The sequence below is a fragment of the Pinus tabuliformis genome, chromosome 3_2, assembly GCF_031772625.1.
Source record: "Pinus tabuliformis cultivar Carrire ecotype Pingquan chromosome 3_2, CPIR1, whole genome shotgun sequence".
Taxonomy (NCBI): Eukaryota; Viridiplantae; Streptophyta; class Pinopsida; order Pinales; family Pinaceae; genus Pinus; species Pinus tabuliformis.
The window spans coordinates 399,713,778-399,785,866 of record NC_142302.1 but is presented as its reverse complement, the minus strand read 5'-3'; the positions used below and the strand labels follow the sequence as shown (position 1 = coordinate 399,785,866).

General features: G+C 35.3%; 1 protein-coding gene and 1 pseudogene across 1 annotated transcript; both read left to right on the top strand.

Annotated features, from left to right (window-relative positions):
* Positions 1 to 29,028: 29,028 nt before the first annotated feature.
* Positions 29,029 to 38,691, top strand: LOC149181080 (AP2-like ethylene-responsive transcription factor At1g16060). Its single transcript, XM_089418270.1, has 8 exons — positions 29,029 to 29,654; positions 33,215 to 33,297; positions 33,665 to 33,673; positions 33,774 to 33,862; positions 34,180 to 34,253; positions 36,404 to 36,454; positions 36,625 to 36,701; positions 37,584 to 38,691. Exons 1-8 carry the CDS (start codon positions 29,521 to 29,523, stop codon positions 38,360 to 38,362), a joined length of 1,296 nt encoding a protein of 431 aa, XP_089274396.1. The 5' UTR covers positions 29,029 to 29,520; the 3' UTR covers positions 38,363 to 38,691.
* A 7,805-nt stretch (positions 38,692 to 46,496) lies between these two features.
* LOC149181079 (AP2-like ethylene-responsive transcription factor At1g16060 pseudogene) lies at positions 46,497 to 48,104 on the top strand (annotated as a pseudogene).
* The last annotated feature ends 23,985 nt before the right edge of the window (positions 48,105 to 72,089 follow it).

The following is a 72,089-nucleotide window of genomic DNA, read 5'->3' as shown; positions in this document are numbered from 1 at the left end:
TGATAGCTTGGGAACTAATGATGGACATATATAGGTTGTTGGTCTGGATGCTGATTGACAGATGCCACTGATGGTGCAGATCATATGATAGTTTTTGATGACTATCATGGTCTTTTTAAAGATATTTGGTCTCTGTTATATATGTCATGTACATCTTTTAATGTAAAGGTCATGAAAAGACCTAACTTGTAACCCCACTATGCATGGGATGGATGATATAATGTTTCTATTTTGACACGTATAAACAATTGGTATATCCCTACTTGGTTGGGTGGATGAGTCAAATTTGGTATATCCCCACTTGGTTGGGAGATGGATGTATGTATGAGTCATTGGTGTTAGGAAGTCCATTTGTGATGTATGTATAGAGTCATTTTCTTCCTTTAGAACATATTTTTGCTGACTTTGCTTATGCTCAGGGGGAGCGTGGACTCGATCATGGGAGCTCAATTAGCACACTTCAGCATATCAGAGAATTCACCATGTACTCAGGGGGAGCATGACACTTTGCCCTTGATGTCAAAGGGGGAGAGTGACTTGGTGTGGTTGTTGTTGCCATCAAGTCCAAAGGGGGAGATTGTTGGCATTATGATGTATGTGTTGTACTTGATGGTAACCCACCTGTAGCAGAACAAATCACTTGTATATGGTAACTAGATGAATCTACAGAAGAAATATCAGATGTGACAGAATGCAATGCAGGGTAGCTTCAAGGAATCAGAGTATAACAGGAAAACAACAAAGAATTACAGATCAGTATTCACATAATGAAGAAAGAGAGGTATACGCAGGTTCAACATTGACCAAGTTGCATATACATGCGGGTTAACAGAACAAAAGGAGCGTATAACATACACACACACTTTCACAGAAAGAAGAGTGCGTATATGTTATCAGGAAAACTAGTGTCTATTCAGAGCTACTAGTCCCACTAAGACAGGTAGCTATCTTAGAAACAAAAAGATTAAATTTACTTGTGTTTTCCTTTATGAGAGATAGATGAGAGAGAAGCATAGAGCACCAACCTCAGTCTTTCGCTAGTCTCCTTGCTTGTTTCCTCTCTCCTTTGATAAAGCTTTCGCCACTCCTTCCTCACTTGTCCTATTTCAAAGAACACCTGTAGAGCCAAGGCAGCAAAATACCATCAAAGCATAGAGATATATAACCATAAATAATGTAGGATCAGATGTACATTAACCATATAAATGCATACACAAACAAGATTCAGAGATATACAAGCATATGGAGGAAAACTCAAATAGCTTTATTGATAGAAGTAGTAGAAGAGAGGATTACAACGAGGCTGTCTGATCTAGAATCATCCTCGCAGCATGAAAGCCCTCTTCACATCATACAAAGCAAGATCACCCAACAATGTCTTCAAAGAGAAACCAACAACACTTCCTTGCAAATTACAAAATTCCAGCCTTTGGATCTCTTGGATGAGGGATCCATATATAGATGTTTACAGGAGAGTGAGTCAGCTTCTGGGATTTTGATTAGTGCCATTTCACTGATAGTTCTTGGTCCACTTGGAGATTTCAAATCCCTTACTCATCCTTGGGCGAATTCAGAGAGGCAAGTGTCATATGAGCAGTTTCTAGAAGATTCTCTAGGTTTCCACCTAGCACACTGCTTCTGCCATTTGTTTGCTCTTGCTCATCGCACCCTCCAGAAGGTATTTCCAGTATGCATCGCACCCCCCATGTGTAATAGGTGAGATGCATTGCACCCTATGCATGGAGCAGTCTGTATGGTCCTGTTTTGACCAATTCTGAGTAGTTTTTCATGGAGAACTTCTGGGAGATGATGTAATCAGCTGGCCTTGTTCCTTTAGGGTATGAAACAACACTTTTAAGGGTTTAGAAGCCCTTGGTTTATGGACATGTGTGATTGGGGTTGTAGTGCCCAAATATGTCTATAACAGTTGCCCCCTAAAGCATGAGGTCATAAATCTTTTGATGTCGGGTGAAATGATTTATAATGAGGATCCGAGGTTTTTTGAATTGGAAGGTGACCTGTAATAAGATACAACACAATACATTATCTTCACAATATTCTCATGATCTAGCTGAGGCGGGCATTCCCATGCTCAGCTTTATAAATTCATATTCATGTACATAAGACAGACAATCGTCTGTGTGGGATACTGATGATTCTAGTAGAGCTATCATCCTTTAGTTTGGATGATTATCTATGCAACAATGATCTACATTTGATGTCTTTATTTTCTTGAATATATCATAGCCCGGATGGATGAAACTAGATCCGGGGTCTTCAAACTTGTTCAATCTTCGCCCGAAGTACAAGTCGATCCATGTGAGAAGATGTTCTGATGTCGAACATGGAAAGACAACGCCTAATTACCAGCCAATGATGTAAGTTGTTAACAGGCGCGAGAGGAATCATCGATAATGATGATGACCCTCAAGGTACTACAGTACAATTCACGTGGTGTGAATACATGATTTGATGTCGAACACCATGTAAAATCTTTCGGTCGAAGGCCATTGATGTAAACCTATCGCTGGAAGTGAGCAACTTGCCATTGAGGTATGCAAGCTTCAAAGTACTGAAAGGGTTGTTCCTAAGTCAACTTGTTGGATAATGAGCTAATGTCGACAAGAAGTGACTCGTCGTAGGAGGGCCTTAATGAATCCCACATCTATGACACATAATGGAGCAAATGATTTTTTGGAGGTGAAAACGATCTGATGATACAAGGTTCAGGGTGTGGTCATGAAAAATGGAGAGTGAAGGTATTGCAGCGGATGAGGCGTTAGCTAGGTTGGTGAATTTTTTGAGTGAATTCTCTTGAACATACCAGTGACACTGAAATGGATTGGTAGTGATAACCCCAAGATGGATGGTACGGTGGACCAATGGTGATATGACTGGTGAACGGAATAACCCAACCCGACTCAAACATGGTGACGGAGTGAAAGTGTCATGTTCAAGAGCGACCTGCTACCAATGAAGCTATTCAAGTTTTCTTCCCCTTTTCCCCCAGCCATTGCTGACCAGTAGCTCTTTATTTTTTTCAAGCTTGAGGAGGATAACATATGTTTGTTCTATAATTTTCCCTTCGGGAAAACTCGTCGCTATGTTTTAACGAGCCTAGCGATAGTGAAACTAGCTCTTGTCTGCATGGACAAGTTTGTCGCTATTGTTTTAACGAGTTTAATGACAAAGATAGCTCAGTCCTTTTCAATTCTAGAAAGTATAAAAAGGGACGTAAAGGCAACTCCAGTGGTCCTTTTTCATAATGTAATCCCTTAAGTCCTAAAAAGTGTAAAATAATACGAAAGGGATGATTTTCGATAGTTTTAACGAGCCGAACAAGACAAGCGCTCGATCATTGTGTAATAATCCCTTAGGTCCAAAAAGATTAAAATCTACAGGAGGGATAGCACTTCCATTGCTTTAATGAGCTGGAAAGGCCAATTACTCGGCAATCTTTTCATATTTTACGAGTCAAATGAAAAGAGCTTAAAGGAGACTCATTTTTTGAGGAACGAGTGATGTTTTGGATAGCAACTGGTTCCAGGTAAGGTTTGGAACATTCCAATCACGGTAGTGTAAAGAAGGTGGCTAATAGAATCACTCGTTGCAGTTGTTCCTAAAAAGGGTAAACAATCAAATGGAGGTGTATGATCAGCTAAAAATGAGTGGAGGTGATGGTAAGAACACGACCAAGGTTCAAAAGCTAATAGTCATGCGATCAAAATGGTTATTTACCAGGGGTGGGGTTCATTTTTTAATGAGCTTGAACTCTATGGAAACACTTGCTCATTGCAAGGTTTATTTTTTGATGAGCTTGAACTTCGTGTAAAACTACTCATGGCAAGGTTTATTTTTTAACGAGCTTGAACTTTGCGTAAAACTGCTCATGCCAGTCATATAATAAGGATGTCTCATTGATAGGTTCATTTTTTAGGGAGCTTGCCCCATTCGAAACTTTGCTCCTGAGCCTTTCGTTATGCAAGCTAGGAATGACCAACCTACGAGTCTAAAGGGTTGAGAGCCTACGAACTAAGAAAATAAATGGTTGCTTTTCACTTGCATGCAAAAAGGTTTGCATGCCCCCAGGTATAATGAAATAGAGTTTCCAGGTTACCATACGGAAGTTCTTTCATTTTTCATCCGCGTCGTAGACAAAACACTTCCTTGGATCTGTCCATCGAAATGGACAAAGGTGACTCTAGCTCCAATCACCTAACTGTTATCGGGAAATCTAGTGTCCACTTAGAGCTACTAGTCCCACTAAGACTGGTAGCTATCTTAGAAACAAACAAACTAAAACTACTTTTGCTTTCCTTTATGAGAAGTAGATAAGAGGGGAACAAAGGACACCAACCTCAGTCTTGCGCTTAGTTCCTTGCTTGGTTCCTCTCCCTTCTGACAGATCCTTGCCGCCTTGCCTTCGTCTACCCAGCTTCAAAGAGAACCTATGGAATCAAGGCAGCATAATACTATTGAAGAACAGATAGGACCAGATATATAATGACCACACAAATGCATATATCATCAAACATACAAGAATGTGGAGGAAAACTTGAATAGCTTTATTAATATCAAGAATAGCAAAGAGGATTATAACCAATTGTTCTGACCCAGCGTCATCCTCCTAGCATGAAAGCCCTTCTTCACCTCATGAAAATCTTAGATCACCCAACACTATGATATTCCACCAAGAAACCAACAGCACTTCCTTACAAGATACGAAATTCCAGCCTCCAGATCTCTAGGATGAGGGATCCATATATAGATGATTGCAGGGAGGTGGGTCAACTTCTGGGATTTTGATTAGTGTCTTCTCTCTGATAGTTCTTGATTCCACATGGATATTGATGATCTCTTACTCATCATTGGGCAAATTCAGAGAGACAAGTGTCTTGGGGAAGTTTCTAGAAGATTCCAAGATCATCCACTTAGCAAACTGCCTCCGCCATTTGTCTACTCTCGTCCATCACACCCTATAGAAGGAATTTTTAGTATGCATCACACCCCTCCGGTGTAATAGGTGAGATGCATCTCACCCTCAGCACTGAGCAGTCTGTATGGTCCATTTTTGACTAGTTTTGAGTAGTTTCCTGTGGAGAACTTCTGGGAGATGATGTAATCAACTGACCTTGTTCTTTTAGGGCATGAAACAACACTTTTAGGGACTTAGAAACCCTTGGTTTATGGACATATATGATTGGGGTTGCAGTGCCCAAAAATGTCTATAATAGTTGCCCCCTAAAGCATGAGGTTGTTAATCTTTTGATGTTGGGTGAAATGCTTTATCATGAGGATCCAAGGTTTTTCGAACTGGAAGGCGACCTGTAATAAGATACAATACAATACATTATCTTCATAATATTTTCATGATCTAGTTGAGGTGGAAATTCCCATGCTCAACTTTATAAATTCATTTTCATGTACATAAGACAAACAATCGTCTGTGTGGCAGACTGATGATTCTGATAGAGCCATCGTCCTTTGATTCGGATGATCATTTGTGCAGCAATGATGTACATTTGATGTCTTTATCTTCCTAAATATATCGTAGCCCGAATGGATGAAACTAGATCCGGGGTCTTCAAACTCGTCCAATCTTTGCCCGAAGTACAAGTCGATCCATGTGAAAAATGTTCTGGAGTCGAACATGGAAAGACATCGACTGATTACCAGCCAACGATGTAAGCTGTTAATAGGCGCGAGAGGAATCACCGATAATGATGATGACCCTCAAGGTACGATAGTACAATTTGCATGATGTGAAAATGGGACTTGGCATCGAACACCACGCAAAATCTTTCGGTCGAAGGCCGTTGATGTAAACCTGTCGCCGAAAGTGAGAAACTTGCCATTGAGGCATGCAAGCTTCAAAGTACTAAAAGGGTTGTTCCTAGGTCGACTTCTTGGATAATGAGCTGATGTCAACAAGAAGTGACCCATTGTAGGAGGGCCTTAATGAATCCCACATCTATGACACGGAACGGAGAAAATGACTTTTGGAGGTGAAAACGATCTGATGATACAGGGTTCAGGGTGGCGGTCATGAAAGAATGAAGCGTAAAGGTATTGCAGTGGATGAGACACAAGATGGGTTGGTGAATTCTCTAATCGACTTCTCTTGAACATATCGGTGACACTTGAAATGGATTGGTAGCGTTAACCCCAAAGATGGATGGTATGATGGACCAATGGTAATATGACCGGTGAACGGAATAACCCAACCCGACTCAGACATGGAGTGAAAGTGTCATGTTCAAGAGCAACTTTGCTACCAATAAAGTTTCTTCAAGTTTTCCCCAGTAATTGCTGACCAGTACCTCTTTATTTTTATCAAGCTTGAGGAGGATAACATATCCTTGTTCTATAATTTGCCCTTTGGGCAAACTCGTTGCTACGTTTTAACGAGCCTAGCGACAGTGAAACTCGTTCTTATCTATATGGACAAGTTTGTCACTATTGGTTTTAACGAGTTTAACAACAAAGATAACTCAGTCCTTTTCAATTTTAGAGAGTCTGAAAGGGATGTAAAGGAAACTCCAATAATCCTTTTTCGTCATATAATCCCTTAAGTCCGAAAAAGTATAAAATAATATGAAAGGGATGAATTTTCGATAATTTTGACGAGCCGAACAAAACAAGCACGTGATCTTTTTGTGTAATAATCCCTCAGGTCCAAAAAGATTAAAATCTAGAGGAGGGATAGCACTTCTGGTAGCTTTAACGAGCTAGAGAGGCCAATCACTTGGCAATCTTTTCATATTTTACGAGTCAGATGAAAAGAGCTTAAAGGAGACTCGTTTTTTGAGGAACGAGTGATAATTTCGGGTAGCAGTTGATTCCAGGTAAGGTTTGGAATTTCCAATCACGACAATGTCACAAGGATGGCTAACAGAATCACTCGTTGCAGCTGTTCCTCAAAAGGGTAAACAATCAAATGGAGTCGTATGATCAGCTAAAACAGAGTGGAGGTGATGATGAGAACATGACCAAGGCTCAAGAGCTGATGATAATGCATTCGCAATGGTTATTTACCAGAAATTGGTTCATTTTTTAATGAGATTAAACTCTGGGGGAAACATTTGCTCATTGCTTAGGTTTAATTTTTAACGACCTTGAACTTTTCATAAAAACTGCTCATGGTGGGTTTATTTTTTAATGAGCTTGAACCCTGTGCTAATACTGCTCATGATAAGTTTGCATGCCCCCAGCATAATAACGCAAATCAAGGTGCATGCCCCCCAAGCTTCATTGCATTCAACCCGATGGTTAGAATGAAGGTTTACCTTCGAGATCTTTGAAAGACTCCATTTGGATTTTACGAGATCGTAATCAAAGACTCGATTTGGAAAGGGATTTGTTTCATTTTTTAATGAGGTTGACACAGGAAAAGAACTATCCTCAGAATCCACCATATTTACAGTATTTGATAGAAAATCAAAAACTGAAGGATGATTAAGGTTGCCGGAATAATCTTTGTGGTAATCCGGAAGATGGGAACAATGGTGGTAATCTTCCCATGGTGCCTCTCCTATCATCTTTGACTGAATGATTCCTTCGTCTGTAGAATGTACATGCGACCAAGGATTTGAAGAGGTGCCATATTCCTTAGACCTATCTATCCAAACACTCGATGAGCATTGATTTGGGTTTTCCCCCTAGGCCAAGAAAATTGATTTCTACAATATTTCTAAAATGGCGATGATCCATGCTATCAAAATGTTCAGGAATCTTCTAAATCTAGAAGATATCATATTGCAGGTCCCCACCGTGGCCACTTCCACCAAATTTTTTTGAGGCGGTAGGGAAAAAGTACCCATCAATGTAGGGTCTTTTAGTAGGCCTACTCCAATATTTTGAAGCGCTTGAGAGCTTCCGTGGATCATCAGAATGCTTCCTGTAACTTGTGAACTGTTGGGGAGGAAGTTTTGTTGGTCAACGATCGTAATCCCTCCTTGGAAGGGAAATGCAATCTTTCTGAAGTATGTCGACACAAATGAAGCCATAGCATAAATCCAGGGCCTTCCCAGTAGGATGTTGTAATCGAGGTTTCCATCAATAACCTCAACATCAATTTCTATTGTTTTGCCCCCCAGTTCAACTTGCAAGTTACTTTAAATCTCGTATGGAGTGTATGATCATCCATCAAATGCTTTTAATGTCGTTGATGATTGTGACAAGGGTGGTGAGCCTAAATTTTTCCAGCAACTCATTAACATAATACATGTAGATGCCCCCTCATCAATAATTGTTCGATGAACAGTTTTGTTGAGGGCTTTCACTTGAATAAGGAAAGCTAGTTGAGCTGGTAACTGAGGGTCATATCCTTTGTGATTAAAGGCCACAAGATTGGAATCCGTTGGGTCAATCCCACCTATCGCTGATAATAAAGCCTGCTTCTGGGAGGGGCAATTTTGCAGTACCTAAAGTGTCAACATAGCAGATGGTGATTGGGCCAAGTCCTCTACTATATTATAATGTCGTGCTGCTCTGGCATGAGGATTAAATGTCGATTTGTGTACTACTCCCTTTGGTGGCTTTATTGTTAGTTCAGGAATGATGGGTGGCACAACTTCGGTCGAAGTTGTTGTCAAACTACTAGGTTAATCAGTAGCCTTGTTGTTCGACAGCTGTGGATTCCCGTAATCTTTATTCCTTGTCGATATTAAAGCATCATTTTGCTGCTTCAAAACATACAACATTAGCACTTGGGACGGGGAAGCATTGTCACTAGCAACCAGATTTGTTCCTGGATTTGGAAACGGATCAGTCAATACCGCCGAGGTTTTCGAATTCTTCAAGAATTTTCTAAGCTCGGCTTTATGTGGACAATCTTTCGTCCAATGATCCTCATCACATATGAAGCATGGATGACTTGGTTTCCTATCTCCAGAAGGGTTTGTAGAAGATTTTTTAGGAGAGGACTCCTCCTGTTTTTTCTTCTTCCCTTTCTTTTTCTTCTTTCCCCCTGGTTTCTTTGGTTCTTTGCCTTTGTTAGTTGAAACCGAATTTACCTCTGAGGCGAGAAGTTCTTCATTTTCATTTCGACTTGGAAACATACGAGCCTTCTTAGATGTAGCTTTTACGGTTTTCGTGCTAGTTGCACCTATTACGCCATCACCGGCATGAGAGTCTTTGCTTGATTTAGGAGCGGGAGGAATGGAAAATTCTGGTCTAGGAGCATCAGGTATTTTATCGTAGAGCGTGCCAGACTGAGTATAGATCAAGTCTAGATATTGTGCACGAGCAATGACTTGCTCTTTAGTGACGACTCCTCCCTTTGCCACCTCTTCTGTGACATAAGGTAATAATGACTTAATAAACCATTCAGCTAATCGTTGATCAAGAACATATGTTTTTACCATTCTACGACGACGTCGCCACTCATGAATCTGATCAGATATGTGAGTGGCCGTCGTTTGTTTGAAATTGGTAAGAAGCTCTGTTCCTGTTTCGTACCTTATGGGTAACTAAAAATGGGTTAAAAAGGTTGTGGCTAGGGCGCTAAAGTTATCAAATGAAGCTCTAGGTAATTTGATATACCATTTTGCTTCCGGACCAGTTAACATTCGCTGAAAAAGACGAAGCCTGATCGAATCATCGTTGAGAGTGTTGGATGAACACCACAGATGAAAGGTCATCACATGATTCGATGGGTCTTCATCCGGATTTCCATTAAATTTAGGAATATCTAACGGAATTTTATGCGAAATCGCCGACCACCAAGGGGCGTAAGCAATTGGATCATTCGTCAGCCGGTTTAGATCTGGTAATTCTAGAGTTGCTACAAAGGGCAACTGTTGATTCAGGTTAGGTGAAGCATACCCAAGATAAGATGGAATCGCCTGAGCAGTGGGTCTTTGCATACCAGCATAATGTATTTGATGCTGGTAACTTTGATAAGGTTGATGGGCATAACCATTATAGTATGGTTGTTGATAACCGCTTTGGAAATGCGGTTGCCCATTACTTACAAAGACTTGTTGCTCAGGTCCTTGATATGATTGCTAGAATTGCGGTTGTTGAGATTGAACCAGCCATGGTTGTTGGACCATTTGTTGTTGTCCAATACTGGATGATTGACCAAGATGAGGAGTCATAGTACTTGTTTGAGCCTGAGTCGCTCCAGATAAGGAGGCACTAACCTGAGGTTGTGATTGAATTGCTGAGATGAGAGGTTGTTGTATTGCAACCTGAGAAACTTGGGGTTGACATACAACAGGTAGCGCTTGTACTTGCGATGCAGTCACGGTAGCAGGTATAGTGGGAATATTCGACACAGGATGGACTGGTTGCATTGAATATACAACCCTTGGTTGCTGAGGCAGTATTGGTACCCAACCGCTGGATGTCATTCCAGTTTGACCTGAACTTTGTTGTAAACTCCCATATGGTTGTTCTCCGGGAGGGAACAATGAAAAGGCATACTGTCCTCCATATGGTGGCAATCCAGTACTTAAAGGGTAGATTGGCCTTTGAAGACACATTGGATCAATTTGTTGAGTTTCAACATAAGAAATACCAGATGAGAATCCGGATGAAGAAATAGGAACTAACCATGTCGTCGAAACAGTCCCTGATTGGACTCCGTCTTCTTGTTGATAACTTGCTGGGGCAGATGGTATACCAGTGAACATCGTTGGAGTAGCAGCAGGAGGCTCTGCCACTACTGCATCGGATGACACAGTCGGATGACACACTACTCTGGAAATCTAGACAAAGGGATTACCAAACCAATCACAAAACTGCAGAATACTTTTTATGGTATGGTAGTCAATCTTCCCAAATACTGTGTTCAGTGCATTGTGATCGATAGGGCAGTAGACACGGCTTCCTATGGATAAAGGATATAGCCTATTATGGTCTCCTAATATATACTCGATGGTACATGGGAGCACAAGTCCGTACTGGCACTTGTCATCTCAAAGAGGAGGAATCACCCAACCAACAATGAAAGCGACAGTTACTAGGCTTTACGACGCCAGAATACATCTCTAGCCTAGACTTATAGATGTTGTGCGTTAGGTTCCAAAGCGTTTTTATGTTCATTGAATTTATTTTACATTTGATATTTCTTAAGAAATTTTCCTTTCAGGTTCACCACATGATGTAGATATACAATTCCTAAAATGCAATCTAAGATGATAAACAATCGTTTAATCTTCTTTTTGCAATGAAAATCCTAGCTACTAAAGAAAGAGAGATGATATTCTTTCAACATAGAGCAGAGAGCACACACTAGATGCACTGTCCTAAATCAAATGAACAAGTAGTCTAAATGCAAATGCACATGCATGTATTTGTTTTCAGCTTTCTTAATGTGTGAATGACAAGAAGAATGCTAAGTACAAATCTGAATTATCTTTTCAAAGCGACATTACTAACAAATTTCTCTTCAAAAATGAAAGGAAGATAATGACGACACTTTACTATTTTGAATTGAAAACTGCTTTCGACACTTGAAAAACTACTAATTCAAATCAAATATAAGAGTAACTGTATAATCGACCATCAAGAATAATAGAATTCTTTTCTTTGACTGAAAATGACACTTGCGACACTTTCAAATCAAAAGACGACAGTTTGATTATGCTACTTCTTTGTAAAAGAGAACTGAAAATGGCGCACAATACATAAAAACATTCACAGTTCTTTGCACAATGGAGGTGGAATGATGGAAAGGAAGGGGGGTTTCCACAGTGGTATACTGATCACAGATAGCAAAACTCCTGAATAGAGCTGAAGAGAGTGAAGAAAAACCAAAGTCTGAAGGAAAAATTAGCCTTTTCTGACCATCGCACCTGTTACACAGGGAAACCAGTATGCATCCCACCTACTGCACATGGGAGGTGCGATGCATACAGAGTTCCTTGAAGAGAGGGTGCGATGGTACCAGTGCAAGACTTTTACTTGGTCTTTGGTCACACTTTGCAGCTCAGTTCAGGGATTTAGGCCTAGCAAGTGATGTTCAGTAAATATAAATCATAGGGGTTGATCTAATGAGGTTACTAGAGCCACCACTAGGGCAATTAGAAGGTTTGCAAATCAATTGTTCAATTTATAAACAAAACCCGGAGATAGACTGAAGCAGCATTGATCTACTTTGCACTTGCATAGCAAATGCAGTTCGAAGGCTAGCTGGCTTAACTTCAGGCTCCGTCTGTAACTTTATAAAGAAAACAAATATAGACAAGCAAACAATCTATTCGCTCCCCAGTGGAGTCGTAATTTTGTTATCAAGAAATCTAGTGTCCACTCGGAGCTGCTAGTCCCACTGAGACTGGTAGCTATCTTAGAAACAAACAAACTAAAACTACTTTCGCTTTCCTTTATGAGAAGTAGATAAGAGGGGAACAGAGGACACCAAACTTAGTCTTGTGCTTAGTTCCTTGCTTAGTTCCTCTCCCTTCTGACAGATCCTTGCCACCTTGCCTTCGTCTACCCAGCTTCAAAGAGCACTTTTGGAATCAAAGCAGCCTAATACTATCGAAGAACAGAGATCTACAATCATAAACAGTATAGCACCAGATATATATTGACCACACAAATGCATATATCATCAAACATACAAGAATGTGGAGGAAAACATGAATAGCTTTATTAATATCAAGAATAGCAAAGAGGATTACAACCAATTTTTCTGACCCAGCATCATCCTCCTAGCATGAAAGCCCTTCTTCACCTCATGAAAAGCTTAGATCACCCAATGCTATGATATTCCACCAAGAAACCAATAGCACTTCCTTACAAGATACAAAATTCCAGCCTCCAGATCTCTAGGATGAGGGATCCATATATAGATGATTGCAGGGAGGTGAGTCAGCTTCTAGGATTTTGATTAGTGTCTTCTCTCTGATAGTTCTTGATTCCACTTGGAGATTGATGATCTCTTACTCATCCCTGGGCGAATTCAGAGAGACAAGTGTCCTGGGGAAGTTTCTGGAAGATTCCAAGATCATCCACTTAGCAAAATGCCTCCACCATTTGTCTACTCTCATCCATCGCACCCTATAGAAGGAATTTTTAGTATGCATCGCACCCCCCATGTGTAATAGGTGAGATGCATCTCACCCTCAGCACTGAGCAGTCTGTATGGTCCAGTTTTGACCAGTTCTGAGTAGTTTCCTGTGGAGAACTTCTGGGAGATGATGTAATCAGCTGACCTTGTTCCTTTAGGGCATGAAACAACACTTTTAGGGACTTAGAAGCCCTTGGTTTATGGACGTATATATGATTGGGGTTGTAGTGCCCAAAAATGTCTATAACACTAACCCTTGACGGAGGAATCCTTTTCCAGTCTGATCCATCTTCCTAGACGGACAGGATTGTCAAACTAGTCATATTCCTACGCGGAAACCTACCTTATATCTGGGGTTTTCCTGCCGAAGCAGACCAGGGCGCATGCCCCTGGGTTTCAGTCACAATCATCGAATCACTCGTGATCATCAAGTGGACAGATTGGGGATTGATGAGACATTCCTTGTGCAAAAAGGCCAGTTATGGATGGCATTTGACTAATAGTTGTGTTTGAACCAGGGAACGAAAGCTGGTCTACGAGCTAGACCACTTTTCCTTCATGTGGAAAACATACCACTCGAAAGAGTGAAGAAACGATAGCTCCCATGCTATAAATGTAGTCACGCCTAAGGAGTAGATTGTAATCTAGAGGTCCTTGGACTACCATCACATTTAGATGAACAGTTTTCCTTCTCAAAGTTATAGGAAAATTTGGAAGGATCCCTAACGGTCGACTAGTTCCTTGGTTGAATCCTGTCAGATTTCGAATCTCAAGCAGAATCGATGGCGAACCAAGCGCTTTCCAAGAAGTTGAGGAAAGGATACTCACATAAGCCCCTTCATCTATAATAGTACCAACCATGATCATTCTGCAAGCTTATACTATGATTCAGAATGGTACATTAGATGGTAGGAGGGGTCTGCCTAGTAGATTCCAATCGAAGGAAACGACTAGATTGCTTGGAGGTGGGATCGAATAAATGGCCAGATATATCTCTGACGAACTTCCTTCATGTGGTAAAGGAATGGGTAGATTGCCCCCATGTTCATCTGAGTCTGTCTTTACGAAGATAATTTAAACAGTGTTGTTCTCATTCTCGGTGATAGTATCATCTGAAGGTGGGCCCTCTGAAGACAAGATTGGGTATACTGCCATCTCGACCTATTGACTTTGGTCCAGTTTGGACTCAAAGGGTTTATCTTCAATGATAGGTGCTTCGACCGACAACAACGGTGTGTCAGTCAGATTTTCAACTAGTGATGGACTCGGCAAGAGTTTATTGTATCCAGGAGGAAATCGCTACTGTGACACAGGATGGTCATCCAAGACTCTTTTAGCTTCGTCTAGGAAGGGACAATGGTGGAGGGCATGATCGCCTTCACACAATCTACAAGGAAATTTGGATCTTCCTTTTTTTCCATTGACTTCGTTTTCACTAGTTAAATGTGTGCTCTCAACATGATCGTCAGCGGTTGAAGACACCGGATTGTACAAACGGGGGGGACCAGTTCCTCAAGATCCGTGGGATATAGGGACAATCTCGATGATAGTGGTCTCCCTTGCAAATTACACATGGATATTTAGGTTTAGAAGATGCAGTGTGTGGATTTTTTCTAGATGATGTATGGTTGCCCCCTTTTGCTATTGGGTTCTTCTTCTCCTTCTCCTTCCCTTTCTTCTTCTTCTCAGTTACTTGGTTTTTAGCGTTACTAGCTTCACCAAGCGAAGAGGACGAAGGAGAGGGAGAAACAAATGAAGTAGAAGGTGGGGGAGCAAATTCATCTGGTTGCTGATTTGATTGCCGAGGAATTGTGGTGTTTTGAACAACAGAGGTCGAGAAAAGCCATGTAGGCAGGCCAATTGTGAGTCCTGGAAGGGACAATGTGGCCATGTGTGGAGCACCAACATCCCCCCAAGAGGAGAAGGGACTAGGATTTCCCCCAAGGGGAAATCCTTGATTGGTAGACTCCATTTCTCAACCTAAAGACCAATGAGGGAACAGTGACGTTATTCTGATTAAAATAAATTTTATGACGCTTAGACACAACTTGATTTTTCAATTTTTAAGAGTCGAGAAAAAACTAAAGATGACTCTAGTCGCCTTTCGATTTTTAATGAGCCTGAAGTGACAAGTGCTCAGATGGACCTTTTCTTTTAAGGAGTTCGAAAAGGAATGAAAGTGACTACTTTGGAAATCTAGACAGAGGGATTACCAAACCAATCGCAAAATTGCAGAATACTTTTTACGGTATGGTAGTCAATCTTCCCGAATGTTGTTTTCAGTGTATTGCGATTGATAGGGCGGCAGACATGGCTTCCTAAGGATAAAGGATGTAGCCTATTGTGGTCTCCCAATATATACTCAACGGTACGTGGGAGCACAAGTCCGTACTAGCACTTGTCGTCTCAAAGAGGAGGAATCACCCAACCTACGATGAAAGCGATAGTTACTAGGCTTTACGACGCTGGAATACGTCTCTAGCCTAGACTTCTAAATGTTGTGCGTTAGGTTCCAAATCATTTTTATGTTCATTGAAGTTTATTTTACAGTTGATCTTTCTTAAGAAGTTTGCCTTTAAGGTTCACCGCATGATGTAGATATACAATTCCTAAATATGCAATCTAAGATGATAAACATTCGTTTACTTTCTTTTTGCAATGAAAATCCTAGCTACTAAGGAAAGAGAAATGAAATTCTTTCAACATAAAGTAGAGAGCACACACTAGATGCACTTTCCTAAATCAATTTTAGCATGCAATCTTAATGCAAATGCACATGCATGTATTGTTTTTCAATTTCCTTAATGTGAGAATGACAAAAAGAAAACAAAGTATAGATCTGAACTATTCTCTTTCAAAGCGACAACACTAACAATTTTCTTTTCAAAAAACGAAAGTAGGGTCAAGACGACACTTTGCGATTTTTAATTTAAACTGCTTTCGACACTTGAAATACTAATTATTCAAATTAAATACAATGGAAAAAACGTAATCGACTGTCTAAAAGAGGAATGCTTTGTAACACTCTTTTTCTTGACTGAAAACGACACTTGTGACACTTTCAAATCAAAAGACGATAGTTCGATTGCAAAGGAGAAATGTGAATGATGAAAATTACATAAAAGACATTCACAATTCCTTCTGATGGAGGCTAAATAATGCAAAGGAAGATGGTTTCAACAGAGATATACTGATCATAGACAGCAAAACTACTGAATATAGCTGAAGACAATGAAGAAAAAACCAAAATCTGGAGGCAGAAATAGTCTTAGTCAATCATCGCACCTGTAACAGAGAGAAATAGGGATGCATCTCACCTGCAACACATGGGAGGTACAATGCATCCAGGTTGCCAAGAAGAGACAGTGTGATGGTCTAGGGACGAAACTATGCTTGGTTTTCACTCACAGTTTGCAGCTAAGTTCAGGGGTTTAAGCTTAGCTAATGATAGTCAGTAAACACAAAGTATAGGGGCTGATCTAATGAGGTTATTTGTGCTACCACCAGGGCGCTTAGGATGTTTTCAAGCTAGATGTTCAGTTCATAAACCAACCCGGAGATTGACTGAAGTAGCATTGATCTACTTTGCAGTTGCGTAGCAAAAGCAGTTCGAAGGCTAGCTGGCTTAACTTCAGGCTCCGTCTGTGGTTTATAAAGCAAACAATAGTAACAAAACAAACAAACTATTCACTCCCCAATAGAGTTTCCATTTTGTTATCGGGAAAACTAGTGTCTATTCAGAGCTGTTAGTCCCACTGAGATGGGTAGCTATCTTAGAAACAAACAAATTAAAGTTACTTGTGTTTTCCTTTATGAGAGATAGATGAGAGAGAAGCATAGAGCACCAACCTCAGTCTTTCTCTAGTCTCCTTGCTTGTTTCCTCTCTCCTTTGATAGAACTTTCGCCACTCCTTCCTCACTTGTCCCGTTTCTAAGAACACCTGTAGAGCCAAGGCAGCAAAACACCATCAAAGCATAGAGATCTATAACCATAAATAATGTAGGATTAGATGTACATTAACCATATAAATGCATACACAAACAAGATTTAGAGATATACAAGAACATGGAGGAAAACTCAAATAGCTTTATTGATAGAAGTAGTAGAAGAGAGGATTACAACCAGGTTGTCTGATCCAGCATCATCCTCCCAGCATGAAAGCCCTCTTCACCTCATACAAAGCAAGATCACCCAACAATGTATTCAAAGAGAAACCAACGACTCTTCCTTGCAAATTACAAAATTCTAGCCTTTGGATCTCTTGGATGAGGGATCCATATATAGATGTTTACAGGAGAGTGAGTCAGGTTCTGAGATTTTGATTAGTGTCATTTCACTGATAGTTCTTGGTTCCACTTGGAGATTTCAGATCTCTTACTCATCCCTGGGCGAATTCAGAGAGGCAAGTGTCATATGAGCAGTTTCTAAAAGATTCTCTAGGTTTCCACCTAGCACAATGCCTTTGCCATTTGTCTACTCTCTCTCATCACACCCTACAGAAGGGCTTTCTAGTATGCATCACACCCCCCATGTGTAATAGGTGAGATGCATCGCACCCTATGCATGGAGCAGTCTGTATGGTCTTGTTTTGACAAGTTCTGAGTAGTTTTTCATGGAGAACTTCTGGGAGATGATGTAATCAGTTGACCTTGTTCCTTTAGGGTATGAAACAACATTTTTAAGGGTTTAGAATCCCTTGGTTTGTGGACATATCTGATTGGGGTTGCAGTGCCAAAATATGTCTATAACAGTATACCTTGGAAAACTAAGTTTTGGTCCATGGTATTTTGATCCATGGTATTGGACCATGATATTTGGTCCGAGGTATTGACCCTAGGTATTTGATCCAAGGTATTGGTCCTAAGTGGTTTTGGTCCATGGTATTGAGAAAGGCCTAAAACTATAAAAGGAGGAGAATATCATTAGGCCAGTACACACAAGCATTGAATATCTGATGAAGTGTGAGATTTAGTATGTAGGTTATTAGGTTATGGTGCATTGTTGGATCTGAAGCAAGGAGGAACCTTAGCGGTTGATGGAGGATAAGATCTAATGATGGATCGGGATCTTAAGGCGTAAAATGAACTATAATTATGTGTTCTTGCTCATGAATATTCTAGATCTGAATACTGACGCATATATTATTCTGTAAATGATATGATCTGGGTATAACTGAAGTCTGGTATAGCTGCAGAATTATGAATTAATAGTTGTAGATGTATATGCTAGTTGGCTTTGAGGAAAGCGCGTATACACGTAGGTTCGGCACATGAAAGTAGCGTATACCTTATAATCTATGTTTTAGTTACTGATGTTTGTTGTTGCAGAGTTCTGGGTTCTAGTCTGGGTTCTAGTTATTGTATTCTAGTGACAGTATTCTGAATGATTAGATTGATGGGTTGTCAAAGTGATTGATTGATTCAGTTGTAAAGCTGATTGGTTGATGCAGATATATTTTGATTGAATTACACTTATGATGTTGTTGATGGATCCAGTCTAAAAATTTATGAAACGTGGTCCCTAGTAGAAAAGAGAAGGTTGTAGCCTTCTGTAGGCCAGCACCTACGTATTAGTAAACATATCAGCTAGTACAGGAGCTAGGGGGTTGTAGCTTCCTTCCAGTAGAAGCTGGAGAATGAGAGAATGTTGTAGCCTTCTGCAGGTAGAAGCCTGCGTACTGATATAAGACTGCACCAATACAAAATTTGTAAACATAATTTTCTTATTATTAAAAGAAGATAGAGATGACAACAGCAGGTGGTTTTTACCCATGTTGGGTTTCCACCTTATATCTTGGTTTTCTTGTTATTGCTTATTTGTGATTCTTTATTCTGGTTTTACTGCACTATCTAATGAATTCCTGATATACTGATTAAAGTTCAATACATGATAATTTGGTGTAAATCTAAAGATCTCTACATATACGCTGGTTGCATTAAGTACAGTTGTGTATACACGCTAGTTCACTAAGTTGAAGTAGCGTATACAAATCAGTTTTTGAAAATTAAATTATTGATCTCATAATACTGATTCAGCACCGCTCTCAGTATTATTTCCAACAACAATATTGTCGAATAACTTATCCCAGCACATTATAGAATATAGGAAGAATCATTTTGCCACTACAAGAACTATTTTTCTGTTTTATATGAGTGCCTACATCATGGACACTATGTGTTTCATCTTTCCCTTTCTGATTATGGGATGGAAGTGGACGCCTCAGGATCCCACACCAATTCATGTCTATCAGAAATCCCTTTGGAATTCTTGTTTCAATGAGCATTTCTATCAGATTTGTCAGGGGGTTATGCACCCTATTCATTAGTCTGTCTTTGACAAGAAAGCCCCAAGGTTATCTAAAGAAGCCAAGGTCGATATTCAACCTGTGGTGAGATGGGTGGAAGAGGAATTATTCACATATATTAGAGTTTTTGGAAGCACCGCTCCACCACATGTACTTCCGTGGTATGTCCCTGATAAATTATTAGCTAGAGAAATTACGTACCAGATAGTTAGCGAGGGTGTAACCAGGTCTCTCAAAGAGTCTAAAATTTCTCTTTGCCCCACTTTTACGCTTCGGTGTCATGTTTATTGTTTACAAGACATCAACATGCACAGGTTGAAGTCAAACACATTTATAGTTTAAATCTTGTTGAGTTTCGCGAAAGGCAATATGACCCTAATAAGGTTGTGTATGATTTTATCTCATCTATTAAAGTCAAGGCATTTATTCACGAGGATGATTGTTTTGACGACCTTTTTGAAACAACTGAACAATTTTCACAAGTACAAAGCTTAGTTTCCCTCAGACCGAATCCAACTAAATTAGCAGAATTTAAGGAGTAAAGAAATCAAAGGTTAATGCACGTGCCTTTAAATCTACTTCAAATAATCTCGCAGGAATCTTAGGAAGAAAAGGTTTCAACTAATGTCTCGGGAAAGGATGTAAAGAAAGCATCTAAAGATGACGAATCACCAGAGTCTGCTACAAAGAAGAATGTAGAAGAACCTTCGAATGAAAAGAATACCGAGAAGGGACTTGATTAGGAGCAAATGCAGAAAGAATGGGGATAGTTTGAATAGATAATCAATGAACCACATGGGGGTAAGAATCAAACACAGACTTTACTCGAAACACCAAAACCTCCCAAGAAATATTCAAAAAAACCTCTCACTACTTTAGAAGAGATTGACGTTATTCCTGCTTTTCCCTCTTTAGATATTGTTTTGAAAGAAGAGGAAATTCCTCCTTTAGATATATTCTATAGTCCCAAACATTGGGCAACTGTGAAGATACAAAGGAAAAAGAGAAAGATTGACCATGTTGCTATTATCTTGCCAGGAAACGAGCTAATGGAAGTTGTCTGGAAAGATACACCTATAGATCCATCTGAAAACTTGACCAATTTATCTCAATTTGCAAGAGCTTATGCTTCTGCAACAATTGACAAAGTAGAAGAAGTGAGAAATTTGATTAGAGAAAACGAGGAAAGAATAAGAAAGCTAGAGGATTAACTCACAAGAGAAAAGGTGAATGCATAGGAATAGGTTAAATCACATCTTGAACAGATGCAGTAGAGTTTTGATAGCCTAAAACTTCAGAGCCAAGCATAATTAAATGCCAAAGACACTGAAATTGTACAACTACGATTTACTCTAGATCAAATGAAGGATTACCCAAAAGTTGAACAATTCATCAAAGAGGCTTTAGAAATCAATTCATTGCTATCAAAGAAAAAAACAGCCTTTTGTAAGCAATTAGTAGAGATTAGCCCATTGTGCCAAGAAGCTAATGCATTGGTGAATCAATTCACAGATGCTAGAATCAACTTTGAGGAAATAGATTAAAAAATTTCACACTTGATCACATGGCAGGACAATTCAAAGGGAAAAACAACAGAAATGTCAAAGATCAAAGAATCTCACAAGGACATTCTCTTTACTGATTGGCAAATCCAGATAAAACAGGTATAAAGGGCAGTTTCTAGCGCAAGTGAGACATAAAAAAAATATGATAGAAACTGTTAATGATAATCTTTGGTATGCAGGGTTTATTAAATAATGTTCACCAGGTAAATTGCCCGAGATCGAGAATTTGTAATCAAGTTGGCACGAAAGTCTTGCAGCAAAAGAACAATGGAGCAGATAGCTATCACATTTGAATTGGGAAGCTTATTGCTCATACCTGGTAAAACCACATAGTCAATTGATGGCCCTACGATGCCTAACCAATTATATTATCCATATGACACCATCATTATCAGATACAGTTTATGCGGGACAAGTGAAGATAAGCATTAGGAAGCCTCTGGGAGTTCAAGCAATGATAGATATCTTCAAGTAAAGGAAACAAATCAGAAGCCAACACCAGTCAAGATCATATTTTTGAATTTTAAATCAATTTTATTTTTGCATTTTTGGCATTGATTCTAAGGAGAGTCATTTCACTCCTCAGAATTTGGCGCTTAGCTATTTTTGTAATATTTTTATTATTTAAACCCCTTTCATGTATTTAGAAAGGGGTCTGACAATTTTATTTGAGACTCTTTAAAAACATACACTTTTGTACTTTTAAAGGCTTTCTTTAATTTTGAAGATCTAGTCCATGAAGTTTATTTAAGAAAGTTTGCTAAGAATTTCACTTCTTTTTTTCTGTGATCAATCTTGGAGAAAACGCATGGATTATAGCTTTATTGTCTATGGATCAATCATCTCGCATCGGGTACTTTTATCATTGCATAGTGATTATTTTATGAACTATTAAGTTGTTTCTTCTATATGTACATTGTTTGTCAATTATGTTTTAATACAGCCTGTTATTCCTTCACTTTTGAAACATAGCTAAGTTGTCATCCTCTTTATTTTTGATAAGCAAAACTATGTAAAATATTTGATGTGATACGTTTTACAGTCAACCATTTTGATTAAATATTTAATCGAAATAGTTTTTTTTTAATGAAAGTTTTATACTGCTTGTATGAATAATCTTCATTATCATTCAAGGTAGTCATTTATCTAGATTGCACAAATATTGATTTAAGCCCGTGTAATAGTAATAGTATATATATATATATATATATATATATATATATATATATATATATATATATATATATATATATATATATATATATATATATATATATATATATATATATATATATATATATATAGTTTTATTTTTATGTTTAAACCACCCTCGTCTACCAAATTAGCTTTGATAATCAAATGCATACCCCATCCTACCATCTTTCAAATTGGGAAACTGGTCCCGTAATTCCAATCGGAGCCACCAACCCAAATAGATAAGGGACGATATTTAAGTCCCCGACCAGGTGGTTATCCCCCCATGTTGTCGCAGCGAATTTCGAGGCTTCAACACATTGTTATTCATGTTGATGTACCTTATCAACATGGAAGAATCATGAATATCTATCATTTGCCTAGTCTAAGCATGAATCTGTTGTTGGTTTCCAAAATGACATATATTGGTAAAATGTTGAATTTATGTTTAATTGGTTCCTTGTTAAATACCTAAGGAAATACAAGCCAATTGTTACTAAAGGGTTTCTCAACTCAAAATATGGACTGTATAAGTTTTATGACTTGTCTAGATAAGATGGTGAACTAAATGCTCTCATTGCATGGATCAAATATCATAGTAGACTTTGGTGTGGATGATTTAAACATATCATTTTTTGAAATCTAAAGATAATGGAAACATAAAACATGGTTGGTAGTTTAGCAAAGGTGCTTCCACCTGATGGAGTCGATATAGAGTGTTTTCTAAGTAAGCATCATTAGGCATCTTTTGACTCTAGGAAAGCTTGATGTGCACAAAAACCATTGGAGCTTATTCATAGGACCTTTGCTACATTGATAAGCCTTCATTGGTAGGTGAAAATCATATTTTAACCTTTATTTATGATTTCTAAATCTTTTACTTGGGTTTATTTCTTGAAAAATAAGAGTCATGTCTTTGAAAGATTCAAGAAATTTAGGGAATTGGTTGAGAAGAATTGTGGTCAACCAATTAAATTCATGGGACTTAATAATGGAGGTGAGTATGTGAATCAACCATTTGAATAATACCTTTTTTGATCAATTATCTCTTGGTAGATGTCTATCCCTCATACTCCTTATTAGACTTGTGTGGTAGAATGTAAGAATCAAACCCTATTCCATATGACCCAGTGTGTCTCACAAGCCAAATCTTTTAACTATGTTCTAGGATGAAGTTACCTACTATTCCAATTATACCCTAAATATTGTTTTAAATAGAGATACTATTTGTATTATTATAATGAAAAGATGGTGTGGTAAGAAGCCCTTAGTTGGCTACCTCAAAATTTTCAGATCTATTTCTTATATGCATGTTTTTGATAATCACAATAAGAAATAAGATCTAAAGAGTCATTCTTACATCATGATGGGATACTCTAAAAAGTCAAAAGCCTATAGATATTTATCCTATCAAATATAATTTCATTATTGATAGAAATATAATATTTGATGATAAGTCTTCTCACACTAAGATTTTTTAATTCTTCTTCTAGACTATTACAAAGATCCCTTTGACATTGTTTCATATAATGGATCATCCTTCCCATTTTTAGTTTCTCAACCACTCATTACACCACCATTATCTAGTCGATTGAACATTAATATTATCCAACTAAAATTGTAACCTCTCTTGATTGAGTTTTCAAAGTAAATATCAACTCGTTGACACCCTTTTCATCTTAGTGCGCTTCTCAAACAATTGAAATTGTTGAACACAATGTTGGTTATGTTTCCTTAGGCCTAAAAACTCATAGTAAGAAGCAACATGTCAATATTTCTCTGATGGATAATGTTCATGAGAATTATGGTCTAGATTACTATGTTGATGCAAAAGGAAAATCTAATTGGGAACAATTTATGTAGGATTATATGGATTCTAATTCATTTATGAAGTTGATTTTCAGAATCACAAGGCTCATTTGGTCATAAAATGATTTTGATTTTCACATCAAGAAGGAATCGATACACTCAAACATTTGCCCCTATTGTAAATGTGAATTTTTTTTACTAATTCTTTCCCTTGCTGCATTTTGGATGGAAAAATCAAAAGATGGATGTTAAGAGTGGCATTCTTCATGGTGACTTATTTGAAAAAATATACATGGATCAACCTCTCCATTTCAATAGATTTCAATTTTTTTTGTCGAATACAAAAGTCATTGTATGTTTTGAAGAACCCTCGCCACCTCCCTCCCCCCAAACCCTAACTTGGTATTCTAAGGTTGATTGAATCTTTCTCAACCTTGCATTCAAATGTTGTGAATCTGATCACACTTTTTATGTATTACATTGTAACAATGATACATTTATTGTTGTTGTATATGTTGATTGGTCATAATTGGAACTAATAGTAAAGAAGTTCTTAGATTGAAGAGTTGACTTGTAAATACCTTTGAGACAATAGATATTGGTATTTTTCATTTCTTCATTGGTCTTAAAATTTTACCATTACATTTTGGTCTCTTTTTCTCTCAACCAAAATATGTCACGAGCTTATTAAAATGATTTAACATGGACAATTGTAAGCCATGTGCCACACCCTTTCAATTAAGTATAAAATTGACAAAAAAGTTTCAATACATGAATGTCAATGCTTCTCATTATCTATATCTAGTTGGTAGCATTATTTATTTAACTCGTAGTCCACTTGACATTTACTTTGCTCTTAATGTGGTTTCCCAATTAATGTAGGATTCACAAAAATCCACTGGAAAGTTGCGAAGTGGATTGTTCATTACATTAAGGGTACTTCTCATTTTGGTATCAACATCTAAGGCATAATAAGAGAAAGTTTCCCCTTCACTACTCCAAAATCTATCACGAAACTCTTCAAGTGTTTTTTGTGTGCCCAATGAGTCCTTAAATCCATTGTCTCACATTCCAACAATTTTGAGAGCTTCCCATGTGAATTCTAGGGTTCAAATTCAAGAAAATATCCATTGGTACAACCCAACAATGAGCTTAGTCACGTTTCCCCCTCCCCATTTGATCTTCTCTACCTAAAAGCTCCAACTTCATTTCTCCACTCGTGAACACCCCACATAATAGTGATTTGGCTTTTCTCATTGTAGTTCTAGGTCATCCATAATTTTCCAAGTAGCTAGTACTTAGCTCATGACTCTCGTTTGTTACCAAGAGGAGCTTCTTATACTTATCCAATGCCTCTTATTTGTTACTGAGAGGAATTTCTTAGCTACCATTGTATCTCAATAATTGTGGGGAGGAGATTCTTTAAACAACCCAATCTTTTCATTTAATTATTTGGGAAAGGGTTTGAAATTAATGGTGTATTTTCAAAATCAAATGTGAACAAAATATTTTTGACAAGGGAAGCTTGGGATTATTTATAAAGTGGACCTGTCCCCCCTACCAAAGCACCCTCACTATTCCTTGCTCATGGTATCATAACCTTAGTCAATAATTTAGTGGTTGGCATTAACATTTTCTTGATTTATCTAGTCCAAGTTGACATGTTAATGAAATGTTCATGTAAAAAATAGAACAATTATGGAAACATAATTAATTACAAATTGTCGAAGGATCAAAGAAGGGACATTACACTAATTTTCATTGAATACTATCCATATGAGAAAGTTATGCCTCTTGAAAGGTAGTGGTCCAATTATCACTTGTAGATCAAGTGGCAAGTATATAATCTTACCATAAATCACACGTGGAGCTAAGAACATATGGGAATCCACTGAATAATTGTAGAAACATCACGGATATCGCAAGATGGTTTTAGAACATTAAACCTAATGCTAATTCTAGCTATCAAAAACTTATTAAAAAGAGGGAAATATGTTCACTTTCCATGGTATAAAAAATAAGTGTGGAGTGCCAACATCCCATTTTCCCACATATGAGTTAGCTAGACTTGCCTTTATAATTTTTACCATTGTGCATAACATTGACCCTTTATTTTACGTTAGGAGGCCTTGTTATGCCCATGTAATTAATTTGAGCCTCGGTTCATATCCATAGTAGTTTACACGTTGTTGCCATTTCATGTTAGTGCAGATGTTGGTTCTTTTAGACTTGCTCTTTCCCAAGGAGATCAGATCAATGGGTTACCTTTTTGACTCAGCCAAGGGCGAATTATTGTGGAAGTTTCCTAACATCTCTTCCCCCTAAGTGTGCATATGCATTCTCCCAAGGAAGCCTAAAGGCCTATTTATACTTGTCATCTCAAAGGGTTAGATGAGTGAGAATCTGAGATATAGAGTCGATATTATGGTCTAAGAGCTTTATTATTATAGGAGGCTGGAGGAAACTAGGATGACAAGTTGAAGGAGAGGTTGCTTATCTGTCTTGGAGGTAGATTATTTATGTACTTCATTTGATTATTAATACAAGTACATGATTCTCCTTACATTTGTATGATGTTATGGTTATTGTGTTAATGATGTCATTCTATTTATGCTAATTTTCCATTTGCGGAAGGCTTGTTTGTCTTGGTTGGTGGTGCTTGTGTGCAAGTTTTGTAGATACTGATTGTTTAGAGGAGGATCTTTGTGTGGAGGTGTGTTCTCCATATTCAACATCAAATCCAACACTCATCATCAACCTGCGAATGTTTCAGGTATGCCTTCACTAGCTTCTTTCTTGAGGTGTTAGGAGTGATTACGTAGAAGACATATGGTCTTCATTAATTTCCTATACAACATTTGTACACACCTTTCTGTTTAGTGATCCCTGAGCAAGGATCATGGATCAAAATATTCTTGTAGTTAGGTAAATCTAAATACAACATGGAGGATGTACAAATAATTTATATAGAGAAATGAATTCTACATAGGTTTGTAGAAGGCCATAGAGTCTCATAGTTTCTTAATAAGCTTGAATCACTATGAAATTTGTATTCTAATCTCCATATATGAAAGATAAAATGAAATTCTTCATTTCTTGTTGGGTTTCCTTACATTAGGTTTCCTAGGGTAACTATTTTGTTCCATTATGTGCCTTTCAAATTGAAGTTCATTTTTCTATCTTGAAATGATTAAAAAATTGAAATAGTGTGATTTTATTTTGGTTAAATAACTGAAAAAATACAAAAAGATAGTTGTGTAATGGATTATAAGATCACTATAGTAGTGGTCATTTTAGATCTATATTAACGAGTCAACCACTAAAATATTAGTGGAAATTTACATATTAGTTATAATGTTTAGTACCAATTTGTAGGTTTCTATACAAACACCAATGTTAGTAGTAGAGTAAATCATGCTCCCATAGTGGTGTAATAAAATGCACACCCATTATATAATATGCATGTGTTATATCAATTTATCATGCATGCATTTTTCAAAGTTTCCATACTATCAAGCCTATCTAAACTCCATTCTTATGTGTTTTATGAACATCATGCCCACAATGTCAAGTCACTAAATGGGAGTGCAATGTCCCTATATGGTTGGACCTAGCCAAAATCATTTTGTTTAAAGCTAATTTTGCATTAGCATAGATTGTAATAAAGTATGCATAGACATAAAATTGGTACACTTGCAATAGGAGCATCTCTAATATGCTTTGATGCAAGTATCTTGAAGTTTTTAAAGCAAAATATTTTAAGTGTATGAGCTACATTGGAATAACGTAAATAAATTGAAAAAAATTAATGACATGAATTAGATAGACTAGATAAAGTTTAAGTTAGTTTTACTCAATCTTAATCGATAGGTAATTAACACTCACGAGATTGTTAGAGAGATCCAATTAATTGTAATCTATATTACACATTATTAAATTTTACAAATTTTCAATTTTAATTAAATTATGTGTTTACTAACTTAACTTATAAATTCATTTAGTTTATTTACTTATTTATTTTTATATATACTTATATTGATTTATTTCGCTTTAAAATTCTTCACTTTTAATTTAATTATTTTTTTTTATAATATTAAATGTTATTTTTTTTTTAACATATATAATACAAATTACATACCTCTTTTTTATTATTATTAATATGGTGGCCATGTTTTATATTATATGAATTTTTAACATTTAGTATTAATATTTATAACCTCTCACGCACCCATAACAAACTATACCATACTTCCACATAATCAACAGATGATACATACACTTTGTGGATTTGAGTTTTAATGGGCATGTATAAACATCCCAAACTTGTTGAAATGTTAGGCAAGTATAACGAATGAAAGGGACAAGAGTGATTTAGGAAGACCAACATTAAATACAATAGATTGTGGAACCTGCACCATTCATGTGAGACATCTCAATCATTCATCATATACATTCCAAAATACACTACAATTTATTGTTGGGCTACTTCATGGTTGCACTTTATGGAGTGTCAATGATATTAATGGATATTAAAATGATGCACAACGACCCATCAAATGACATTGGCACCCCCATAAAAACCCAACAACACTTTTTACCCTTGTGCTTCTAAGCTTAATGCTACTGAACAAACTTCTTAAAACGAGTTCGGTGGTAGGCACTTGCTACCTCACAACCCATCCTATACTTTATACCATGCTTCTAAGTTTAATGCTCCTTAACTAACTCCTTGAAAACGAGTTCAATGGTTTGGAGTCCTACGATGCTTCTAAGTTTAATGCTCCTTAACTAACTCCTTGAAAATTAGTTCAATGGTTAGGAGTCCTTTGAAAATCCAGAGAAAGTTCATTTATTGGAGGAAATTCAAAACGGTGGAAAGAACTTCAAATTTAATTTATACTCTTAGGTCAAAAAGAGTGACCTAAGTCTGGATTCTTCTCTACAGTACAAGACAAGTAGGGATCATTAATCTCGCACCAGAAAATCAATCCATTTATTGATGTGAGGACAAACTTTCAAGCCAATACACGTAACAAAGTACATAACAAATAGTAAAAATAGAGAGAATCTAGAGCGGAGGGGTCAAATCCCAACGATAGCTATGCATAACACAGTATCTAAACAACAGATGATTAGTTGCAATTTATTTGCGATATGTTCGTAAAGTTGGAGCAGGTTCCTTACAGAACCCTTATACAGTTAATGTTGGTAATGGAACGAGATAAAATTAACGATAAGTTGAGTATTCAAATCATGAAAGAAATCAGGACAGCTTGCCATGGATGGTGGAATTCATAGAATGGGGAAGACAAGTCCAAAATTAGAGCATACATTCGATACCCTTACAGGAGTGTGGCAGCCATGCCGACGACAAATGCTCTAGGCGAGACTGTGGTTTTAATTATGAGCTCCTGTTCCCTGTCCTGCCCCTCATACACGAACCTCCCCATTGCCTGCCATTGGCCTGCATGGTTTCTACTCTCGCGCTTTTGTCGCCTCATGCACATTAATCTCTCCCACTCTCATTCTAACAACAAACCGCTTGCTCCATTTTCTGATCACCAAGAGTGACCACCATTTCTGTGGAGGTAAACACAATCACAGCTTCTTTTCTTCTTCTGGTTCTTCAATGAAGAACGTTGCAGCTGCTGAGGGAATTGATGGTGAGAATGGCTCCACTCTGCCCAAAGCCAAGAGATCTCGTAATTCCATTCGAAGGGACACTCCTCCCCGGAGGAGCTCCATTTACAGAGGCGTTACCAGGTATGCCATGATGCTCCTGAGTTTCATTACTGTGTGATTTTTTTTTTACAGAAGAATCAGCGATTGTACTGTTCCATATTAGCTGCTGTGATTCTAATGGCTATGACTATAACTTTTATTTCCTGAACATAATACTTCATTTATAATCTTTATTTCTCAAATCTGTAACTTTCTCACATATAATACTTCATTTTCAATCCTCAATTAAACTACCTCTAAAGCTTTCATTCCTTAATAATTATCTGCAATCAATTCCTAACTTATTTTGTTTTTCGTTTCTTCTTCTGAACAACTTTCTTCTATTCTCATACATTCGAATTAATGCATCTCAAGGCTGTATCTACATACCTGTAATTGTATCAAGGGTTTTTTTGTGGCCTCAAAACTATACCATTTTCAAGGATTTCAGGGATTTCCAGTATTTATCGACCAGTCATAAGTTTAAATGGTGATAGTTAGGTTTTGTATATAGTGTTTCCATATATTCAGTCAGGGAAATGTATGATAGTTTTCTGAATATTCAGAGTATTGAAAATGTAACTTTTTTACTATTATGCTAGACATTCTACCCTCATTAGTAATTGACAAAAAAAAAAAAAAACATTTTCTTTCATCATCACTAACCCAATAAAAAAAAACAATAGCCTTTTTAATAATTTATTTTTCCCTCATAATAGATAGAGTTTCCATTCAAAATATGTTTCAAAAATTCTGGACACAGTAAATTCCAAAAGGCTACTGTAGATACAGTTTCCATTCAAAATATGTTTCAAATATCAGATGTTTCAAAAATTCTGGACACAGTAAATTCCAAAAGGCTACTGCTCAATCCAAAAGAAACTGTTATATAGATGTAGATTACAACATCGATTTGGCCAAAACAATATCATGTCGATTACAAAATTTGTTTGTCCCAAAGAAATACAGTGATTAGCTCACAATGAAACGCTTGACAAAATAAAACCATCAACCTCACACTCAGACAGATCCCCAGCTACCTAATGTAGCGAAACATTAAAGATTCTAAAATGAATTTCTTTTACTCTGCAGTATTTCATGGTGTGTTGAAGGTTCCTTAATTGCACCACACACAAAGTAAGTTTCTTAAATGCACCACACAGAAGTAAGTGTTGTACAGCCTGGTGGTCTGTGATGTGTAAAGGTTCCTTAATTGTACCAATGGAGGGTAGGTGCTTTAAATCTGGGTTGGTTAATGCGCATCTGTATATCTGTCTTCTTTGTTTTTAATATCTGATTTATCGTATTATAATTAAAGTAACCTCTAAAATTTAAGATTTATTTATTACATTTAAATGTTAGCTACATACTTCCACTTACATTAAAGGATATGAAACTTTGATTATGAACGAATTGGTGTCCACAAGCTGTCGTCCAGCCGCGCAAATATATATTTATGTGTATAAATTTTCATGAAAAAATAGGAATATTATAATATCAATTTCCAGTTAATAATTATATTTATTAATTCTACTAATTTTTTAATTTATTTTTGTTGTGAAAGTAGGTTAATAGTAATGAGATTTCTGTGATCCATATTAAGTTTATGAGAAATTTTTCAGCTTAAATCACAAAATATTTCATTTGTCGACGTGTTTCGAACCAGCTAGTGTGGTTCATCGTTAGGACAACTTGTCCTAACGATGAACCACACTAGCTGGTTCAAAACACGTCCACAAATGAAATATTTTGTGATTTACGCTGAAAAATCTCTCATAAACTTAATATGGATCACAGAAATCTCAATACAATAGTAGGTTAATAGATTGTGATTTCTTGTTAATTAAATATTATAAATATTTTTTTTGAGAAAAAGTTATTATTAATTTTAAAATATTTTTGTATTTTTTTAATTAAATTGTAATATTTTATTATTTAAATATATATTTTAAATAAATAAGTAGATTTTATTTTTAAAATTTAAAATTTACTACAACTTATAATTTAAAAAATATATATTAAATTCAAAAAAATCTGAAAAACCTAAATATCTAATAAATAAACTACTGTTTAAAATATATTTATTTATCTAAATTTAACATATTCTAAAAAATAAAAATATCAAACATTTCAAAATTAAAAACCAAAAATCAATATATAAAAACCAAAAATCAATATATTATTTATAATAATTATTGTATTGGAAAGTATAACTATTTTTTTATTAGTATATTATTTATTTATTATAATAATCACATTTTGAAGACTGTTTATCTTCTATTTATTAGTGTATTGATATAAAATGTATTAGTCATTTATTATAATGATTGCATTGGAAAGTATAAATATCTTTTTATTAGTATATTATTTATTTATTATAATAATCACATTTTGAAGACTAGTCATCTTTTATTGATTATTGTATTGATACATAATGTAGTAGTCTAAGATAAATTAGATTTTTTGGTGCTTCAAATAATTAAGGGAAAATGATCATCTTGACTTATTAAAAAAATAGTATTGATCATCTTGACTTATTAAAAAAATAGTATTTTTGAGATAAGTTATCTATGGATCATTTTACTTAAATTTAGGTAATGCAAATTGTATACTTTAATTGAGTATTAATGTGATATAATTTAATTTGTGAAAAAAATAATTTGAAAACATTATTTTTATTTTTAATCAGAAATAACAATCTTATAAAAATTACTTAACAAAATTCTTAAATAACATTACTAATATTATAGGGTTTATAAAAAAAAATTACTAATATTATAAGGTTTATAAAAAAAAATATAATTTTAAATTGAAAAAATATGAGCAATATTAATCTTAGAATTGGAATGATACAGAATTTATAACATAAAATGGAGATTGATGGTATAGGAATTGGGGTGGAGAATATACAATATTTTTTTAATAGTTAATATTTTTTTAATGGTTAATATTTTTTCCTTAATAGTTAATATTTTTTTAATGGTTAATATTTTTTTTTAATAATTGATATATTTTTAATAGTTAATATCTTTTTTAATGATTAATATTTTTTTCTAATAATTAATATCTCTTTTAATAGTTAATATTTTTTCCTAATAATTAATATTTTTTTAATGGTTGATATTTTTTTCTAATATATTTCTTTTTTCAATTTTTTTTTTATATCCCTATCAATTTATAATCTCTTTATTTATTTCATCCCCATAATAAACCATAAGAGATGGTTCGAAAAATATAGACAATATTTTCAATTATATAATGCATCTGCAAAACAATTATCTAATACAATAACATTTTTTTTGATAAAAGATTAATAATTGCGATTTAGGAGGTTTTTAAATTTCGTAAACAAAACTATTAAAGAACGAGAGTTGTAGGTGCTGGAATCCATTGTGAGAGTTTTAAGTACATTTTGATTAATTATTTTTTAAATTATAAATACATATAAGTTTCCATTAATAATGCCTCCAGGTACCTTCATAAGGCTGAGAATGTGCAGTTGATGTTTCAGATGGACCACACTGTTCCATGAATGTCAGAAAATTCTTATGTTAGAGGTTCAAACAATGACCAAAAAATTTACGTATCGTATTCATGCGCAGGCACAGATGGACAGGCCGGTATGAAGCTCATCTCTGGGACAAGTATTGCTGGAACCAATCACAGAGCAAGAAGGGCCGACAAGGTGATAATGAACGATATTTTGATCTATAAAATGCTCATTATTTCAGTTAAGAGTAAAGAATAAACCAGTAAGCCTTCCCCTCTGCCCATACATCCAAAATTAAAGGCACAATTCAAGAAATCCTTCACTGTAAAGCTTTAACCAATTAAATTCTGACTCATTTGCTAAAGCATCTGTGGCATTTATGATTTATGGAAATATCTTTTCTGCTGTTTTTTTCTTTTCAAAACTTTAGAGCTATGGAAATGTCTTTTCTGCTTCACGTTTCTTTTTCCAAGACTTCATTCCTAGAGTTCTGATTTGTAAATTTTAACGCATTCTGTTGCGTGCATGGGTTAACCAAATAATCGACCTCGTACAATTGCAGTTTATCTAGGTATGTTCCTTAATCCTCCCTTGCTATACTAACCAAATTCAGCAGGCACCTTGTTATAAAATAAAAATACTGAAACATCGTTGAGTTTTGTGTGTTACAGGAGCATATGATGCCGAGGAAGCTGCAGCTCACGCGTACGATCTTGCTGCTCTGAAATATTGGGGGCAAGAGACCGTTCTCAATTTTCCAGTGAGACCAATGATATTCCACAGCTTGATTGCTTGATTTTGATTAGAATAAAAAAAAAAATTCTATTTATGTTTTATGAATATAGTTTGTCTAAAATTTATTTATTTCTTGTCATTTATTCTTCTTTTATACTTTGTCTTTTAAAGTTAAAAAATGGGTCCACAGGTTAGGGTTCACAATTCAGATCCTTAGGTTAAAAATTTTTCATTGGTTGTCACTTATTCTTCTTTTATACTTTGTCTTTTGAAGTTAAAAAAAAGTCCACTGGTTAGGGTTCACGATTCAGATCTGTATTTTTCATTTTTGTCCATCACCAGATCACTACGTATACCAAAGAAGTGGAGGAAATGAAAGACCTCTCCAAGGAAGAGTACGTGGGTTCGCTAAGGAGGTACAAGATGAAATAGCAATATTTAATTCATGAAAATTCATGTTTAAGTTCAAATTTAGAGGAAAAGAGTAATTAGGTTTTAATAAATTTATTTTTTTCCTAAGTTTAAAAAATAAATAAATCATCAAAATAATTATTAGATAAAAGATATGTTATACTAATTTAATATCTATTTTTTCACAACTTTAAAAACAAATTATTTTATTTTAAAAACAAATTATTATTATTTATTTAAAATCTATTTTTTAAATCTCATAATGTCTTCTGGAAAAACCTTTTCTAAATGTTCTAATTGCATGAAAGCTTTTCTAAATTGACCAAATATTTAAAATATATGCGAGTGCAGAGCCAAACTTGTAATGTCTAACCAAATTCACTGATTCCTTGATGATGGAAGGATGGAGAAAAAGAAGAGCCCAGGTTTATTTGTAATGTTCAATTTATTACAAAATTTTTATTAAGGTAAAAGAAAAATAATGTTAAATATTTTATAGTGATATAATTTTGAGTAAGTTTAATGGCTAAAAGTGTGGATTTTTTCTCAAGAGATTATACTTTTAAAATCGGAGAGGTAGAGTATGTATGTTTTTTTAAATTTAGTGGTTAAATAGTTAAGCTAAAATAGATATGTCCCTTATCCCACAAACAAGGAGTCTCATATACCAATTTAGTGTTTAGATAAATCCCTTGTCCCAAAAAAAAAGTCTCAAATACCAATTTAGTGTCTAACTTAACTTTAACTATAACTAATAATAAAATTAAGTCAATAATAAATATTTTATGTTTTTTATTATATATATATATATATATTTTTTTTTTTCCAAAGAAAAAAGCGAACTTTTTTATAAGAAGTAAAAAAGTTACATACCACATGAGTTAACATTCTGAAAACAGAACTACCTGGACAAGGCAAAACTCCTCTAACGAGGATCAGCAGCACCTCTTCCAGGTGCAAGTCAGAAAAAACTATTTTCTACCTGAGCAGTCATATCCCGAGATAGACAAAACGAGAGAAACATAAAGTCAACTGGGCCTCCTTACATAAGGAAAACAGCCCAAGTACACAGGAACATCCATAAACTGCTCTTCAAAACGGAGCATCAATGTATCCAAAATAGTTGAAACCAGCAAAAGGAAACTACATATGCCACTTGATATCATATGAACTCAGATAATCTAGTGCATATAAATGAAACCGAACCCAAGCTAATCATAAGGGGGGAGATCCGACACACGGATCTGATCCATAAGCTGTTCGGTTATCCTCCAAGAGCCCACAGCTTGCTGCAAGCCAGTTTTAGAAAGCCCATCTGCCTCTTCGTTGCATTCCCTGTATATGTGATCAATATAAAAAACATTAAACTGTTGTTTTAAAGTTTGAATTTCTTCTAATAAAGGCATCAACATGTAGTGCTGGCATCTAAATTTCCCTGTAACCCAATTAACAACATTCTTAGAGTCTCCGAAAATCTGAACTGTGAGGATGTTTTTGTGGATGAGCCAACAAAGAAGAAGCTTTAAAGCAGAGAGTTCAGCAAAGTTGTTTGAGCCCACTCCTATTCCTACTGAAGCCTTTATAGATATAGATATATATAGATATAAATATAAATTACTATAATTGAATTTTTAAAATATATAAATAAATTAACTTTTAAAACATAAAACTTATTTTATAAAAAATTTAATAATTCAAATTTATTATTGAAAAAATTGAGTCAATAATAAATATATATATATATATATATATATATATATATTAAAATTACTATTTTTCAATTTTTAAAATATAAATAAATTAAATTTCAAAACATAAAATCTAATTTATAAAAATTTAATAATTAAAATTTATTATCGCAATAGTTTTCAATCAGATTTTAAATAACGCGGTCTCAAATATAATAAAAATAGCTTCAGATGAAATTGACTTTCGACGTTAACTAACGTCATTAATATATACATTTCCTGAATTGGCTAAAAGACAATAAAATTCCAGTGAGGGAAGAAGATCAAACTTCACTTCTAAAATTCGACCAAATTGCCAAAGAATTGAAGTATTTTGAATGCACCTATTAACAAACATATTTTTGTCCTCGGAATTTGAATGTGAATGTTCGCTAACATCCTAATTCCATTAATGAAAACCTTCACAGGAAGAGCAGCGGCTTTTCAAGAGGAGTTTCCAAGTACAGAGGGGTTGCAAGGTTGCAGCTCATCCGTTACCCTTTTCATTATGCAAATTCGATAAGTTACAGAGGCAATCTGCAGGAAGCAGCCATTCATGATTTTAAAAAAAAGTTTAAATTTAGCGCCTGGGTTTTGCCAGTAAATGCAATTTCTGAAACGTTCATGCTCTGTACTCTGAACTTGACAGACATCATCATAACGGTCGTTGGGAAGCCAGAATTGGACGAGTCTTCGGTAATAAGTACCTGTATTTGGGGACGTACGGTGAGTATAATCATTCAATCTCTGTTACGAAAGTAAATTCTATCATTTTCCTCGAGACAAAAGTCTGGAAACATTATTAATTTTTTATGTCAGTGTGCAGTCATGGTAAAATAAATAATGTTTTTACTTACACCTTAGTGTAACTAGCTTTAAGAATTACTTGGAAAGGAAAGTTATGGAAATTTCGGTAATATAAATCTGTTAAGGATTTTTGTAAATCCAAATTATAGTTGTTAAATTTCAAAATTTTAGGTGTCACCATCAAATAAGTTGCCCCTACAAAAAAAGTTGAAATTTTTTTGCCAGGATTCCAGCCATTTTTGATAGTACTGACAATTCTCTATCTCAATAAAACCATTTTTCATACATACCTAAATTTTAGAAATATTTTAAAATTTGAAAAACAATAACGAGTTTTAAGAATTGAATTGCTTTTTATAATTTTAAAAATCTAAAATCTAATCTAATTAATTTGAATACATATTTCACCTATTTTTGGTTAACAGTTTAATATACATAAATTGAGAAATTGATTTGTAGCATAAAATTTCAATATATAGTTTAATACCTACAAGTTAAAAAATTGATTTATAGTATATAATTTCAATATATTAATAAAACAAATGGAATCTATGAAATTGGTTTGAGCCAGATTTAATCATGGCTAAGTTACATGTTTAAACTTCTTCTGCTGAGAATATTTAGGCTCCATTAATCTTTATTTATACAATATTAATATTAGTATTAAATATCCCAAAAGCCCAAATCTTAATATTAAATATCCCATTATGAATGGATCAATCCCAACCTAGACTCAGCGTATTCACAAAATATATATAACAATATCTGAGAACATACCTCATAATATTTACATACATACAGGTACCCAAGAAGAAGCAGCAGCTGCTTACGATATGGCCGCCATAGAATACCGAGGTTTGAACGCTGTGACGAATTTTGATCTGAGCCGTTACATAAAATGGCTACGGCCTGGGACTGAATCTGGCACTGCAACTTCAACGGCTGATAAAGAATTAAATCTTCTTCCTTCCATCGATGTCAGCAAAATTAGTAACAGTATTCATGAACATGAAGTACAAGAGCAAGAACAGACTCAGACTGCGAATAAGGACCGGCTGGCTGTTTCGTCAAAATTAGTAGAGCAACCTCAACCACCAACAACGGCACAGACGAGAAATGGAAATGGGCCAGTTTCTGCAACTCTGGGTTTGCTTTTGCAGTCATCAAAAATCAAAGAAATGCTCGAGAGATCAACCATGGTTGACACTTCCGGGACCTCTTGCCCAGATCGTGCAGGGTTAGACTATTCGCAGTCAAAGCAGGCTGATACATCGGCTTATTCTGAAGATATGGAGTCATTCTTTCAAGGTTCAGATTACATACTCAACCAAAACCATGAAGAGTATTTGCAGTCTCTTCTATGCCCCTCCAACAATAATATGATAATGAATATGTTGCAGGGAAGTGGTGTTCCCAACAGCTATGACCAAATGCAACTTCAAAATATTTGCAGCAGCACAGACTTGATGGACCATGAGTCTCTGATAGATTTAATGAGCTCCACTACCACCCATTCCTCTGGATCATCGGTAACACCATTCGGAATGGATGTAGGATCTTCTTCTTCCAGTATGAATTGAAATTGTTTGACATCTGATATCTACTTCAGCTGCTCGAAAATTTATCGACTTACCTTTTGATAATCTAGATAGATCCACAGTAACCTCGATGGCTTGAAAATTAATTATGTTTTGCTTCAAATTATTTGATTTGATTTTCCATATTTCAGAGACCTCCTCTCGGTCTGTGTACTAATACAACATGAGAGATGGCTGAGAAATCAAAAGAATTCAAGTAGATTTTGTTATAAACACTTGATTATTGTATGTTCCTGTGGGGAGTACATTTTAGAACCTTCCCTACCTGAAGGAAAGGTATGGTGGTCCTCAATTTGCATCATTAATTTTCACTGATTTGGTATGAAGGTACGGTTGTTTGACAGTCTGTTTTAGGATGGTATGATGAAATCATGTTGAGGTATATTCCTATATGTCTGAAAAATTCCTTCCAAAAATTTCTTTTGAATTTGGTATCTGTATTTCTAACAATGAATTTGGGAAACCTATGTAGTTTGTAGAAATTATTGCAAAATATCTCAGTAATTTATTTTGTTGAGTCTGATGTATTCATTCCTATGAAGTGTTCATACTTGATGAGTCTGTCAACTACTACAAGGATTTTTTCTTTACCATCTGACACAGTTAACCCCTTGATAAAGTCGGTCGATATTTCTTTTCACTTTTGGTTTGGGATATTTAAGGGATGGAGCATTTTGGAGGTCATAATGTTCACATTTTTATTTCTTTTGCATTAATCACACTCTACTACATATTTTTAAATATCAGTATTCATTCCTTTCCATAAAAATGATCGACATGCATTATAGTAGGTTTTAAAGAAACCTACATGTCATGCTGACAATGAATCATGGGACTCCTTGAGAAATTTGGATTTTTGGCTTAGGTAAATTCTTCCCTTATACCACAGAATATCATTTTTCCATTCAAATTTTGAAGTCTGAGGAGGATTATTGATTATAGCTCATGTTTCTAGATCTTTTGCATAATCACTTCGAATTTCATTAAGCCATTCTAGAACTACAACTAAATTTGCAACCAATGATGATTCTTTATATTTCCTAGACAAAGCATTTGTTACTACATTGTCTTTCCCTTTCTTATGTAATATATCCATGTGGAAGGTAGCAATTTTTTTGATCCATTTTTGTTGTTATGTAGAGAGTGTGTTTTGTTGGAGGAGGTGTTGAAGACTTATGGTGTGTTCATATTAAAAACTTACTTCCCAAAAGATATTTCATCCACTTAGCTAATGCAGGTATAATTGCCAGCATTTCCTTGTTATATGTACACTTGAGACATTCTTGCTTTCAAACATGATTGGATGACCATCTTGCAACAATATTGCTTACAAAAGGCTTTGAAAAGTCTAGAGTTACTAATACAAGTGCTTTGGACATAATTTCCTTTAAGTCTTCAAAACACTTTTCTACCTTATCATCCCATTGAAAAGAGTTATTTTTCAAAATGTTTGTTAGGGGTGTAGATACATGAGCATAGTTTCAAATAAACCTTTGATAGTATCTAATCAACCCTAAGAATCCTCTTAATTTGGAGATGTTAATTGGTCTGGGCCATTCTTTTATAACTTTGATCTTATTAGGATCTACTTTAACTCCTTGATTTCATATTATGTTTCAGAGGTACTCTACCTCTTCCTTTCCAAAGGTGCACTTGGACATCTTTGTATAAAACTAATGGTCTTCTAATATAATGAGAACTTGCTCCAAATGTTGTAGATGCTCCTTCCATGTTTTACTATAGATTAGAATACCATCAAAGAACACTAACACAAACTTCCTTAGATATGGATGGAATACCTCATTCATGGTGGCTTGGAAGGTTTCTAGAGCATTAGTTAATCCGAAGGGCATTACCTTAAATTCACAATGGCCTTCATGTGTTTGAAAGGAAGTTTTCGCTATGTCCTCTAACTTTGTTATGATTTGGTAGTATCTTGATCTCAAATCCATTTTTGAAAAATATTGGGCTCCATGAAGCTCATCTAGCATTTCATCTATAAAGGGAATTGAAAACCTTTTCTTAATCATTATCTTGTTCATCCCTCGATAATCTATGCATAGTTTAAATGAGCCATCCTTATTTTGGACTAGAACCACATGAGCAGCACAAGGACTTCTAATTTTTTTTTATGATACCACACTTTAAAATATCTTGAACTAATCTTTCAATTTCATTTTTTTGATGATGTGGATACCTATATGTCTTGATGTTGACATGGTTTAACCCTGAATTGACTTTGATTATGTGTTCGATTTCTCTTTCAAGAGGCATCTTCGTTGGAAAACATTGGAACACCTTTTTGTGTTTTTGAATTGGTTCTTAAACTTCAGGTTGTGGTTCTTGACCTTTCAGATGTTTCTTCACTAACCAATTTTGAAGCTAACATTTCCATTTGATGACGCTACACTACATACACTAGAGCTCCTTTTCAAATCTGCTTCATCATCCAGTAGGATGATACAATTTGATTTTGAGGAGGTTGAAAACCTTGTAACTTATATTTATGCACCTTCCATCTAAACTTTATAAATTGCTTTGATGGTTGGCATAGTAAGTGCCTAGGGTTTGTAGCCATTAGATTCCTAGGACCACATCCACTCCTCTCAATGATACTGTGTAGAATGGGGATTCTAGATTGTAGTCTTGAATCTGCAATTTGACCTTATGGCATTTTCTTACTTTTTTTATTTTCTTTCCATCAACTACCATCACTTTCATATTGGGCATTGAATATGTGAATATGTTGAGTCTTTTTGCAATATTTGAGTCCAAAAAGTTTTGATTTTTGTTCGTATCTATTAGAATCATTATGTTGCTATTTTTTATATATCCTTTTAATTTTAATGTTTTTGGATGAGATATACATATCATGGCTGATAATGACACTTGCGGAATATTTTCGTTGTCTGATTTTGGGAAAATTTATAGAGAATCTTCAACTTCTTTTATGTCTAATTCTTCACTCTCTGAATCATTGGTTACTTCATATGTATATAGGTTCTTGATCTTTTTTCCTTTAACACATTTATGTTTAGAATCCCATTTTTCACCACAACATTTTCACTACCCTCTTTCATTCTTTGCATTTCCAAATTAGTTTATCCTCCTTCACGTAGTTGTGGTGGAACCTACTTTGTACTCTTCATGTTAGAAGTTTGGGGAAATCTTCGTCTCGAATATACTCTTTCAACTTTTGGTCTTTGTATTGTTTCAAGCTTATTTTCTGTGGCTTTTTCATTTTGTCTTGATTCTTGTATAGGGGTGATGTCATGAAGCTTAAGCTCATCCTGGAGATTTTGTTTAAGTCCCATGATGTATGATTGAATAAGACAATTCTCTGATAACCTAGGTACTCACATAGCTAGAGTTTCCCATTCTCTAGTATATTCGTCCACATCTCCTTTTTGTTGTAACCCAGTGAGTGTCGAGAAGAACTATTCTTCTTTGAAACCTTGGAACCTATTAAAGAAAACATTTCTGGATTTCCTCCAACTGATTGCTTGTATCATTTTCTTCCACCACATATACCAATGATATGATTTTCCTTCCATTTTCATGGATGCATGTTTTATTTTCCCATCACCATTGTCAATACCGTAAATCTTGGAATATTATTTTTCTTTATTGAACCACGCAACACTTTATTTTCATTATCGTCAAATTTGGAAAGCTCAAGTTTTTCTCTTCATTGATATGTAAAAATAGGTGGAAAAAAAAGGGGTATAATGTGGGTATGAGTTGGATGTGTTTGAAATATCTCAGTGTTGAGTAGTTTCATTATTCTAGGGTAGTTGATTAGTTGTAATTTTCAACTTTTCACAAATAAAGTTCAGTGTCGCCATTGTTTCATTATTAGCCACCATTGCTTCATTATTATTTGTTATCAACCTTATTTGAAATGGTTGCAAGTTCCATTTTAAATTCGTTATGATTTTTCTCGAGTCGATTCCCTAATCTCCTCGATGTGCCCTAGAGCTCCTTAATTGCTTTGGTGTGTTTGGTGACCTTATTCTCAATTTTTATCATTTTTTTACTAAAGTCACTCATCATAATTGACTATGACATTGATCGAGTGTGTGGTGGTGTATATTTATCCAGATTAACCTTTTTCCTTAACTTGAACCTATTTTTAATATTTTCTTAACTAATTAATAATAAATTAATAACTATATAATAATTATTAAATATTTAATTAATTATATAATTATATAATTAATAATTAATTATCTAATTATAGAATTAATAATTAATTAAACATTATATAACAATTATAATTAATGTATAATGATTAATTAATGAATTAATACTTGTATGGTTAATAGTTATATTAGATGAACTCGTTGTCAAGGTTATGAGTGGATGATCTAGAACTAAAGAACAGAGACGTGATACTGCGTGATGTTCGAGGCAAAAGGAGTGGGGGACAACTGCGGTCATCGGGGGATGAAAACACGTGGTAACATGAATGAAGGAACAATGACATTGACAACCAAATAAAGTCATGGAACTTGCGAGGAAAATGACGGTAGGTTGGTCGAAATAGGGAACGACGATAGTGGACGGGAACGACGATAGTAGACGAGAAAGGGTTAATATGATAGTTGAATGGATGGTTGTGAATGAGATGAATGGAAAAAATTTAAGTGGTGACAAAGGTGGGGGTTATGGTTACGATGATTACGAGGGAAGAATGTGGTAGAAGGGCGATGGCATGAAAATTATGACAGGCACGATGGCTAAAAGATTTGATGGTGTTGGGTGGCTCGTAGCATCGCATAGAGAACGACGGTGTATGGAAGGAACATGGATAAAACATAGAGATATGTACATTTTCAAGTAGAGAATCAATCGCTCTGATACCAGATGGAGCAAATAATTAAATTTGTAATTTATATATTATATTATATATATATATATAGAGCAAATAATTAAATTTGTAATATATATATATATATATATATATATATAAAATTAAGAAATGGATGATGCCTTATAATGGTGGAAGGCCCTACCTGAAATACAATGTAGGTGCTATTACATGAGGGGGCATGATCTTTGATTGTGCCCCTTAGTTTAGAAATTAAATTAAATTAATTTATACATAACAATATTGGGGGGCAAGTAAGTGGAGAAATACAATATCTTCACCTCTTTAGAGGATGTTAAGATGATGCTTAGGAATTACAGGTTTTGTCTCGATAGAATTGAGCTCGTCTGTCGTATGTGGAAATGCATATAGCCTATGACTTTGATGGTGGGTACCAGATGGATCCTTTGGATCCAGTAAAAGGTTTTTGGCTAATATTTCATTTCCAGAAGATGATTAGTAAGTATGCAGGGTGGGTGGAAATTTTGGGGCTTATCTGATGTTGCGAGTTTTGTCCTCTGTAGTTTGATGCTTTCCTCTTGGTCTTCGAATAATGGTGACGTAGCTTGGTCATGGCCTTATATTTTTGTGGGGTGCTTCTAGCACTTTTATTCGACTTTGATGTTCTCATTTCCAACATTTTTTATATGCTAATGGTCGTACAAAAATTACATTTTTTGTGTAAGGATTTGTTATTCCTAGGTTAACTCTATTGGTTTCTCATCATAACTATCAGATGTCATCGAAGAAGTGCTTGGAGGGTCATGACTTGGTAGTCTTGTAGTTCCTGATGACACTCTAGGCGAGGTGTAATCATCAAATCTAATGGTTTTTTGGGTGAATGTGTGTGTGGGTGATAGAGCTAGTAGTCCCTCTATGGATAATTACATATATATGTGTAGAGTATGTATGGGGTGGTAGGAATGTTGGAAATACTAAGAGGGGTTGAATTTGTCTTTCTTTTCAATTGTTATATTTTACCAGTTAGATAACTTATAATTAGAACACGAAATGAACAATGAAAGAATAAATAATTTTATTAATCAGATATATTGAGTACAACAATAGTGTATGGCTCCAACCCTAGATGAAGACACCAATATTCAGTTTCCCAGGCTCCAACCTAACTTGGACTTCCCAAGGCTCCAACCTTGTCAATTTGAGGCACCAACGTCTAGGGCTCCAACCTAGTCTCTTAAGGACTCCTATCCTCTAGGGCTCCAACCTCTAGGCCTCCAACCCTCAACTTCAATTCGCTAGAATAAGTTTGATGATTGTTCAAGGCTCCCGATATCTACTTCAACAAGCCCTGTTTATCTTTAACAATGCCTCCTCCAAATCACTTCATCAATGACAACCTTGTCTTCTTAGAAGGTGTCACCACTGCTCTTCACGTGACCCAAAAAATATCTCTGAAGTCACCTCATGATTTCGTCAACGCATCATAGTCTCCAATAATATCTCCAAGACCTTCAAGATGTCTTCAATAGGAAACCCAAGTTTTGCACCTGCTCTAAGCTTCTTCAAGGGCTTCTTCAAGAACTCTCTAAGGAAGTGCTCACAATGCTTCAAAAACGAGATATTTCTGAATGGTACTACAATAATCTGAGAAATTTGGATTTACGTTTATTAATTAGTTATATTAGTTTTTGTATAAATAATATTGCCTTCTTAATTCAAAGGAAAATATGTTATGTAATTTTGAATAAGTTATGTACACACAGTGTCCAGTTTAATATCAAAATTTTCCTTCTACTATCATTGATTTTGATGAGTGGATTGTGACTGTTATAGAAAAAAAATTGTGAGTTCTTAATCACATGAATCACTTACAGGGCCCCCTTGTGGCATGCAAGACCTATAGTATAATCCTTTTTACCTTTGTTATGTTATACTTCGTTTTTTTTCACATGTTTTGTTTCTTTTTATAATTAGTTTCATATTCTTTCTCATTGTTTTATTTTTCTTACAAGATTGCATCAAGTGCTTTAATTACATTTAAAATACCCAAAATATTTCCTTCTTTTCTTCTTTTGTGCACTCAATTCATTTTCATTCATAGGCATATCATAGATTGTTTTATCACATGGTTTCTAGAAAAACATTCATAAACATATCGTAGTTTTTCAAGAATGAAGTCTAAAGCTTTGAACACACATTGAAATTTTGAATTCCTCTATAGCCTTCAATCATTTAAGATATGTTTCTCTTGCTTTCATAGATAAATTGTCATCTCCTTTTAAGTTAGTTTTTATTTCTTTCATAGAATAACAATTATTTCTTTCAAAAAATAATCATTCTTTGCTTCCATAGTATAAAATTGCTCTTTTCTTTCATTAGATTAAATGTTATTTGCTTTTATAATAAATTATCTTTGCTTTCATTAGATTAAAAGTTCATTATGATATATTTTCTTTGCATTCACTAGATTAGAATAGTTTCCTTTGCTTTTACTCCCTTCAAGAATAGTCATTTCATTTCTTGTTTCCTTTGCTTTTACTCCCTTCAAGAATAGTCATTTCATTTCTTTCATCAAAATTAAGTGTGTGCGTGTGCTTTGGCTATATTTCATCTCATAGATTTTTCTTGCATTTGCTTTGGATATATGTCATCTCATAGATTTTTCTTGCATTTACAGTTTTTGAAATTCATTTTCTTTTTAGATTAAAATTTTATTTTCACTCCATCACATTCTTTTGATTCATTTACATGGATTTACCATTCTTTTTCTTGCTATTGACAAATTGTAATTCTTCTTTTATAATTAAAATTGAAAGTTAATCTCCTAACACATATAGTGTAGTGTACTTCACAAGTGCACAAACTTAGATTAATAATTTAACACTAAGTAATTTAACTCACATAATAAATTACCAAAAAAGTTACAATAGATATTCTTTAATACTCATCAAGAAAAAGTGAAATACTATAATAATAAAAAACTATTAAACAAAAAATTAAATTGCATTTCTAACTATATATTTAATCATTTAAATTGTCACCAACATATTACAATATATTATTTCTAACCTATTTTAAATTCAATAAAATTAAAAAATTATAACTTAAAAATTATTAACCACAATTTATAACTCATAATTTGAGAAAACATTTGTAATCACAAGTCATTGTTATTATAATTTGAGAAAACATTTGTAATCACAAGTCATTTAAAAATTATTATAAGCAAAAAGGAAAGGTTGCTGAAAATATATATGTGGCTTTCTTATTAGTATCCCAATCCTTATGACAATCGTAAAAGCCAAATATTATTATTACTCTGAACTTGACAGACATCATCATAACGGTCCTTGGGAAGCCAGAATTGGACGAGTCTTCGGTAATAAGTACCTGTATTTGGGGACGTACGGTGAGTATAATCATTCATTCTCTGTTACGAAAGTAAATTCTATCATTTTCATCGAGACAAAAGTCTGGAAACATTATTATTTTTTATTTTTTTTATGTCAGTGCAGTCATGGTAAAATAAATAGGCGGTTCTTATTTGGTAGACTATAGAAAAGTAAATGCTGGCTGACATGTTAGGTATTTATCTTTAGTCCTCATTCGCGTGCTGTGAGAGAGAGGGCGAAAGGTAAATGCCTGGCATGTCAACAGGCATTTACTTTTCTATAATCTACGAAATAGGAGTTTCCAAATAAATAATGTTTTACGTAGTCTAACTAGCTGTAGGAATTATTCGGAAAGTTATAGAAATTTGGGTCATATAAATCAGGTATTTTTGTAAATCCAAATTATAGTTGTTAAATTTCAAAATTTTAGGTGTCTTGGACGTTGTTGATGTCGCTGAATCTATTTCCACCATCAAAAGCAAGATTCATAAGCTGCCTCTACAAAAACTTTTGAAATTTTTTTGCCTGGATTCCAGCCATTTTTAGTGGTACTGGCAATTCCTCTACCTCGATAGAACCATTTTTCATACAGACAATCAATTTTAACGAATTTTCCTAAATTTTAAAGATCTAGAATCTAATAATTTGAATACATATTTCACCTAATTTTGGTTAATAGTTTAATATCCATAAATTGAGAAATTGATTTGTAGCATAAAATTTCAATATATAGTTTAATACCTATAAGTTAAAAAATTGATTTATAGTATATAATTTCAATATATTAATAAAACAAATGGAATCTATGAAATTGGTTTGAGCCAGGTTTAATCCTGGCTAAGTTACATGTTTAAACTTCTTCTACTGAGAATATTTAGAACCCATTAATCTTTATTTATACAATATTAATATTAGTATTAAATATCCCAAAAGCCCAAATCTTAATATTAAATATAAATATCCCATTATGAATGGATCAATCCCAACCTAGACTCAGCTTATTCACAAAATATATATAACAATATCTGAGAACATACCTCATAATATTTACATACATACAGGTACCCAAGAGAAAGCAGCAGCTGCTTACGATATGGCCGCCATAGAATACCGAGGTTTGAACGCTGTGACGAATTTCGATCTGAGCCATTACATAAAATGGCTACGGCCTGGGACTGAATCTGGCACTGCAACTTCACCGGCTGATAAAGACTTAAATCTTCTTCCTTCCATCGATATCAGCAAAATTAGTAACAGTATTCATGAACATGAAATACAAGAGCAAGAACAGAATCAGACTGAGAATAAGGACCGGCCGGCTGTTTCGTCAAAATTAGGAGAGCAACCTCAACAACCAACAACGGGACAGACGAGAAATGGAAATGGGCCAGTTTATGCAATTCTGGGTTTGCTTTTGCAGTCATCAAAAATCAAAGAAATGCTCGAGAGATCAACCATGTTGACACTTCCGGGACATCTTGCCCAGATCATGCTGGGTTAGACTATTCGCAGTCAAAGCAGGCTGATACATCGGCTTATTCTGAAGATATGGAGTCATTCTTTCAAGGTTCAGATTACATACTCAACCAAAACCATGAAGAGTATTTGCAGTCTCTTCTATGCCCCTCCAACAATAATATGATGATGAATATGTTGCAGGGAAGTGGTGTTCCCAACAGCTATGACCAAATGCAACTTTAAAATATTTGCAGCAACACAGGTTGACTCTGACATGCATGAGCATGCATCCACGCAGTTGGCGGAGGGTTTATGTAAGTGTTTTGATGGTCGACGAACTAATTTGTGGAGAGAGGGAAGGACCCAAGGTAAGGTCCTAAGACTCCTATTGTAAATTTCCAGAAAATATGACATGCATGAAGGTCATAGTGTTGTGGGTAGCAGATGTTTGTGCTAGGCAACAAGGAACTCAAGGTGTTCTTGGTATCTAGAGTGTGGTTGTGTGGGATGTCTATGAAGCCTAGTGTCGTTGGCTGATGGAAGTCTCCATTGTAAAGGTGTTGTTAGGGGAAGTCTCCATTGTAAAGGTGTTGTTAGGGTTTTTAATCTGTAAGCTTTCTATGCTTGCTCAAGTCCTTCCTTTGTTTCTCTTGAGTTTCTTATTTAGTTTTTTTTGAGGTTGTGTTATTAAGAGTTTGAGTCAAATGCTTTTTGTATGAATTGCCTTCTTGGGTTTGGGGTTAAAGTTAAGAATTTTGGTATAGTTTGGTGTGGGGGTTTGTCTTGAGTATTTTTCCCTCAATGTTAGGAGGGTGTTGTTGGTAGTAGTTGGAAGTCTCTGCGAAGGTTGATTTGTGAGGGTTTATTTGGGTGGTTAGGCAAGTGTCGGGTGTGGGAATTGGGTAATTTTCTAGGTTCTCTTGGGTGTCTGATTCACTTGGTCATGGGGAGGCATTTTTCTTATTTAATGGTCAAGGGTGAAGAGTTTCCGACTGAGGAAGCTTTATCCTCCACCCTCTCTAATGGGTCTTTGTTTGAGGTTAAGAATTTTGTATGGTGTTACTCTAACGAGCTTGTTTGCTGATTTCCTCGTCTTGTAGAGGGTGGGTCAAGTTGATCTTTGTGTCCTTTTGCATGTAGAGGAAATCCTTTTAGAGTTATTGATTCTCCTCGCGAGACTTGGTGGCAGAGAATGAGGGGTAGGAGGGGAGGTGCTCGAAGTGCTTAACATAGGCAACGAGGGGCAATGCTCTTTGCCAATGTTTTGGTTGTTATTTATTTTAATGGAGTACTGCCTAAGACACATCAGTAAATCTGCGAGCTAGAGACCAAATCAAGAGAGGGAATAAAGTCCCTTTCAGACTTTCAGTTGTTAGAGGATATGTAGGTTTGGGTTTCGTACCCTAGGCACACCACAGATAGGAGAAAATTGTATTTAAACTCAATAACTCTTCATTGGCAAGTGAAGACTTTGTTGGGCTTAGTATTTGGAGCAAATAATTAACTATGTAATTGACAGATATATATATATATATATATATATATATATATATATATATATATATATATATATATATAGATATATATATATATATATATATATATATATATCTGTATGTATGAATGATTAAGAAATTAATGATCCCTTACAATGGTGGAAGGCCTTCACTTAAATGCAACCTAAGTGCCATTACATGAGGGGGCATGATCTTTGATTGTGCCCCTTAGTTTATAAATTAAATTAAATTAATGTATTCTTAACATCGCCTTCCTTTTGAAAGAATGCTTTGTCCTTAAAGCATAGCTAACAAAGGATTTTGGCTGGCAGAATGCTCTAGTCTCCCAAGAGGCTTCTTCTTTTCGTAATTCCTTCCACTTAATAAAGTATTCTTTGATTGTCCGTGATCCCAACTTCTTTTCCCTGACAGTGATGACTCCTTTTGGTTCTAAAATGATCTTCCCTTCATCATCCAATGTTTGAAGTGTTGTTTGTGTTTCTTGGTGTTTTCAAAGTGCCCTTTTAAGGCAAGATACATGGAAGATGTTGTGAACAAAACTTTTATTAGGAAGGCTTAAGATGTGTGCTACTTGGCTGATCCTTTTATTAATTTGGTATGGTCCATAGAGCTTTGGTGCCAATTGGTTTTTTACCTTCTATTTTAAGGACAATTGTTTGTAGGGATGAAGTTTAACAAATATCCATTATCCAACTTCAAATTCTCTCTTTTTTCTATTTCAGTAAGCCCACTACTTCATATGATTTCTTGCAATATTTAGATTTTCCTTTAGTGCTTAGAAGACTTTTTGGGTTTCTTTTAACTGGTCTTTAACTGTTGGAAGTTTTGTCTCAATAATGGAAAGGTCATTCCATTTAGGAGGTTCATAACCATACAAAGCTTGAAATGGGGTCATTTTCATTGAAGTTTGGTAAGTGAAATTGTACCACCATTTGATGAGGTGTAACCATTGGGCCCACTTATGTTGTTTGTCTGTTGCATAACATCATAGGTAGGCTTCTAAACATTTATTGAAAAATTTTGTTCGACCGTTTGTTTTAGGATGGTATGATGAAATCATGTTGAGGTATATTCCTATATGTTTGAAAAATTCTTAAAAATTTCCTTTGAATTTGGTATCTGTAATGCTAACAATGAATTTGGGAAACCCATGTAGTTTGTAGAAATTCTTGCAAAATATCTCAGTGATTTATTTTGTCGAGTCTGATTTATTCATTCCTATGAAGTGTGCATACTTGATGAGTCTTTCAACTACTACAAGGATTTTTTCTTTACCATCTAACACGGGTAACCCCTTGATAAAGTTCGTCAATATTTCTTCTCACTTTGGTTTGCGATATTTAAGGGATGGAGCAGTCTGGGGTTCATAATGTTCTCATTTTTATTTCTATGGCATTGATCACACTCTACTACATATTTTTAAATATCATTATTCATTCCTTTCCATAAAAATGATCGACATGCATTATAGTAGGCTTTAAAGAAACCTACATGTAATGCTGACAGTGAATCATGGGATTCCTTGAGAAATTTGAATTTTTGGCTTAGGTAAATTCTTCCATTATACCACAGAATATCATTTTCCATTCAAATTTTGAAGTCCGAGGAGGATTATTGATTATAGCACATGTCTCTAGATCTTTTGCATAATCACTTCGAATTTCATTAAGCCATTATCGAACTACAATTGAATTTTCAAGCAATGATGATTCTTTATATTTCCTGGACGAAGCATTTGCTACTACATTGTCTTTCCCTTTCTTATGTAATATATCCATGTCGAAGGTAGTAATTTTTTTGATCCATTTTTGTTGTTATGTAGAGAGTGTGTTTTGTTGGAGGAGGTGCTGAAGACTTATGGTGTGTTCGTATTAAAAACTTACCTCCCAAAAGATATTCTGTCCACTTAGATAATGCAGGTATAATTATGAGCATTTCCTTGTTATATGTACACTTGAGACATTCTTGCTTTCAAATGTGATTGGATGACCATCTTGCAACAACACTGCTTACAAAAGGCTTTGAAAATTTTAGAGTTACTATTACAAGTGCTTTGGACATAATTTCCTTTAAGTATTCAAAACACTTTTCTGCCTTATCAGCCCATTGAAAAGAGTTATTTTTCCAAATATTTGTTAGGGATGCAGATACATGAGCATAGTTTCGAATAAACCTTTGATAGTATCCAATCAGCCCTAAGAATCCTCTTAATTTGGAGATGTTAATTGGTCTGGGCCATTCTTTTATAACTTTGATCTTATTAGGATCTACTTTACCTCCTTGATTTCATATTATGTTTCAAAGGTACTCTACCTCTTTCTTTCCAAAGGTGCCCTTGGAAATCTTTGTATAAAACTAATGGTCTTTTAATATAATGAGAACTTGCTCCAAATGTTGTAGATGCTCCTTCCATGTTTTACTATAGATTAGAATACCATCAAAGAACACTAACACAAACTTCCTTAGATATGGATGGAATACCTCATTCATGGTGGCTTGGAAGGTTTATAGAGCATTAGTTAATCCGAAGGGAATTACCTTAAACTCATAATGACATTCATGTGTTTGAAACGAAGTTTTCGCTATGTCCTCTAACTTTATTATGATTTGGTAGTATCTTGATCTCAAGTGCACTTTTGAAAAAAATTGGGCTCCATGAAGCTCCTCTATCATTTCATCTATAAAGGGAATTGAAAACTTGTTCTTAATCATTATCTTGTTCATCCCTCAATAATCCATGCATAGTATAAATGAGTCATCCTTATTTTGGACTAGAACCATATGAGCAACGCAAGGAATTCTAATTTTTTTGATGATACCACACTTTAAAATATCTTGAACTAATCTTTCAATTTCATTTTTTTGATGATGTGGATACCTATATGTCTTGATGTTGACATGGTTTGATCTTGATTTGACTTTGATTATGTGTTCGATTTCTCTTTCCAGATGCATCTTCATTGGAATATATTGGAACACTTTTTTTGTGTTTTTGAATTGGTTCCTAAACCTCAGGTTGTGGTTCTTGACCTTTCAAATGGTTCTTCACTAACCAATTTTGAAGCTAGCATTTCCATTTGAAGACACTACACTACATACACTGGTGGTGCTTTTCAAATCAACTTCATCATCTGGTAGGATGATACAATTTGATTTTGAGGAGGTTGAAAACCATATAACTTGTATTAATGCCCCTCCCATCTAAACTTTATAAATTGCTTTTGATGGTTGGTAGAGTAAGTGCCTAGGGTTTGTAGCCATTAGATTCCTAGGACCACATCCACTCCTCCCAATGATACTATGTATAATGGGTATTCTAGATTGTAGTCTTGAATCTGCAATTTGACCTTATGGCATTTTCTTACTTTTTTTATTTTCCTTCCATCAACTGCCATCACTTTCATATTGGGCATTGAATATGTGAATATGTTGAGTCTGTTTGCAATATTTGAGTCCAAAAAGTTTTGAGTTTTGCCTGTATCTATTAGAACCATTATGTTGCTATTTTTGATATATCCTTTTAATTTTAATGTTTTTGGATGAGATATACCTGTCATGGCTGATAATGACACTTGTAGAATATTTTCATTGTCTGATTTTGGGAAAATTTGTAGAGAATATTCAACTTCTTCTTTGTTTGATTCTTCACTCTCTGAATCATTGGTTACTTCGTATGTATATAGGTTCTTGATCTTTTTTCCTTTAACACATTTATGTTTAGAATCCTATTTTTTGCCACAACATTTGCAATTACCCTTTTTAATGCTTTGCATTTCCAAATTAGTTTTTCCTCCTTCACGTAGTTGTGGTGGAACATACTTTGTATTCTTCACGTTAGAATTTTGGGGAAATCTTCGTCTCGAATATACTCTTTCAACTTCTGGTATTTGTATTCTTTCAAGCTTATTTTCTGCGGCTTTTTCATTTTGTCTTGATTCTTCCATAAAGGTGATGTGATGGAGCTTAAGCTCATCCTGAAGATTTGGTTTAAGTCCCATGATGTATGATTGCATAAGACGAGTCTCTAATAACCTAGTTACTCACATAGCTAGATTTTCCCATTCTCTGGTATATTCATCCACGTCTCCTTTTTGTTGTAACCTGGTGAGCGTCGAGAAGAACTATTCTTCTTTGAAACCTTGGAACCTATTAAAGAAAACATTTCTGGATTTCCTCCAACTAATAGCATGTATCATTTTCTTCCACCACATATACCAATGATATGATTTTCTTTCCATTTTCATGGATGCATGTTTTATTTTTTCATCACCATTGTCAATACCGTGAATCTTGGAATATTATTTTTCTTTATTGAACCACACAACACTTTATTTTCATTATCGTCAAATTCAGAAAGCTCAAGTTTTTCTCTTCATTTATATGTAATAGTAGGTGGGAAAAACAAGGGGTATTGGGTTGAGAGAAACATTTTTTGGAAATTTGTGTTACTATTTTGCTGATTGGCTATGGAAGATCCTTTTAGAGATTTAGGGGTATGATGTGAGTATGATGAGTTGGATGTGTTTGAAATATCTCGGTGTTGAGTAGCTTCATTATTCTAGGGTAGTTGATTAGTTGTAATTTTCAACTTTTCACAGATAAAGTTCATTGTCGCCATTGTTTCATTATTAGCCACCATTGCTTCATTATTATTTTTTATCAACCTTATTTGAAAGGGTTGCAGGTTCCACTTTAAATTCATTATGATTTTTCTTGGGTCGATTCTCTAATCTCCTCGAGGTGCCCTAGAGCTCCTTAATTGCTTTGGCGTGTTCGGTGACCTTATTCTCAAGTTCTATTATTTTTTTACTAAAGTCACTCATCATAATTGACTATGACATTGTTTGAGTGTGTGGTGGTATATATTTATCCAGATTAACCTTTTTCCTTAACTTGAACCTATTTTTAATATTTTTCTATATAACTAATTAATAATAAATTAATAACTATATAATAATTAATTATATAACTATATAATAATTAATTATATAATTATATAATTGATAATTAATTATCTAATTATACAATTAATAATTAATTAAACATTATATAACAATTATAATTAATATTTAATGATTAATTAATGAATTGATACTTATATGGTTAATAGTTATATTAACTCGTTGTCAAGGTTATGAGCAAATGATCTAGAACTAATGAGCAAAGACGTGATATTGCATGATGTTCCAGGAAAAAGGAGCGGGGGACAACTGCGGTCAATGGGGGATGAAAACACATGGGAACAAGAATGGAGGAATGATGACATCGATGACCAAATAAAGCCATGGAACTTGTGAGGGAAATGACGGTAGGTTGGTTGAAATAGGGAACAACGATAGTGGATGAGAAAGGGTTAATATGATAGTCGAATGGTTGGTTGTGAATGAGATGAATGGAAAAAAAATTAAGTGGTGACAAAGGCGGGGGTTATGGTTACGATGATTATGAGGGAAGAATGTGGCAGAAGGGCGATGGCATGAAAATTATGACAAGCATGATGGCTAAAAGATTCGATGGCATTGGGTGGCTAGTAGCATTGCATAGAGAATGACGGTGTATGCAAGGAACATGAATTAAACATAGAGATATGTACATTTGCAAGTAGAGAATTGACCACTCTGATACCAGATGGAGCAAATAATTAACTCTATAATTGACATATATATCTATATATATATATATATATTAAGAAATGAATGATGCCTTACAATGGTGGAAGGCCTTGGCTTAAATACAACGTAGGTGCTATTACATGAGGGGGCATGATCTTTGATCATGCCCCTTAGTCTAGAAATTAAATCAAATTAATTTATACATAACAATATTGAGGGACAAACAAGTGAAGAAATACAATATCTTCACCTCTCTAGAGGATGTTAAGATGATGCTTAGGAATCACAGGTTTTGTCTCGATAGAATTGATGCTCCTCTAGCGTATGTGGAAATTCATATAGCCTATGACTTTGATGGTGGGTACCATATGGATCCTCTTGGGTCCAGTTAAAGGTTCTTGGCTAATATTTCATTTTCAGAACATGATTAGTGAGCATGTAGGGTGGGTGGGAAGTTTGGGGCTTATCTGATGTTGCGAGTTTTGTCCTCTATAGTTTGTTGCTCTCCTATTGGTCTTCGAATAATGGTGATGTAGCTTGGTCATGGCCTTATATTTTTGTGGGGTGCTTCTAGAACTTTAATTCGACTTTGATGTTCTGATTTCTAACATTTTTTACATGCTAATGGTGGTATGAAATATACATTTTTTGTGTAAGGATTTGTTATTCCTAGGCTAACTCTATTGGTTTCTCATCATAACTGTTAGATGTCATCGAAGCAGTGCTTGGAGGGTCATGACCTAGTAGTCTTGTAGTTCCTGATGATACTCTAGGCGAGGTGTAATCATCAGTTCTAATGGTTTTTTGGGTGAATGTGTGTGTGTGCGATAGAGCTAGTAGTCCCTCTATGGATAATATATATATATATATATATATATATATCTATGTGTGTGTGTGTGTGTGTAGAGTATGTATGGTGTGGTAGGAATGTTGGAAATACTAAGAGGGGTTGAATTCGTCTTTCTTTTCAATTTTTATATTTTACTAGTTAGATATCTTATAATTATAACACGAAATGAACAATGATAGAATAAATATTTTATTAATCAGATATATTGAGTACAACAATAGTGTAGGGCTCCAACCCTAGATGAAGACACCAATCTTTAGTTTCCCAAGATCCAACCTGTATTATGCCAAGCACTGACTTGGACTTCCCAAGGCTCCAACCTTGTCAATTTTAGGCACCAACGTCTAGGACTCCAACCCTATCTCTGGTATAGGCTCCAACCTGGTCTATTAAGGACTCCTATCCTCTAGGGCTCCAACCCTTATCTTCCAAGGCACCAACCTTGTCTCTGTGAGGATCAAACCTCTAGGCCTCCAACCCTTAGCTTTAATTCGTCAGAATAAGTTTGATGATTGTTCATGGCTCTCGATATCTACTTCAACAAGCCTTGTTTATCTTCAGCAATGCCTCCTCGAAATCACTTCATCAATGACAACCTTGTCTTCTTAGAAGTTTTCACCACTGCTCTTCATGTGACCCAAAAAAATATCTCTGAAGTCACCTCATGATTTCATCAACACATCATAGTCTCCAATAATATCTCCAAGACCTTCAAGATGTATTCAATAGGAAACCCAAGTTCTGCACCTGCTCTAAGCCTCTTCAAGGGCTTCTTCAATAACTCTCCAAGGAAGTGCCCACAATTCTTCAATAATAAGATATTTCTGAATGCTACTATTGTAATCTGAGAAACTTGGATCTATGTTTATTAATTAGTTATCTTAGTTTTTGTATAAATAAGACTACCTTCTTAATTCAAAGGAAAATATGTTATGTAATTTTGAATAAGTTATGTACACACAGTGTCCAGTTTAATATCAAAATTTTCCTTCTACTATCATTGAGTTTGATGAGTGGATTGTGACTGTTATAGAAAAAAATTGTGAGTTCTTAGTCACATGAATCACTTACAGGGCCCCCTTGTGGCATGCAAGACCTATAGTATAATCCTTTTTACCTTTGTTATGTTATACTTTGTTTTTTTCACATGTTTTGTTTCTTTTTATAATTAGTTTCATATTCTTTCTCATTGTTTTATTTTTCTTACAAGATTGCATCAAGTGTTTGGATTACATTTAAAATACCAAAAATATTTCCTTCTTTTCTTCTTTTGTGCACTCAATTCATTTTCATTCATAGGAATATCATAGATTGTTTCATCACATGGTTTCTAGCACAACATTCATAAACATATCGTAGTTTTTCAAGAATGAAGTCTAAGCTTTGAATACACACTAAAATTTTGAATGCACCTTCAACATTTCAAAGTTTGATGAATTCTATTTTCAAACCCTTGATTATAAATTGTGTGTTAGTATTTTTTGGTGACATACGAGTCTACAAAAATATTAGTACAACATGTTGATAGGGTATCAATACTATTGGAAGGGGAAAACTGTATGCAAATCCTTCCAAGTGTGCCTTTGAGGTTCAAGAAGTGGAATATTTAGGTCATAGTGTATCCCATGAATGTGTCAAAGTCGACCTTAACAAAAGAAAATCTATGGTGCACTAGCCAATCCCATATACCTTAAGGAAACTATGAGGATCCTTGGGATTGCTATGATATTACTACAAGTTTGTCAAGAATTATGGTTAAATAGCAGCACATCTAACAAAATTATTGAAGGAGCCATTTTCTTGGACTAAAGAAGCAACCAAATATTTTAAAATTCTCAAAGGGGCTATGTATATAGCTCCCATATTGGCCACACTTGACTTCACAAAGCCTTCATTGTGGAGTGTTACACCTCATTCCATGGCATTGGTGTAATTTTGAAGCAAGAAGGAAGGTTACTTGCTTTTGAAAATAGGGAAATTAAAGGAAAGAAGTTATTTAGACCCATATATGAGAAAGAAATGTTGGCTAACAACATGTAGTTAATAAATGGAATTCATACTTAATAGGAAGACCCTTCAAAGTACAAAAAAAAATCATAATAGTTTGAAGTACTTTTTGGAACAAAGAATATATTCAGAAGAGACACTAAAGTAGGTTATAAATATTCTAGGTTACGAATTTGAAAATATCTACAAAAAGGGGAAACTAAATATTTTGATAGATGCACTCTTAAGGAAAGAGGAAGACACATAGGGTTTAGTATGTTCTATTTCCATTCCACAATATGATTGGGTGAAGTAAGAAAGAAAATAATGGAAATAAGATGTGAAGGTATTCAAAATAATTCATCAACCACATGAGGACTCTGATGCAACAAAAAAATCTATGTGGAAGAATGATTTGTTATGGTATCATGATCGCTTATACTTATGTAAGAATTCTCAACTCAAATAGAATATCATTTTGGAAATACACACTTCTCTTCTTGGAGGACATTTAGGGTTTTTGAAAACATATCATAATATCAAGAAATTATTTTTTTGTGAAGGTCTTAAAGCCTATGTGAAAAAGTTTGTGGCTGAATGTGTGGTATGCCAGTAGAATAAGGGATAGAAAATAAAGACCCTAGGTCTCATACAACCATTAGCCATACCAAGCTAGTGATGGGATGAAGTTTCAATTAATTTTGTTATATGTTTTACCAAAATATGAAGGAAAAAACATAATTATGATAGTATTAGATTGAATGAAAACTTATGCCCATTTTTTCTCTTTTTCTCGTCCTTTAAATTATGTATAGTGGAAAAATAATTCATGGAAACAATCAAAAAGCTACAATGAATATCAAATATTATTATAAGTGACAAACATCCAATTTTCAATGGAAATTTTTGGAGTGAATTATTTTCTTTTTTGGGTACTGAATTTCTTCACAACTGGTCTTAACATCCTCAATTCAATGGGAAAACTAAGGTTGTGAGTGGAATGATACCTGCATTTATTTACAAATGATAAATATATAGAATGGGTCAAGTGGTTGGAATTTACAGAATTGTGGTACATCACATCCTTCCACACTTCATAAAAAATTTCCTCATTTATGGCAGTTTATGGATATCATCCTCCATCCATCACATCACCATTGAAAGGGACTTCAAATGGTGAGTCAATATAGGAACACATAGGGTACAAATAAGACGTTCTCAAAATATTCAAGGAAAGCTTGGTTATAACACAAAATAGGATGAAACAATAAGAAGATCAACATCACATTGAAAGAGAATTTGAAGTGGGGGATTGGGTATTTGTGAGACTAGAACCATATAAGAAGATGTCCCTCAAGCAGGAAAGGAAGGAAAATAAGTTATTACCAAGGTATCACGGCCTTATAAAGTGTTGTAGAGGATTGGAAGTATGGCTTACAAATTGGATTTGCCTTCATATTCATGTGTACATCTAGTCTTCCATGTTTCTTGCTTAAACAACATAATTGATGACAAGATCCTAATCCAAATTATTTTACTATATATTAGTGAAGAAGTGAAAATATTATTATAACTATAAAAAAGGAATAATTAGATGATAAATTGAGAAATTATTGAGTATATCATCAAATGGAAGAACCTATTAGTGGAAGAGGTGACATGGGAAGATGAGTTGTTCATGCAAAAACACACATAGATAGTCAAGTGTTGAAGACAACACTTGTTTGAATGGGAGGGGAATGATAAATGCTATATGAACCTCATGTTAAGCATAAAACCCCATATTAATCCATATATATTGTGTTATTACATTACTATGGTTATATATTTATGTTAGCTAGAACCTTTCATTATACCATTTTAATATAATTGTACTGTTTTTCCCTTATATATATGCTAAGGAGAACTAGTCTTAGTGTCGTTAGATCTTGTCTTATACATTGTGTTCCTTATAAAATGAGGTTTCTCCCTTAAAGTGGACTATAATATAGGTTTATTATCATTCATAAGGTACATGGTTCATACAAAAAATTCAAAATGGACATATCCATAAAACCTAAGGTCATTGAAGACATTTTCCTAAGAGAAACTTGTTCCTTTGAGGAAGTCCTTATGTATGAGGTGTTGTTTCAAGAATTTTAGGGAATTTTTTTTGGTCCTATGTAGATATGCGTAGCCTTGACGTTGACATTGTAGAATATTAGATTGGAACATGGCCTAATGGAACACTATTTTCGAAAAGAAAAAAAAACACTTCACCCCTCTATGGAAATGGCCATCGAAAGTGAAATCAATAAGTTTCACCCAACCAATTTTGTTAATCACATTGCATATACTTCTTGTTCATCTAATCATGTCAGAATTATGAAGAAATAGGGAATTATTTGCATATGTATTGAATTTTAAGATCTAAATCAAGCATGTCCCAAATATAATTTTCTTACAACATTCATCAAATAAGTCATAAATGTTTTTGTTGAACATGAGTGCCTCTCATTCATGGACACGATATCAAGTTATAATAATATCCAAATACACCATGCAGATCAATACAAAATCATGTCCACTATATCATGGGGAACCTTTGTGTATTATGTCATGCCATTTAATATTAAGAATGTTTGAGCCACATTTTAGTGGGGAATGACCTATAATTCCATAATATGTACCATATCATTCACACTTAGTTATATGATCCCATAGCTCATTCCAAATGGCCTTCTCAACACTTAGTGGACCTGCACACCATCTTCCAGTGGTGTCACAAGTATAGTACTCACTTGAACCCCTTCAAGTGTGTCTTTTTGTCTCACTTGGATGAATACTTGGGTTAATTTCTTCCCAAAAGGGATCATGGTGGATCCCCTAAACGAGCAAGATATTCATGAAATTCCTTCACCAAAGGCTTAGTGCCAATTATAAAGCCTCCAAGGCAAGGCCAAATTTTTACAATGTTTTGTATTTCATTATGCCACTTGCACTCATGGATTTTTATGTTTATTTTGTTAGGACATCCCATTTCTATGGGATGACAAAGCTCAGAAATAGTGTTAAAATCTAAAATTCGATGTAGAAAATTTAAAATTCTTTGCAGAAACTTCAAATTTCTGTGCAAAAAACTGAATGTACTTGCAAAAAATTGAATGTACTTTGCAGAAAACTGAATGAATTTTGTAGAAATATGAATGTACTTTGCAGAAAAATGAATGTAATTTGTAGAAAACCGAATGTACTTTGCAGAAAATTGAATGTTCTATGTTGTTACAATTAGTCAAAATGCAAATTTCTTCTTCACGCCATTTTCAAATCAACAATTGTAAATAGAACATAAACTTAAGGATCATATGAATAAAACCAAGAACAAATATGAGACACTGAAATTTTTGGTCCAATAGCCAGGGAAAAACCCCTCAAGGGGGGAAATGATTCTTCTTCTATTGGATTTCCTCAATTTTTCAATGGAGTACACATAGAGAGGATGAGTGAATGAGAATGAATAAAGTCACCAGTGTCTAATGAACTTGCAGCTGAAGTGTATTTGTTATTTTCTTGAGAATCTCCTCCTTCTGTTGATTAGATCATGTCCTTCACACTTGCTCTATCTCTTACCTTTCTCTTGCTCTTCATTAGCTCTCACACTTTTGTTGCACGCACTCAACACTTTCTCTCCTTCTACACAATGAACATGCTACTCCCAAATCTCACTTTCTCTTTCTTCAATAAATGAGAAAGGAGAGGAGTTAAAAAATTAATTCATTCCTTGAGTCAATAATAGGAGAATCCAATTCCATGAGGGAGGGTTTACTTGAGGAGGAGTGTAGCTCATCCCAAGAAGAGAGAGATAGGTACACTTGTCTTGATGAGTTACAATTTGAATAAGGGAGAGAAAGAGTTACACTTAAACATGAGAGAATATTTGGTGAGAGTTACAAATCAAATTGAATGAGGGAGTTACAAGTGCATTTAATGAGGTTTACACTTTTTCCATACATTGAATTAGTGAGGGAGAGTTACATTCTCTTAAGTGTGGAGTTACTATTTTATTCCAAGAGAGAGGTTTAGTTTTCCAAGTAATATATTACCAATTTAATTTACTTATTCCATGAGATAATTCATTTTTATTAATCCATTAAAGGTGAATTACTTTAGACTATTTTATAAATAATAGTATCATAATAATAATAATACTAGTAAGGATAAAAATATTAATTCTTTACTTGTATAATCATGATTTATTTTGATTTTAAAGTGGATTCCATATGTTGAGATCATCCAAGATCATTTAAATATGACTTTCTATTTTTTGAAAGTCACTTCCAAATTGAGATGTGACTTACTATTTTTGGAAAGTCATATTAGATCTGTCAGAAATAAAATTTTATTATAGGTGGTTGAAATAGAACTAAAAGATATGATTTCTTCTATGATAAATTCATCCTTGGGCTGCCAAATTTAGCACTCCCTCTCAGCTAGGGAGGAATTTCTTTTTGCATCAAAGATATATGCTTCCTCCAATCTCTTTCATTCATCTTAGTTCAACTCTGCTATGTAACATCTATAACAATGAATTCACATTCTAAAGAAGAATTATCCACTTGACACAAATTTGGAAATGAAAGGATTATCACATGGATAAGACTCAAGTCACATAATAAATAATCAAACACACAAGTCTTATTAAATGTCAATTGGTGGAACACTTGCATCCCAGACTGTGGGTCAGATGCATACTGAGGCCTACTCTTGTGGCACGCACTACAAAATATTTCCCTCATCCTCAAGAGCTTTCTGGAATCATTCCCCAATTCTGTGAGCTCTAATAGGGGGGAAGGTATCTCAGTGTTCTCAATCAGCTGTGACCTCTTCCTAGAAGGGTCACTTCCATAAGTCTAATTTGATCTCTAAAATCCAAGAAATTTCCTTTCAGTAAAGGCTCGGTAAGAATTTAAGCTATATGATCATCAATGGAGATGTGATGGGGCTTCACTTCTCCTCTGTGCACCATATCATGGATATAGTGATAGTTGATCTCAATATGCTTGGATGTATCATGAAACACATGATTTTCTACAAGACAAATCCCACACTTATTGTCATAATACATAACCGTTGTGTTTGGAACTTTCTCAAATAGTTCCCCAAAAAAGATTCCTCAGCCAAATTACCTCACAGTTAGGCATGCTAGCAACAATCTACTCATCTTTAGTTGTACTCAGTGCAAAAGACTTATGCTTTTTGCTCATCCAAGAGATCATGGTAGATCCCAAGTTAAAGCAACACCCAAGAGTTATGTTTCTCTTATTAGAGTTACCATCCCAATGAACATTAGTATATCCACGAAGTCTTACATTTTTAGTAGTATATTTCAATCCTATATTGATAGGTCCATGCAAGTGTCTGAGTACATGGTTTGAAACAATCTAGTGGGCATGAAAGGGATCAACCATATATTGAATTAAAATTTCTACAACAAAGCATATGTCATGCATAATGTTTACCAAAAACATCAAAGCACCAATGATATGTCTATACTCTATGGGTTTTCCAGAATAGCTCCTACAACTTTTCCACATAATTTCTTAAATTCAATTTCCATATGAGTATGCATGGACTTACATTATATCATAGAGAATATTTCAAGCAGCTTAGCAACATATTTTCCTTGAGAAAGATAAAATTCACGAGGTCCTTGCCAGACCTCTAGACCCAGAAAATAATGCATCAAACTAATGTCTTTCATTTCAAATTCAGAAGCTAACTCCCTCCTATGTTGGAGGATAAGAGGTTATCCTCTTGTTAAGAATAAATCATCAACATACAATACCAAAATCAAAGGTGTACCTTGGACTATCTTGAAGTAGAGGTTTAGGTCTGCACTAATTCTTGTGAAAACAAGTTTTATCAGGTAGCTATTAATGCAAGCATACTAAGCTATTAGAGCTTTCTTTAGCCCATATAAGGCTTTCTTTAATATGAATACATGAGCTTATTTTTCATGCTCTTCAAAGCCTTGTGGTTGTTCCACAAATACCTCTTCCTTGAGGATTCCATGTAAGAAAGTAGTTTTCACATCCATTTGGTGAAAAGTCCATCCCTGGCTAGCAGCTAACGGAACAGAAGATCAAATAATAGTATATTGAGCTAAATGCGGAAAATATCATTGTAATCTATTCCCTTTTTCTGAGATAACCTCTAGACACAAATCTTGCCTCATATTTTTCAATATTGTGATATGCAGCATGTTTAATCTTAAGCAACCATTTGGAAGTGACAATAGATTTATCTTGAGGTTTAGGAACCACTTCCTAGACATCATTATGGATGATGGACTCATATTCTTCAATCATAGCATCTTTCCAGATTTTTTCTTTTGCATATTCTTCAAATGTGCATGGTTCTTTCTGAATGATGTTTCTCATGGCAGTAACATACTCTTGAAATTGACTTGACTTCTTACTTTCTCTGAACGTTTCTCTTAGGGAAGCATGTTGTTTAATTTCTTGCAAGGTATCTCATATCCATAGTGTTCTCTTTCTGGTAGAAGGATCATGTTGTGGAGGATATAGAGGATCCATGGAACCCATTGGATTATCAACAAGCTCATTCTCAGGTTTTGGTTTAGACTTAGATGTAGGCCCTTTTTCATTAACAACTTGTCTTTCAACAATGTTAGAAGGAAGAGATTCTCTTGCTTTTCTAAGAGCTGAATCTTCATCCAATGTCACATCTTTGATAAAATATATAGTTCTATGACCAACTACATAAATTATATATCCTTTTGAATTATCATAATGCCCAACAAACATACGTTTCTTACCTGAAGCTTCTAGTTTGTTCATTTTCTCTTTTGACACATGGAGGTACACATGACAACCAAAGATTCTCAAAAATAACTCACTTCATGACTTTTATCAGTGAATACTTATTCAAGAGTCTTATTGTTGAAGGTATGATGAGGAGTTCTGTCTTGCATGTAAGCAACAGTATTTGTAGCTTCTCCCCACAAAAAAATTGGTAGATTTTGCTCGTGCAGCATGGTTCTAACTACTTCCATAATGGTTCTATTATTCCTCTCAGCCGCACCATTTTGTTGTGGATCGTATGACACAATGGTTTCTTTCTTTATTACAACTTTGCAAAGATCATTAAAATCATAGGATATGAAATCTCCCCCATAATCAGATCTAAAAGCTTTGATCAACTTTCTAGTTTGGTTTTCAATGAGAGCCTTGAAATCTCTTAACATGTCAAATGGTTCCCCTTTATTTTTTGAAAATAATATCCATGTCTTGTGAGAAAAATCATCAACAAGAATCATGAAATAAAAATAGCCACCAAGAGAAGTAGCATGCCTAGGGCCACATAAATAATAATGTATGAGCTGAAGTACCTCACTACTTTTTGTTATGCTTGAAGGGAATGGTCCCTTTATATGATTTACACTTGTACATCCTGGGAAAAGTCCTTCATGATCCAATCTGATCTCATACATTTCATAAAATATCTTCCTTACATAATGTTAATATGATCTCATGCATTTTTAATAATGTCAATCTAGTAGGGGAACTTTTAATTAATGAGCCAAAAACTAAGCAAGTATTGCATGGGATTGGAATTTGCCATGACCTTGGTGGTTCAGAGCTAGACACAATGTAAGAGCTTCTAAAGTGCAGGAACAAAGGAGAGTACTAACTGCCAAACCCCCCAAACCCCAAACCCCCAAAGATATTTGCACTGGATATGTCCTCTATTAACCAGGATTAAACACTAATTTATGTTGGTGCCTCACTTTGGAGTAGGCCAAACAAGTTCTCAATGGATACCATATTAGTGCATGTGTAGGCCATATCTCGAGAAAGTTCATTACCCAAACATTGCTCCAAGGATGTTAGTTTTGGCCAACACTCTTCCATAATTACTTCCAAACGATTAAAACATGCACCAAATGACAATCTTTTATCAACAAAACTCGAGTGTCACTTGTGCCCTTGCATTTAGTGATTATGTCCAACCCCTTTTGTAAATGCGGCATCGATTTTATGACATGTAATCCCCCATCTAGTAACGGCCATAAGTACATAGTTGTTTCAGTTGATTATTTTATGAATTGGGCCAAAGCCATGCCCATCTTCAACAACAAAACCAACACCAACACTTAGTTCTTCTTCATTCATGTCATTGCCCATTTTGGGGTTCTTAAAAATCCATTGTTAAACCATGGAAAAAACTTCAAGAATGAGATGATTCAAGAACTCTCATGTCTTCTTGGAAATTTCATGTCACTATACTAAACCTAATCCAATGGGAAAGTTGAAGACATCAATAAAGTTATCAAAACTATGTCACAACATATGGTGAAGAAACACAAAACTGGTTGGAACCTCATTATTTTAACTAGCCTTTGGGAATATAGGAATTGGTAAAGAATACCACTAGTTTCACCCCTTTCCACCTTGTTCATGGTGTATAAGTTATCCTACTCGTTGGACACCTTATTCACTAAAGGTTATGGTGTGGAATTTGAACAGTTAAAGGGAGTCCAATAGACTTTGGAATATGAATCCAACGATCATAACAATGTATTATAAATGTATATCTTGATAATAGTAAATGTCACTAACGATTTATCTTATCATATGTTCACCATCATTATGTGTGGATTTAACATGGTATGAAAGTTGGTTGGTCAGACTTGGCTTATTGTCACTCAGATCTACCATGCTGAACCCTTTGTCAACTATATTTGAGTTGGGTTCTCTCCAAAGAACATGTGTACAAAAGCATTGTGAGCTCGATTATCTTTGGGTACCATTTGTTGGTTTTCTTTGTTGCATCAAAGAGAGAAAAAATGCTCCTTCCTCCTCAAACCTACTATTTATGCCCTTGCAAAATTAAAAAAAACTCTAGCCTCTCTACCCTAGCAAGAAAAAAGTTTTGAGTTGTAATTGAATGACACAATATGTGTAACACCACACTCTTAGTGTTTTATTTTCTTCCCACACACTCGTTACTCTACTCAACGCCCTCCTCACCTTGACTTAGTTTTTGACTTGACGCTATTCTCTCTAAGCCATAGACCATCACTTATAGTGCACTTTGTGGTCCTTTTTTTTAAATTTTATAGCTTTCCTATGTCACAAATTTGAAAACTAATCCATTGAGTACTCCCTTGGTGCATGAAAAAGACAGAAGCATCAAAAGAAGGCTTATTACTGTCATGCGGAAAGAGTCGATTTTGTGGACAAAACCGACCTCCCTAGAAGCAAAGGCTTTCTAGTGACAAACAAGACAAATAAACACTACCTTTCTCTAAACATGCATTTAGAATACAAGTAATCATGTGATTATAACATACCTTTAGTCCAACGCTTTGTAGTAGTCCAGCCTCGCTGATCCGGATGAGCTCCTCCTTCTCTTCGAAACCTGCATTCACTAACAAGCCAAAAGATTAAATAGCACCTGATAAACTTATAAAATAACACATATTCATCATACAGACCAAGGAGTATATGAAACAAATCATGAATAACAATCTGTTGAGAAAAATGAGTTCATTTGTATTAAGTGGAAAAAAAAAAACCATTACAACCTAAGCCTTGGTGTTGTGCAGGTCCCTCCTAGGGTCCAACAAGAGTTTTCCTTTACTTTGATCAGCTCACCCACTTCCAAATAAGGCTAGGAAAGGATGGGAATCTCTCCTCTCAAGCTTTACAAAGGAGTCCTAATTCCAGCAGCATCTACCCTTAGGAATGTTCAGCTTTCAACCTCTCCTCCCTCTGGCCCAATGCCTGTATTTATAGTGCTCTAGAGGAAGTTAATCAGGTCCACCATCAATGGGATAAGCCCCTCTTTGAATGGGATAGCTCCCCTCTTGATGGGATAAGTTCCTCTTTCATAGGGATATATGAACCATTTGGAGGCGCTCCATACACGTCAAACAAGCTTCTAGAATGCTCTAGAAATGACCACAAGTAACTTTTTTGGAGTGAAACTTGCGCCTTTTGACCTTTACAAGAGTATGCACCCTCCCCTTTACAGACAGAGCGTACAAGTACGCAGGTATTGTGAACTTGGGGTGCGTACACGCAGGTAAGGCTAAGAGAAATTGCGTACCCAGAGATATATAGATTTTTAAAGACTTTCTCTCTTTCTTGGAGTTTGACATAGAGAGCAGAGGTATGAGACTTGCCAAGGAGGATAGTATGACGGTTGATGGAGCCATACTAACTGCAAATAGTCATGGTGACAAATTTTAGTGTAATAGATTGCCCCCTAAACTGCAAAGCCTGCAGTAGATTAGGGTTTCATATCATCTAGGAAGGGTGAAGTACTTTATCATTTCAAGGATTATCTTGTGGAGAGCCTAGTCAGAACCTGCAAGTATTCAACACAAAATCCATATATAAGATCATATCATCGCTGAGGTAGGCATTCCCATACTCAGATTAAAAACTTTAACTAACAAACTAACTACTGCTCTGATACAGGAATGATTTTGCAGTACATCATAATCATAGACTGTGTAGACACAGTATGGACGCAGCCATCTGTTTATAGTTGGTCTACTATACAATGAATACAAAACTCCTCGCAGCCTGGATGGTGGAAACTAGATCCAGGGTCTTCATTTCTACTTCCCGAAATAGTACGATTCTATCCATGTGAATAAATGAGTTGATGTCGAACATGGTAGAAACCACTTGATTACCAGTCAATGATGTAAACTGTTAACAAGTGTGAGAGAGACCACCAGTGATGTCAATGGTTCTCAAAGTACCCAGTACAGTCCATGAGATGTGAATGAATGAGTTGATGTCGAACATTTCACGGAATCCTTCGATCGAAAGTCAATGATGTAAACCGTCGTCAAAGGCGAGAAACCTGCCATTGATGCATGCAGATTTCAAGGTACTGACGATTTCTAGGTCATCTTTCTAGATAATGCGCTGATGTCGATAGAAAGCGACCCATTGCAGGCAAGCCCACAACACGAAATCATAGATCAAGTTGAAGAAATGTAGCTGTAAGGACTGACTCAGGGATGGTCGAGATGGATGACGGGTATTTTGCAGATGAATGGTTTATTTGCAGTGACCTCTTGAACACATAATGACACAATAGATGGCTTGGTGACATTTGACCCAAAGTTAATACCCGGCTAAAGACTTTCAATGTGGTTTGATCAACTGTGAGGCAAAGGATTTCCCAACCCAGGTGAATGCAAAGTGTCGGGTTCAAGAGTGGTGATAAGGCTTCTTCTGAGACAAAGGATAACAAATAGGCTCATTTTTCTCTCTTTTGCCCCACCATTTCTGGCAAGTACCTCTTTATTTTTTACAAGCTTGAGGAGGATAACATATGCTTGATTATAAGCTCATCCTTCGGATGAGTCCAATTTAGTTTTGATTCGAACCCTAAGAAGGAGTGGTCCGTTCCTGTTTGTAATCGAACAGGTCCTTTACTGTGAAATTTTAACGAGTCCAGTATAGGAGAAACTCAGTGTTTTTCAATTTTAGAGTGTCTGAAAAACTTAAGAAGACTCCAAGTTGAACTTTTTCGTAAAGTTGTGTCTCCCAAGCCCGAAAAATTATAAAATAATACTTGAGAGAACCGCTTGATCTTGCGACCAAGGAGTACTTTCATGATTAGTGTCTTTGACCTGAAAAGTAAAAAGCGATCAAGGACACGTCGTTTTATTTCCAGTATCGAATTTGAAATGACAAAAATCCGGCAATCTTTTCATGTTTTTACGGTCAGAAAAGGGCTGTAAGAGGACCGTCTTTTAATTCCATTTTAACGAGTGTAAAAGAAACGCTCGGCAATATTTTCATGTTTTAGGAGTCAGAAAAGGGCTTAAAAGATGACTCTGATGTTTTTGTTTGTGAAAAATGACAATTTTCCCTGAAAATCCTTTTATCCTGCGCAAAAACCAACACATTACTCATACCTGTTTAAAGATAGATAAAAATACTTGAAAAAATACCTTTTCACGGTGGAAAATAAACAAATTTGACATTCATTTACTCAAAAAACCTATAAAAAGGGCTTTTACCATTTCATTTTTACCGTTTTACTGTTGAGGATAGAAAAAGGGCTTTTGGCAAGAAACTTCCCGTGGACATTGCGGAGAATCCGACCGTCGAAACCGAACGCCGTCTCATCAGGTATTCTACAACATCCTCCCTTGCATTTCCATCCATTTAGAATTTGTTTTTAGGCTTTAGATTTATTTTTTTGGAGGCCTTGGGGGTTTCAAGGTCCACTTTTTAGGGTACGCAAGTGCCCCATGGGTGACCTGCGTACCCCGACATTTTCTCAATTGGGAAAATGCCGGGCATACGCAGCTTGCCTTAAGAGAAGCTGTGTACATATGCCTTGTCTCTAAAGGCGGGCTGCGTACACCGCGGAGTGGATTTTTAAACTCCAATTTCTCCAAAATGAACCAAAAATTTTCATTTTTATGGACTCTAACAGATGTTTTATGGTGTGTAGATTGCCCACCATGCTTGATTGGCGTGAGAGAGAACACGAAGATGTTGATTTAGCCGCGATTAATTACCAACCTTCCATTGATGCTTTGAAGGCATGCGGTCTTTACAAATATTGGGCCATACCTGGCATGAGGGCCCAGGTGCGTTTTGTAGAGTGGCTGGTCGAAAGGTGGAACGTTCAGGATCAGTGCTTTTACATTGGAGGGCACCAGCTCGAGATAGAGCCCTCCGATATTTACTTTCTCATTGGTTTGCCCAAGAGGGGCGAACAATTGACTCTGTCCGGGACTAGGCTGGGTGGCCAGTCCATTGCTAGCCTCCGGCTAGAGTGGTGTAATAACCAAAACCAGGATAAGGGGATAGAAATAAAAAAGATATCCCGACCTGAACTTATGGTAATTGCCTTTACAGTTACCAGAGTTTGCGGGGCTGCCGCTTTGCACATTGCCACTGGATCCCAGATGCGGATGGCGATTGACTGCTATCGAGGCACCATTTTCAACTGGTGTGATGCTGTGTTGGCCAATTCAAAGGGACAACTGACTAGGGAAAAAAATAGGCAACTGAAGACTTTTGGTTATGGGCCTTTAGTTGTGAGTTTTGCTCTAGAGAGGGTTCCGATGATGATCCCGCAGCAGCTCACTGTTGAGGCTGGGCTTCCTCGAGAGCCTAAGTTGATGCGATGGGTTGCGGTAATGGCCCGTCATCCTGACGAGGGCACGGAGGTTGTCCGATTTAGAGCGGAGTATTTTCATTGGTTAGAGAACCAAGTCTTCTCGATACAGGATTTTCCATATGCCGGAGTTGATTTTCGTGGAGATCCGAACATGATTCTTCCACCGGGAGAACAGTGGGATGACACAGGTACTTTATTTTCCACAAGTTTTTAAATTATTTACTTTTTTTTTGTTTTTATATCGTCTCAAAACTGACAGTGACAATTTTCAAAATGCAGATGTAGGCCCACAACGTCCGGCCAATCTCCGGCCTTTCGAGAGAAGAGTACCAGTTGTACCAGCACCAGCCCCACAGGATGCGGCCGCAGAGACCTTAGCTGAGTTGGAACAAGACCTAGAGCATCTTACGGCAGACATACCAGAGACGACTATAGATGATATTCCTATCAGACTTCAGCGCTATGTGGTTGCAGTCCCAGGACCTTTTAGGAGGTTCTTGTGTAGGGTAGCCCGTGTAGTGGTGTCATATAGAGAGCACCACCAGTGATTGGCTGGTCACTTTTTGTAGACACATGTGACATTTTGGTTTTTTGTACTTATCATTTTTGCCGATCATAAGGTGTTTTTCAAACTATGATCGAAGACGATGTATTTTTTGACACACTCCTATCTATATATATCATTATTACTGGCTTATCATGTTAAACATGTGTGATGAAATGTTTTTAAATTTACATGTATGATTATCGCAAATGTCTGTCTAATATTCGAGAAGCAATTGCATCTGCTAATGTATTTAAAGACCTTGGAATATGCTGATATTCAATGTAATCAAATTCACGTTCCAAGAGGCGCACTCTCAAAAATAACCTTAATAACACTGGATTTCTAATGG

Bases quoted from the DNA above. Each gene is read 5' to 3' on its own strand.
- LOC149181080 (XM_089418270.1), top strand. From the start codon at position 29,521: ATGAAGAACGTTGCAGCTGCTGAGGGAATTGATGGTGAGAATGGCTCC. The intron at 36,455-36,624 runs GTTGCAGCTCAT...TGAACTTGACAG, and splicing joins AAGTACAGAGGGGTTGCAAG to ACATCATCATAACGGTCGTT. The intron at 36,702-37,583 runs GTGAGTATAATC...ACATACATACAG, and splicing joins CCTGTATTTGGGGACGTACG to GTACCCAAGAAGAAGCAGCA.